The following is a 72,089-nucleotide window of genomic DNA, read 5'->3' as shown; positions in this document are numbered from 1 at the left end:
GCAAAAAGTTAAAACTTTTTTTTGCTTTGATTTATACCTAGACTTCATAGTAAGAATTCATTATATCACATCAGTTCACAACAACCATCTAATAATAAGATATTCAAATGAAATAACTACCTCATAACTTCATTAATATAAAGTTGCCAAAATTGCACCAATACAATGTCTGAAAATCAGTAAGAAAGAAGCACTAGTGGAACATCCTTCGCTAGCTCATGCCTACGTCTAAGATAGAATATAAGAGATAATCATCGTCGAAAGAATGAGGTCCTACAAAGTACGGATGAATGCTCCACGTCCGGGTAACTTCAACGTAGTCTCATAAGCTTTAGCGACCACTTGCACCTGCACCTATATGTAAAGGATTGTACGAAATTAGTACACACTTGTATTTAGTATGGGTGTATGAAAGTACACATCAAGGACATGCTTGATTAAGAAGATCTCTCTCCTAACAATATGAGTTATGGAAAGCCAACTCAGTTGGACTTTCCAAATTATATTAGGAAATTCATGATTGGAGAGTAACATGCATCATAATTCTTTTCATATTGCACACAGCACATAACACATTTCATTTAGTACATACATATATCATATATATTTCATTCATATGCCGTGAAACCTTGGAATCAGGGGCTTGGCAATAGGACTTCCCAAATGAGGGATAATCATATAGGACCTCAACTAAGGATCCTTCTTTAGCAAACACAGAGTTTGCTTCATTCATTCATACGTACATCATTTTAATCCATTCATATACGTATGATGTTGTTTAGGACTCTCATTGGTTTCACTATCCAATGACCAAGAACGACCTAGTGTCATTACTTGAGTCGAGTTTACCTCTTGATTATCCTATCCAAACACCTTTGGTATCATCCATTTCATTTTGTGCATAATATGAGGATGGCCCCATTCTTTCTTTGAGAACTTTTAACTTTAACCGAAATAGATCAGGTGAGTTCCATTAAATCCATTGTCAACCCCAGAACACAAAAAGTTGGAATCACTGGACAAATTTATACCAAAACATGCTAGCATATATAGGGAATTGAACCCTGTTAAAACTCTATGTTGGAAGCATAGTTTCAAAGACTAGGAGATATAAAGAGAACCCATACTCGCCTAAACGGATAGTATCATCTCACGATATTTACGTGAACCTCTGCCTTCCCAAAAGAAGGAATCGCGACTCATAGCTAGCCTATCGGTGCTAAGTATATAGTTCTATTACATTCATCTCATACATCATTGAAACTGGCTTGTAGCATGCGATTATCATTAAAAATTAGATGATTTCTCAATTCATCATTAGTATTAAGTGTACATTAATCTCAATACTTTCATTAGAGTGTTTCTTAGAGACTGGTCTCTTTAATAGTTTTGCACTCTCATAGGTGAGTACGGTTTTTGATAACACTTATTAGTCTCATTTGAGATTGGTCTCGTTTTTCATATTATCCTCTTATCATGTTGTAATCACATTTATTAACTTTAGCAAATTAGCTCTTCATAATTAATCATCCCATTACGTGAATGTTCTTTCGTCATATGCCAATGGATTTGGCCTGTTAGTATGTTTCACCTCTTACTTAACCCTCCTAGAGTCACATCATTTCAACATATACATCTAAGGTTCACTTACTTTTAAATGTGAGTTGGACTTATGAACCCATACATACAAGCCATGAGTCTTCGTTCATAATTTGTATATGTGTTTTATACTTACCCAAGATTATATGGTACAATACTTATGCATCTTGTAAATATGCCAAGGTCTCGAGTTCGATTCCTATAGGAAGCATTCATTAAATATTTGCTCACGTAAGAATTATGTATCAATACAGAATTGGGCAAGGTAACCTAATTTCGAACCTCTTGAGCAACATTTAGTCTTAATATTAAATTTTGATAAAATTTCATATTCTGTACCAGAGATCGAACCCCAACGCCTACATTTCTTTTCTTTCCTTTATCTCCTTGACATTTTTCTTTTTGACCGAGAGAATTTTTGATAAATCCCCCATAACCTCATTTTATTTTTCTTTAATTTGTTCTACTTGTTTCCTCACCTAACCGAGTGGTTGTGGGTTCGATTCCCACACACCCCATTATATTTATTTTTTTTCTCGCATGGACCGGTCATAATTTCTGCCAAGGACACACGAGTTTGAATCCCATGTACCTCATTTCTTTTTATTAATTTTTCTAGGTTCTCTTACTCGGCTAAGACCGGAGTTCGATTCCCCCTAACCTCAAATTTATTATTTAATTTTCAGTAGCTTGCATATGGTGAGGGCTCGGGTTCAAAACCTAATGACCTCACACATTTTTAAAAAAAATTGAAACCCAAAAACCTTTTAACTGCTTAGCCGAGACCAAATTTCCAGATATCTATAAATTTGGTCATATTTTCAGTCCATTTTTCTCAAACTTCGTACGTTAGATTTTTATGGCAATTCGTTGGACCTTTCGTACATTATTATATGCATTTCTCCAAGTTATTTATACAAAAACACAGGGATTTAACATGCCATTTTCATTCTCCAACCCGTTATGAAGAACCACGGCAACACACCTTTGTACACTCACTTAACACACACTTTTGGAGAAACATAATTAATAATCACATAAATCCAAGCGTACATACATGAACATAATCATCACGAAAAGACATTACATCCCTACTTTCTACCAGTAAATATAACCATCCTACAACAATCGATATGAGCTAGTGACAGGGACATGCAACGGGGAAGCATTCCTAGTTTTGATATTAGTGACTGAATCCTAGGGGTCTCTTGGGAAAGGGACTTAGAGGAAGAAACCCATACTTTTTCAGTCATTCAACATGAAATCAATGCCTAACCACCAAAATTTCAAGCAGTAGACGTAGAGAAATTTGCTTTTGCTTTTTGTGTTTAGACTAGTTTTTATTTTGATCTTTTGCGTTCATGTTCTTCAATAGTGATGAGCTATTATTATATGTTCTTTTAATGATAAATAATGTTACAATGAGAGTGGAGAGACATGAGAATAACTTTAGGAGTAGGATTTTTAGGTGAAGACTTAGTCAAATTAGGATTCCTTGTTATATAAATTAAAAATCTAATTTTCTATGGCTTAAGTGAGATGACTTACCTTCCCTTAATTTAACCAGATAATGAACTATCAATTAATTCGATTTAATATTGTATCAACCAAGGATCTGACTCGGGTGAAGCTCTTCTTGCGAACGGGTCAATCTTGGTCGACCCAACCCGCACCGTCCACTAAAATACATTAATAAATAAATAAATTAATTAATTAAATCCTAAGGGCAATGATGATACTACCCTTAGCCTAAAAAAGATCATTTTACCCCTAGACCCTCCAAACCTAAGATTACCCTTTTCAAGTCCGATTAAGACTCATCCGGGTGAATCTTAATATTCGGGTGCCCAACATGTCTGGACCCAACCTTGCCTAGCACAACGCACTCACCAAGTTTGCTGGATTGGAAGGTCCATAGCTTTTGAAGTCTTGCTCCACTCCGCATCAATCCGTGTGAACCCAGTTTAATCTAGGCATTCTAGGTACGTTTAGCCATTACTTCACATAGTCATTTTAGGGTTGTTACAACAACATCATCAATATAATTATTAAAGACTCATAATGAAGTAGGAACAATGATGCATCAACTCTAAGACTACACATATAAGCGCATAGTCATAGTTCAAGATGATCTCTTAATATACGTCAAACTTTCACATGACTAGCATATAGGTAGAATGATCATGCTTCATATAATAAACTACAAAAATAGTCACATTACTTCAAGTAGTTTGCCCACAAGGCCATGATCATCATAATACATAATGTAACGCCGACAAGGCCAGAACTATTGTAAGTAAAGCACTTAACACCTCCAATATAAATGGACCATACCAATCACAATATAATTGAAGTAAAATTAACATAAAAGTAAAGGAAATAGGTCATCTTACCACCACAACATCCTCAACACCTCAATTCGATGATAAATCATCCAATTCAATGCCATAAGGCCCTTATCAATGGCCATTAACAATAATCCAATGCAATTACTGTATTAACCAATGAAAAAGGAAAAATCACTACATTTCATCAATCTGATACAACCTAGATATCCATTGAACACAATTCTTACATCATTAGATAACCGATAGGAATCTACACTTCAGCTCATAAGCATTAAGTCAATATCAAGTAACCCTTAACATAGTCAGAATCTAGGGTTTATCCAATTCATGGGTTTATAGGTAATTTATGTTAAAATCATCACTACAATATCATGTAAATCATTATCCAATGTTTAGAAATCATTAATGCATGAACCCATGGTAGAATCATGAAATTTGGACAATTCAACTTGAAAACTTCTTGAGTGTTGGGCTCCTTGATAAAGAGAGTTTCAAGGATCAAAATACATACCTCAATGAATATAATTCATCAATTTTATGAAGAATCTCCACTCAATTTGTCACACCAAGATCTTCCTTGACTTTTGCCTTCAATGAAGTCTTAAGGAATTTCTAAGGGATTTGGGGGTTTTTATTTAGAAGAATGAAATATTCTAAGTGTTAAAGACATATACACACTTAAAATACCAAAAATACCCTTAAGGAAACTACAATACTCTTATTTTGAAGTGGGGTGAAATTACAAGTTCAACCCTCAAATTACAGTGAACTGCACGCAGGGATGCAGTCCCCCAACAGATGGTGACCAACGGACCGTTTGTCCACGAACAGACCGTCCTGTCCTTCCATCGGTTCGTTCAGAGACTCTAGATTGATATCCTACCTCGAAATACTAATTCCCAATCTATTATACCCTATCAACGAGGCGTCTATTGAACCACTGCGTGTCGAATGCCTCCGTGGTTTGGGCTGTCTTGGGCATTCTTGGCACCTATTTTGGATCCTTCGTCAAGGACACTTGGTTGGTTCTTCGGGATGTTTTCCTAGACTTTTCCAACCCAAACATGATCATATACAATCTTATCACCTCTCACATAAATTTTATCCTAAACAAACACGTAAAACTCAACGAAACATGCTTAGACACACAAGGCATTTCACGGCAAAGCATTCGAACGTCATGGACGTTTGACCTTCAAATTCCATGAAACTCGACACACTGAATATATATGATTTAATAACTCATTTAAAGACCTTAAAACATCGTGAATCACAAATAAGAACATAAAAACACATATGAGGCACATAGGTGACTTAGTCGTAGAACGTCTTAGTCGTCCCTTGACATTTGACTTCAAATGCACCTAAACTCCTAGACACTGACTCAATACCATATATTAGACCTATTTAGGACCTTACACCATAAATCTAAACATATATTTATCTAATAAGGTTTTACATTCTTTCCCACTTAGACAACATTCGTCCTCGAATGACACTTGCCACCCTCCGAACACTTCCAAGAATAGAAATTTAACTAGAAGCTAATAATTATATCATACAACACATAGTCAAGAAGAAAACATCAATTTCACATAGCCAAGTATACAACAAAAAATTAGAAGACAATTATATAACTCATCATGTTTGAAAACTCACATGCTTCATTCCAAATAACGAAAAATCATTTTATATTCAATATTATACTCATATATATATCAGTTCAAACAAAATGAGGAAAATTTATATCAAAGAATGAATTAGTAAAATTTCTAATATTTTCACAGTGAGTGGACAGTGCATTATAGTGATTTTAGCAAAATTTTAAAAAATGAAACTTTTAGGCAATTCATGATAGAAATATGCTAATATTCAAAGTAACATCATATAAACATATCTTAAAACATAATCATGGATTCATATAATACACAATGCAAGAAGTTAACGAAATTCAATTTCAAAAAAACTCCTAAACACCATGCACATACAACATGCTTCTATATCATTCTATCCCATCTTCTAACCATACTCCCCTCATAGAAGGAACTCCTATATCTAGAAAGTAAAGCAAGGAATAACCCTCGTCATGATCATCATTCTCATTCGCCTTTGATGCTCTTTCCAACAGTGATTAGAAATGAGCCTTTTCCTTTGGAACATCCTTCTTTGGAGCATTAGGAGCGAGTTGCTTACTCTCTCTTCCTCTAGCCGCAATGATAGGACAATCTCTCTCTTTATGATCATCCTTCCCAAAACCAAAACAACTACTAGTACCAGTTAGACACTTCCCATAGTGCCTCTTTACACAAGTGACACATGTAGGCTTTTCATTTTAAGAACCACCTCCTTTCTCAAATTTCACCTTAGCACTCCTAGGTTCTTTTTGAGTTTGAGTCCTCTTCTTAACCCTCATTTGATCATGGTCATTCAATCCAACCATTTTTAAGTTTCTAGACATCCTGTTAAGTTTAGACTCTTCAATTGATTGTGCATACACCATGAGTCGAGCTACAACTATATAATTATGTAACATCAGCGTAAGACATTCTTTCATTACTACGTCGGCGACCCTGATCACAAAGAGACTCATTTCAACCCTCGGATTTGACACAAGAGAGGGAGAATATTTGGACAACTTAGAGAAGTTCAAAGAGTATTCCTCAACACTCATCTTGCCTTTCTTGAGATTGATAAGCTACTCTACCTTAACTTCCCTCATCTCAGGGGGAAAGTACTTACCAAGGAAAAATTCCCTTTGCATTGTGTATATCACACTTGAGCAACATCTTTCAATTGATAAGAATCCAACTCTGCTTTCTCCCTAGAAGTAACTCCCATAGCATGCAATATCTTATACACCACATCAATAAACTCATAGGGATCCTCTCCCACCTTAAATTCAAGAAAGATAGAAGGATTCATCCTCACAAAACCCCTCAACCTCGAGGTCATAGTGCTCTCCACCACATTCTCCCTAGGCACCATACTCAAATTCACTTCAGTAGTCATAGCTTGGGCTAAAGCAAGCAAAGACTCTCTAATATCCCTATTACTAAACTCGGGGGATCATCACCTCCTCCCACAATAGGGACTTTATCACCTTGAGCACGTTTAGAAACTTTCTCAACTTCCAAATCTTGAGGAGGAACCTCCTCTTGCACCTCATTCTCGTAATCTCTCCTAGCCGTTGTCCTCCGCGTATTCATCTTCCTAGAAACACAAGGAAAACCATTAGAGAATATAACTCAAAACTTTTACTCTATGACATGACATAAGAGTAGAAAAGAAGGGAAACTCTATCATCCAATTGCCTCTCACCCATAGATGTGTCGCAACTCACACCGATGGTCAAGACTATACTAGATGTGACTTGATGAGACTTCTTGTTCTTAATACTACTTTCATAACCTATGCTCAGAAATAAAGTTTGTCACATTCCGAAACAACACCTTAGAAGATAGGGAAAATCTCGGATTGCAACCGGCGTAATTGACCTCTTTGAGTTCTTCTACGAGCCCGTACATATCATTCATTGCATATACATAATGAAAAGAAGTGTGGAATTAAAACTTTTGAGAAAACATATCATAGTCTTTAAAAATCTCTTACATATAAAGTCATAGAAAATACTAAGTCTCAATCTCATCAATACCTAAGACACGAGAATACTTTTGGGACACGGCCCATGTACAATACTTATATAGAAATACTTAGTCTATTACAATACTTCTAATAGAAAACATAAAATCCATATTTACCCTCGAGTCAAATGAGGACATACTTGGACTTCTCTTGAACGATGCTACGGTCCAAGTCTTCCTTCCCAAATGCTTCTCACTTACCAACAACTATGGAGATAGATAAAGACATGAAGTTAGTACAACCATGTGTAATTAGGATGAAATAATGCATAAAAACCATGGAAATGAAAATTTGTTAGAAATATGCATAACTGCATTTATAAATCATATTATAATCATATGAACAATATTTAACAAATTAGAAACAAATAATATAACATTTAGCCAATTATTCACATTTTTGAGCTCACTTTACAGTAAGATATATTCACTGTAACAGTGAAGTGAAGTGTTTCTCCTTCCTTCTTAACAGTTCTTAACGTGTAGTCTTCTCACTAAAAGCTATCCTAAGTTTTAGTTAAGAAACACAAAGAGATACCCCCCATACAACCTCCCTAAGCATACCTAAATGACCCTCAAGAACACTCATAATACGTGACAAACACATTTACAGGACATCAAAGTGTCAACACATAGATAATATGACATTTCCACAATAAGGGCTATCATAAGACTTACTTAATTAGATGAAGAAGATTACGTACATGATTGAAATATTCAAGACTACTTAAATAATCTTGAAGACTTCCTAAGTTTGGATCATGTCCACATAATCAAAATCTTCCCAAACTAGAGTCATTCTTAAGATTAATCTAGGTAAGATACAAAGTGACCATTCCTATGCCACCAACCTTAACTAGACAACCCTTATCTACTCTAGATAAGTACTTATTCCATTTACATATTTCATAACATAAGTCATAAGTTCATTACTTCATTGAGACTCATACATCACATAAAGGACATTCAAGTAGTGGTGATGGACAAGACCTAGGAACTCCCAATAACACCTCAAATCCTATTGTTCAATGTCTAGATAAGATCCCATACCACTACCTGAACTTCATTGAACTTCTTACATGATAATAGGTAATCCATATGATGAGAATAGACAATAACCGACATAGACCATGATAACTAGATATGGGATCCGGAGTTCTAACCTACACCGATGAGGTTGTTCTACTTGCAATGGGTAGAACTAGGACACATCTCATGTATCAACATGGTTATGGAATATGAAGGGCTTTTATGCAGTCTAGTCTCATTCTCAAGTAAAGGTACATTGTACTCTAGTCTCATTCTCCAGTAGAGCAACTTCACTTAACATAATCACTCAGTGCTAGCCTTAGTACTCATAGAATAACTACCATTAAAGGATCACATGAAGAGGTTCCTTATCTAGTTCATAACCCAATCACCTTCCCGCTACAAAAGAGTTCCACTAGGTCTACCTTTATATGGAGACTAAGATAGCTCATTATGAATTTCCTAAGGATTAATATCATGCTGTTATAGCCAATTAACCTTAAGTCCACCATTCTTTTACATGAAGAAAACCAATACGACTCTCGAATTCAACATTCATAACATAACATTTACCTCGTACACGACCTTCTTAACATCTACTAAGGTCTCACATAGCTTTCATTCATACATGACAAGGGTGCACTAAGACTACCTAGACAAGATATATCATGCTCCCAAAATATTCTTACATATATCAAGTAAGGGACACAAGTCTATAAAACAAGACACACTATTCTTTTACCTTATAACATATACCATATCATTCTTTAAAGCACTAAGGATTACCCCTATAATCTTTATTTCACCCTATACATTGCTACAACATCATGAATATAACCATTACAGACTCATATTGTCAAGTAGGAACAATCATACATCAACTCTAAGACTAGAAATATAAGAACATAGTCATAGTCTGACATGATTTCCTAATATACATCAAACTTTCACATTACTAGTATATAGGTAGATATGATCATGATTCACATAATCAACTACACAAATAGCCACATTACATGAAGTAGATCGCCGTCAAGGTCATGATCATCAGAATACGTAAAGTAATGCCGACAAGGACACATCAATTGCAAGTAAAGCACAGAACACCACCACCATAAGTGAACATACCAATCACAATATAATTGAGGTCTATTTAACATCCAAGTAAAGGAAATATGGAAACTTACCACCACAACATCCTCAACACCTCACTTCAATGCTAAATCATCCAATTCAATACCATAAGGCCCTGATCGAAGGCCATGAAAAGTAATCCAATGCAATTACAATAATAACCAAATGAAACTAGGTCAATTCAGTACATATTAATCAATCTAGTACAAACTTGACATCAAATGGAACACAATTCATACATCATTAGACAACTCATAGTAATCTACACTTAAATTCATAAACATTAAGTTTACATCATTAGATAACTCATAGGAATCTACACTTGAATTCATAAACATTAAGTCAATATCAAGTAACCATAACTTATTCAAAATCAATAGTTCATACAATAGATCGGTTCATACATAATTTAGGTTAAAATAATCAATATAATATCAATTAAATCATTATCCAAAGTTTAGAACTCATTATTGCAAGAACCCGTGGTAGAATTATGAAATTTAGATAATTCAACTTGAAAACATTAGAAAATTTCCTTTAGAATTGGGCTCCTTGATTAAAAGAGTTTCAACGATCAACATACATACCTCAATGAATATAATTATTCAATTTTATGAAGAATATCCACTCAGTTCGTCACACCAAGATCTTCCTTGACTTTGGATATCAATAGAGTCTTAAGGAGTTTCTAAGGGATTTTGGGGTTTTTATTTGGAATAATGAAATATTCTAAGTGTTAAAGACTTATATACACACATAAAATGACCAAAAGACCCTTAAGTAACATCCAATAATTTTATTTTGAAGTGGGGTAAAATTACATGCTCTCCCCTCAACTTACAATGAACTGCACGCATGGAGGCAGTCCACCAACGCTTGGCAATCAACGGACCGTTTGTCCACAAACGGGCAATCCTATCCTTAAGTTGGGTGGTTCAGAGACTCAACATTTGTCTTCATCGTCCCATGACTATTTCCCAAATGAAGAGACCCTACCAACGGGCGTCGATTGACCCATTGGTCGTCGACTCCCTCCGTGGTTTGGGTTGTCTTGGACAACCTTTGTACCTATCTTGGGTCCTTCCTCAAGGACCCTTGGTTGGTCCTTGGAGATGGTTTCCTGGACATTTACAACCCAAACATGATATTATACGAGTTTAGAACTTCTCAATTGCGTTTCATAAAAAATGAACACGTAAAAATCAACGAAACATGCTTAGACACACAAGGTCATTTCAAGGTAAACATTTCGAATGTCATGGATGTTCTTAGACGTTTGACCTCCAAACTCCACGAAACCAAGAAAACTGCCTATATATGATGTAATAACTCATTTAAAGACCTTAAAACCGCATGAATCACCCATAAACACATAAAACCACATATGAGGCACATAGATGACTTAGTCATCGAATATCTTAGTCGTCCCTTGATGTTTGACTTCCAATGGACCTAAACTAGTTGACACTGACTCAATACCATATATAAGACCTATTTAGGACCTTAGACCATCAATAATAACATTTTAGGATCTAGGTCACCTAAGTCATGATCGGGGTCTTACACGGTTAGCCCCTTTGGTAGTACCAAGAGTGGCTTCTCTAGGTTAAGAGTTATGTCTTGTGGAGCAACTGAATAAGATTGAGCCACGTTGCTTAGATTTCACTACCCTTCCTATTCTTCAGGCACTCCCTCATAAATTGAACCTCTTGATCACACTTGTAGCAACCGATTTGCCAACTCACGACATTAACGAATGTGGTTTTTACCACACTTAGCACATACAAGAAACCAATTACCTCCTTGTGCCACACTACCTTGAGATTGTGCTAGTCTAGTTGCGAAGTTCTGCGAGTTGTAGATATGATGCACTTTTTATTATGGGTGTAGCAACACGAGTATATGATGGTGCAAACCTCTTTTGCTTCTGATATTCTGGCATATTCGAACCACCCTTCTGCTGCCCAAACTCATTCCCAGTCTTTGCTCTCTTGTTCCTATACTCTTCCCTGTCTCTCAACTTCTCCTCTTCATTTTTATGCACATAGAACATCAACCTTTATATGTCCATATTGCCTATCAGCATTGCAGCTTTGCCTTCCTTGCTTGAAGCTCGACCTAGGCAAACGACAAAAAAGAAGTCATGTTTTAGTTGGGTGAAAATCAACCCATATTCATGAACACTCAAGAAGTCATGTTTTAGTGTAAGTAAATCCCGTACCTTAGCTTCTTACAATTCTCGGGGAAACAAATGCCCCAAAAAAGTATCTTCAAGGAAAGCCTAACTCGGATGTTATACATTTACAATTCTTCCCTCCTTCCACTGATTGACTATGTCCCATCCACATTCTTCAGTTTATATGATCAAGTAATTCATGTTTTTCAACATCAATGGCATACATCACATCAAAAAACTTCTTCAACTCTTCAACAATGTTTTCTGGATCTTCAATAAAGCTCGAACCGGTGAAACTTCGAGGATTCATTATTAGGAATTCACGAATCCTAGAGATGTCAGCCTCATCTTATTGATATCCTCTCTGATGCTCAAATATTTTAGTCATAACTCGAATTACATCTGGATATCCTCACGGAACTCAACGTTGGTGACTTCTTCCTCAGGTGGTACATTTGGTGCATTAGGTACCTTTCGTTCCTCAACATTCCTTCCGGATGGATGAACTCTTGTTGAACTTCGTGGAGGCATGATAATCTGAAACATGTTCAAGCACAAATTAAAGATAAAGTTTTTAAAGATAAACTGTATTAAAGAGAAAGGAATATAAAAGAACTAAGGAATTCATAAATGTCGTAGCCTCCTAATCATAGATGTCGCAGGCTTTACACCGATGACTACAAATCTACATAAACAGATTTATTGACTCCCTAGGACTCTTGAACTCTATGCTTTGATAACATGTTTGTCATGCCTCGAGCCTATACCCTGGACATGGCCGACACCCAATGACCATTGCTACTCTTCAACAAACCCTTGGCCTTGCTTACTTAACTCAGGAAGACTTAACCTAATCATAAGGCGAGTACCATTCTCATAATGTAACATAAATATATAACATGTCAAAAATGGCGATTACGGCTAAAAAATATAATATCTACAATGCAAAATAAGAGAGACTCAAATTGAACAATGTCAATAACTATATTTCTGTGAATTCTCAATAATAATAAGATGCAAATTGGGACAAACCCCACAACATTCTATAAACAAAAAAACTGAAAAGTAATAAAAGAATCCTATTGAATGAAAAAAGTCTCACCACCGACTTAGAGTGCTCAGACTAAATCAACGAGGCGCTAGATGTTGATACTGGTTACCTACGTCTGCATCATAAGACGATGCAGGCAAATAAACATCAATACATTGAATATACGAGTATGCTAGTTAGAATGCTAAACAACAACATAAGCTCGAAAAGCATAAGAAGAAACACATACCTTGGCTCAACTCAATTCATATCATACTGAACTTAATACAAAACAACAATGACACATGCAATATATATATATATATATATATATATGTATGTATATATATATATATATAAAGCTCGTAAAACAGTGAAAACAACTCAGTTAGTTAATGAAAATGCAATCACTACGCAACTTTACTTATATAAGAAAGTAATATAGTATTTTGGGAGATTTTCTAACCAAAAACCACCACTATGAGCCTAAGTGATGATATAGTGTATCGCCCACGCTTCTAGAACTAGCCTATACTTTGTTGTCACATAGAACTTCACAACTTAGTCAATCTAGTAGCTTAAATTACGTGATCATCTAAAAAGTATGACCCTTTAAAATCGATGATGGCTAAATTGTTTGCACGGAAACTCAATTTAATAAAAACTATTATCCCCACACTGGTGCTCAATAATACTCCCATAATAAACTTTATCTCATGCTTTAAAAATAACCTCTCTTTTCTTTGGGTTGAGATAATTTGCTCATTTATTTAGCTTTAAATTGCTCTCTTAGGATCATTGTCCCCACTTTAATTAACAAAGTTGTTTTGGAATCTTGGTTTGATTTTTAACTTAAATGTCAAAAAGTTTATAGACTTTTCGGGAGGACTTAGTCGCCTTATAACTTTTGAGGAACGAACTCTACTCTCTACTATTTCCTTACTTGAAAACATTAGTCATAATAAACTCATAGGGAATAATTAATTCCCTTATATTTCATTAAATAAAAGAATTCAACTTTTATTCTTCACTTAAACTTGAAACTGGATCCCTAAAACGAAGTTCAAACGTTTAATAAAGACTCTTGAAAATATTTAACAACATTGATTGACTTACTTTTTGTAAGATCCCGAAAATGACTTAGGTGAAATAGAGCCTTACATGTTTTTAATTATGGTATAATGTCATAAATTGGTCTATAACGTGGTATTGAGGAATTGTCTAAGAGTTTAGGTGCATTTGATTTCTAACGTCAAGGTACGACTAAGATGTTTCACGACTAAGTCACATGTGTTCCGCATATGTGGTTATACCTGTTTATATGTGTTTTATGATGTTAAACTTCATTATATGAGTTATTATTGTGTGTACATCTATGTGGCATGTTTCATGAAATTTGGAGTTCAGACGTCCTAGAACGTCAATGATGGTCAAAAGTTTTACCTTCAAACAACCTTGTGTGTCTAGGCATATTTCATAGAGTTTTACGTGTTTGTTTTCGGTGATTTTCGTGTAATAGGTCCTAAACTGGTATAAGATCATGTTTGGTTTGGAAACATCCGATAAAACATCTCCAAGAACCATCTAAGGGTCGTTGAGGAAGGACCATTAAAGAGTGCCCAAGATATTGTAAGAAAGCACAAACCACTAAGGCGATCGACGCCCCCTTGGTGGTTTCTAGTCAATTGAAACTTAGTATTTTCAGAGGAGTGACAAAAGACAATCCTCAGCCCCAGACCGCGGAAAAGTAGGATGGTCCGTTGGTCAAAGGACGGGCCGTCAATGGTCCTCCGTCGATTGGGTCTTTCTCTGCGCACCTCACTGTTAAATTCAACAGATGAATTGGTAAATTCAGCCCACTTCAAAATAAGGGAAAAAGGGCGGTTCCTTAAGTTTTTTTTGGGTATTTTAAATCTTTTTATAAGCCTAAAACACCTAGAAGGTTTCATTCTTCAAAATCAAAATCCAAATGCTTTTAGAAATTCTCTAGAACTCCATTAGAGCCAAAACTCAAGGAAGGGCTTGGATTGGAGAATTGAGTGGCGATTTTTCATCAAATTGAATAATTATTTTCATTAAGTTATTGCTTTTGATCCTTGAAACTCTATTCATCAAGGAGCAAGATATTCAAAGTTGTTTTCTAAGGTTTTCAAAGATGAATTTACCAACTCCATGATCTATTCTAGGGTTCTTGCATTATAGGTTTTTAAGCATTGAATAAGGATTGAATTGTTATTAATTTTATGATTTTAACTCAATTAATCTATGAAACTATGAAATTGATGAACCTTACTTGTTGATTAAGTTATGGATTATGCGATATTGATTTAATATTTATGAATTCTAATGTAGCTTTCGATGGGCTATTGAATGATGTGACTATTATATTTAATTGATATTTAGGTTGTATTATATTGATGCATATGTAGTGAATTGACCTAGTTTCATTGAGTATTGTTATAATTGCCATTTATTATTGGTTGTGGCCATGGGTAAGGGCCTTATGATATTGAATTGGATGATTTAGAATTAGATTGAAGTATTGAGGACGGAGTGGTGGTATGATGCCCTAATTCCTTTTATGTTATGTTAATTAGACTTCAATTAGGTTGTGAATGGTATCATCCACTTATGGTGTTGGTCTTATGTGCTTTATTTGCAGTTGATGTGGCCTTGTCGGTGTTAATTTAAGTATTATGATGATCATGGACTTCATAGAACCTACTTGAATTATTTAGATGGTTTATGTAGTTGATTATGTGACGTTGCATAATTTCTAGCTACGTGATAAACAATGTGAACGTATATGTGTTCTTCAATTGATGCTAAATAGATGATCATGTTAGACTATGACTATGGCTTTGTTTGTATTATCTTAGGGTTGATTATTGGTTATTCCTACTTTACTATATGAGTCTATGATAATAATATTTATGATGATATGATTGTATATAGGATAACTTAAATATGATAATGGCTATTTATATATTCTTCTAGAATGACATGTAATATGTGTTAAGGTGAAGTATGTTGTGTCTTGTCTTGGTTGACTTGTGTCCCTTACTTAATACATGTATGAATGTGAATATGAGATGTCTTGACTTAGGATGCTAAATCCTCTTAGTCTTGTATGTATGAATGACATGAGACCTTAAGCGAAGTTAAAAAGGTCTTTTATGTGAAACCTTGAACCTAGTGGTAAGGTTATGAATGTTGAAGTTTAAAGTCTTAATGGTATCCTTCAAGTAAAAGAATGATACAATTAAGGGTTATTGGCTGGAATGCCATCATATCAAACCTTAGAAAGTCATTATGAGCTTCTTGTCGCCATTGTAAGGTAGCCTCAGTGAACCATTCCTTGGTAGGGTAAATATGATTGGGTTATGAACTTTTATATGGAACCCCTTCATATGAACCTTAAGTGTAAATTACCCTATGAGAAAAAGGCTAGCACCAAGTGACTATGGTAAGGGAAGTAGTTCTAGTTAATGATTGAGACTAAATTACAAAAAATGCCCTTCATATTACTTAACTATATGCCTACATGGGATGTGTCTAAGTTTTACCATTGGCAAGTAGAACACCCTCATTGGAGTAGGATAGAACTCCGGATTCCATGTCTTGCTATAATGGTCTATGTCGGTTATTGCCTATTCTTATCATATGGGATACCTACTAGAATAAGAGAAGTTCTATGAAGTTAAGGTTGTTGTTTGAGACACTATTTATACATTGCACAATAGGATTTGAAGGTGTTAGTTGGAGTACGTAGGTTGTGTCCAAGACAATTACTTGAATGTCATTTATGTGTTGAATGAGTCTTAAATGAACTAGTGAATGCATTGACTTATGTTAATAAAGTATATAAGTGAATAAGTACTTATCTAGAGTAGTTAACGGTTGTCTAGTTAAGGTATGAAGGGGGCATAGGAATGATTAGTTCGTATCTTACCTGGATAAGTCTTAAGAATGACTATAGTTAGGAAATATGTTTATTATGTTGACATGATCTAGATCTTAAGTAGTCTTAAGGATTATTTAGGTAGTCTTGAAGAGGTGAATCATTCATATTATCTTCTTGATTTACCTAAGCATGTCTTTTGATAGTCTTTGGTAAGTGAATGTCATATTATCAATAGCTGTTATATAAAGTTAAAATTATTCTATCATAGGTAGTCCATAGGATCTCTTAAGTGTGTGTGTAAGGGATTGTATGGGTGGTTTCTTCACAACTCACTCAAGTGAGACTTAGAATCAACTTTGGTAGGGGAAATCTCATGTTCATATGTTTGGTGTCTTGTAAGTGTGTATGTGTCTCATTATAGGTGGTCTTTAGGATCATTTAGGCATGCTTAGAGAGATTGTATGGACAATCTATCTTTGTAGTTCTCAAGTGAGTCTTAGGATCGCTCTTAGTGGGGGAATTATATTATAAAAGATACTTTAAATGAAGTGAAGACGTTTCACTGTAACAGTGAATAACTTCATCGTACAGTGAATTAAGATCACTGTAAGGTTGCTCTTAAAAATGCTATAAATTGACTAAGTGATTTTTTACGTGTTTCTAAATTGTTAAATGTTGTTCTTATGATTATATTATGAGATTTAAATTAAAATCTGCATATTTCTAATAAATGTCCATTTACATTATTTTATGCATAATTTCGTACTTAGTACATATGGTTGTACTTATCCATGCTTTTATATATCTCTATAGTTGTTGGTGGGTGAGGAGTATTTCGAAAGCAAGACATGGATCGTAGCATCATACAAGTAAAGTTTATATATGTCATCATTTTACTCGAGGGCATAGATGTCTTTTATTTTCATAGTAATGTAATAGATTAGTATTTCTATATTTAGAAGTATAGTTCGTGTCCCAAAAGTATTCTTGTGTATTAAGTTGATGACATTGAGACTTAGAAGTTCCTATAATTTTTATTTAAACATGCTTGTAAAGATATTTCTAATGTTTTGTGAAAAGTTTTAAATGCGCACTACTTTTTTATGTATGCGATGAACGAATCGAAAAGGGCATGTACAGGAGCTCCGACAGGTGAAATACGTTAGTTGAAATACGAGATCGACCCAAACTCCTAGGATGTTGTTTCGAGATGTGACAAGATAGGTCTCAAAGCATTGGATATGAATGTAGTCTTGCAAATCGAAAGTATCATCAAGTCACATCTAGTAGAGTGGAGACCATTAGTGGGAGTCGCGACACATCTATGGCAAGAGTCTATAGGACGATAGATTTTCCCTTCTATTCTACTCTTATGTTGTGCCGTAAAGTAAATTTATGAGTACCCTTTTCTTATGGTTTTCCTTGTGTTTCTAGGAAGATGAATACGAGGAGGACACCGGCTAGGAGAGTTGAGGACAATGATATGCTTGGGGAGATTCCTCCTCAAGTTAAGCAAGTTCCTCAAGGTGCTTAAGGTTTTCAAGGTGATCAATTCCCTATTGTTGAAGGAGGAAATGATGTTCTGGTGGTTCCCTCGGAGTTGAGTAATGGTGACATTAGAGAGGCTTTGCTTTCCTTTGCTGGAGCCATGACTAGTCAAGTGAATTAGAGTATGGTTCCTAGGGTGAATGTTGTGGTTATCACTATGACGTCTAGGTTAAGAGACTTTATGAGGAATCTTCCTATCTTTCTTGGCTCTAAGGTGGGAGAGGATCCCCAAAAGTTCCTAGATGGAGTATAGAAGCAGTTGAGTGCTACGGGAGTTACTTTTAGGGAGAAAGCAGAGTTGTCTTCATACCAATTGAGGGATGTTTCTCAAATATGGAACACTCAATGGAAGGATAGATGGTACAGTTGGGGACTTTTAAGTGGTAAGAATTTAAGGAAGATTTTCTTTGGAAGTACTTTCCCCGTGAAAGGAGGGAAGTTAACGTAGAGGATTTTATCAATCTCAAGCAACGCAATATGAGTGTTTAGGAACACTCTTTGACGTTTTCTATGTTATCTAGATATGCCCCATCCCTTTTGTCTAATCAGAGGGATGAGATGAGTCATTTTGTGATGGTGTAGCCGATCTAGTAAGGGAGGAATGTCGTACGGCGATGCTATATGTCCCTAGCTAGACTCATGGTGTATTCCCAATCAATTGAACATTCTAAACTTGGAAGGAGTGCTAGGAACTTGAAAAGGAGTAATTCTAATGATCAAGGTCAACCTAGGTTTAAGAAGAAGGGGCGAACTCAAGATGAACCTAGGAGTGCTAAGGTAAAATTTGATAAAGGAGGTGGTTTTCAAAATTGCAAACCTATGTGTGTCACTTGTGGAAAGAGGCACTACGGGGAATGCCTAAAGGGTACTGAGAGTTGCTTTGGTTGTGGTAAAGAAGGACACGAGGTGAGAGATTTTCCTACCATTGCTTCCAAAGAAAGAGAGGGTAAGCAAGTTGCTCCTAATTTTCCAAAAGATGATGCTCCAAATAAGAGGTGTTTGTACTCCAGACTATAGGAGAGAAGCCAGATGGTGATAATGATTCAGGTAAGTCCGTGCATTTTATTGTGATACGAGTTCCTTCAATGTGCGGGAGTATAGTTAATAGATGCGATAGAAAGTTATAGAAGCATGTTGCATGTGCATGGTGTTCAGGAGTTTAGTTGAAATTTAATTTCATTAACTCCTTGCATTGTCTATTTTATGAAGCTCTGATCATGTTGAAACATGTGTTTATATGATGTTACCTTACATATTAGCATGTTCCTATCATAAATTGCTTAAAATATGAATTTTTAAAAAAATTGAAAATTTCTATGTTGCATTGCCTATACACATTGAATTTTTTTGAAAAATGACTAATTCATTATTTGGTCTAAAATTGTTGCAATGCGGTTAGAACTGATGTATATGAGTATAATATTGAATATAAAATGAGTTTTTGCTATTTGTAATGAAGCATGTAAGTTTTATAAGTGAATTATAGATTGTCTTGTAGTTTCTTGTTGTGTTGTGATTCTGTAGGTTATGTGAAATTGATGTTTGTATTGAATAAGATGTTTTACGATACGGTCATGTGTTTCTAATTGAATCTCTATTCTTGGGAGTGTTCGGAGAGTGGAAAGTGTCTTTCGAGAATGAAAGTTGTCCAAGTGGGAGAGAATGTAAGATCCCGAAAATGACCTAGGGGAAATAGAGCTTAACATGATTCTAATGATGATATAAGGTCCTAAATTGATCAATAAGCTTATATTAAGGCATTGTCTAAGAGTTTAGGCTCATTGGAAGTCAAACGTCAAGGGACGACTAAGACTTTCGATGACCAAGTCACCTATGTGCCTCATATCTAGTTCTATGTGTTTTTGTGTGGATCATGAGGTTATAAGGTCTCTATATGATTTATTATTGTGTATATATTCAGTGTGTCAAGTTTCCTGAATTTTGGAGGTCAAACGTCCATGACATTCGAATGTTTTGCCTTGAAACTACCTTGTGTCTCTAGGCATGTTTCATCGAGTTTTACGTATTCGTTTTGCATAAAATTCATGTCAGAGGTCCTAAACTCGTATACCATCATGTTTGGATTGGAAACGTCCGATAAAACATCCCCAATGACAATTCAAGGGTCCTTGAGGAAACACCCTTCAAGAGTGCCGACGACTCTCTAAGACAACCCAAAACACGAAGGCAATCAACGCCCCGTTGGTGTTGTCTCTTCTATTGACACTGTAAGACCCCGAAAATGAGATAAGGTTTATATAGACTAACATGTTTTTCGTAAAGTTCTAATTCCCTTAATATTCCTAAAATATAGTATATAGGTAGTAGCTAAAATATTAGAGGTATGGGAAGTCGAACGTTAAGCGACGACTAAGACGTTCAATGACTAAGTCACCAATATGCCTAATGTGTGTTACTATGTGTTTATGAGTTTTTCATGATGTTATATGTTCCTAATATGCCTTATTATATTGTTAAGAGGCACTGTACAAAGTTTGAAGTGATTTGGAAGTCGAACGTCAAAGGACGACCAAGACGTTCGACGACTAGTCGCTTATGTGCCCCATGTGTCTATGCATGCCTAAATCTGTATGAAATGAGTCTAATAAGTCTTAAAATGTTTTAAAATGATTTTTAATGTTTTTATTGGAATTTTCTTGACGTTTGGAGGTCAAACAGCCAAGCACGTCCAAGGGGTTCAAAAGATAGCCCCTAAGACGTTCATCATATGTCATGTTGGAGACAAAGCTGTTTGGATGTCTTATAGGCATTTTATTTTGGATGAAATTTATGTGGAAGGTCTATAACTTATTAAGTTTCATAATAATGTCGTAAACGTCCATGTATGACTTCTAAAGGACCCCACATGAGGCCCAAAACGAAGGACCCAAAGCTGGCTAAGACACTGCCTGGGAAGTGTCCTTTGACGCACACAACGATGGATCGTTGGTCCACCAACAGCCCGTCAAGAAGGTCTCCTCGATTTTTACTTGCCTTGGGAAGGTCTCAAGAAAATATTTGGCTAATTAACCAATAATGGAGGCCAGGCACGACCCGTCAAGGCATCGACACCCCGTCACTACATTCGTCGCAAGTGGCCTGCAACAGGCAGCCAGCGTTTGTTTCATTAAAGGGGTGAATAGGAAATTCACCCCACGTCCTAACCTGACTTTATTAGGTTTATTTAGCTATTTTTGGGTGTATATAAGTTATAAAAAACATTATCACACCATTCTAGAATCCTCTCATAGGATTGAAACCTTTCCCTCCAAAAATACTCTCTCTAGAAACAACCATTGTTGGTGAAGCTCAAGAAAGATTCAAGCTTGGTTCTCCATGGATGAATAATCATGTTTAAGATGTTTTCAAGTATACAAAGTTATGGTTATCTTCATCTCTAGTTATATTTTCATCTAGAGAGCTATTATAGAAGATTGCAAAAGAGAAAAATTTGATCAAACACTTTCTTCTTCAATCTTCCATGGGTTCTTTCCTAAACTAATTTAAAAGGCATAAGACAAATCTGTTGATGATTATCTACAGCTTTGGAAGTGGTTTTAAATCCAACTGCATTATGCACCCATGCTCTATCACCAAAACGATTTAGCCTTGCATGGGCCTTACGATCTTGATTTTATATCTATTGAATTATGATTATATTATGTTGAAATTATTTTATATGATTTTAATTACATAAAATTATGTTGAATTGATGATTATCAGTCCATTATAATAAATATATGAAGCTTTGAATATGAATATCCTATGTTTCTATGTGTTATCTTGAAGTCTATTGTGGAAAATTTTGAATATGTATGAACTGCTGTATATACAGTTTTAGGGTGATATAATCGATGAATTTTGTAGGTATAAATCCTTATAGAACAATCTATTAATGGTTTGCTTGAATTGATCTGGATTCGTTCAGGCTATGAAGTCATAAAGTTAAGTGTGTGATTGATCTCGAATTGTGATTAGATGATTTCTTCTTGATTATTATCTAGTTATCTACTACCTAATGAGTGTATTGTTTAATAAATATGACCGATGATAAAAGCCTTAGAGAGTTCATAGTATCGGTAAAGTCTTTTATACTCTACCGAATCGACAAGCCTAAATTCCTATGTTGTAACCTTAATCTTGAGGTCATGTAATCATGATTTTTATATGGTTAAATATAGGTTTATATGCTGACTTAGACTCACGATAAGTATGAAATTTGATCTAAATCAATGCAACGGAAATTAGCTAATGATCTATGTTATTCTACATTCCTTGTATGTAGATATGTTGTATTATGTTATACTATAATCTTTTAGCGACTTGTACATTGTTTATTATGTGTTTAAAGTACATTTATATATTGCCATATATGTGAATTATTTCTTAATAAGGAGTGTTGATCAATAATGATCAAATGGTGAGAAATTGGTATGAATGCTTATTCCATCTACTCTTCTACTTCTCTTTTTCTTTATAGTAATATTGATGAAGCCTTGTATGGCATTGTGTGGTATGGTCAACTTATGGTGTCGGTGTTTACTTTATTATAATTATATATGTGTTGACCATGGCCATGAAGAAAAATTGATGAATATATGATTTAGAGATTTATATGATCACCTTATGATGTAATTGTGCCATCTTCCTATCTAGTTGTTATCTAGGTTGTGTGGTTATTGTATGAGCATGCATATATTCATGTTAGGGTATTTTATAGGTGCTTCCATTGATTTGGTAAAATGGTTAATAGCCCCTACCCATGTACCCCTGATATGAAAGTGTAAATAGCTAAAGTTAGGAGCCTTGGTTATAATGTTTATATAGTCTTTCCTCTTATGCAGTTATGTGTTGTGTGGTATGTTGTTGAAAGTATAATGTGGTATAAGAGGGTGGATGCCTCAAGGATTAATTTATAGCCATTATGTGATCATGTTGACCAATGTACACACACTCTCACTTACATGCATGTTACAAGCAGTATAGGTCGTGGTGTCTAAATGAAAGGTTGTTCTCATATTCACTAATGTCTACTACTGTGCATGTAAAGTATATGTATGTGAAGTATGTTATGTATTCCTTTATAGGATAACTTTGTAGGTGTACTAGTATGGGCAAGGGTATGGGACCTTCTCTATACATTGCACATGTGTAAGTTGATAGAGTAGTTCCTATGTTTGGTTTCTATTTATATGCAAGATGACTTTAGGAATCTGTTATGAATATGACTTATATTCTATGATGTTAAGTATATTATATGATGAAGTATGAATATGCATGGTTTCTTGGAGTGTTGATATGAAAGGATTGCTCATATAGGTACTCATGTAGACTTATGCATTGATATATGAACATGTTTGACATTATGTGTTATGTGAAAGGTTTGGTCACATATATGTATACATACACACACATGTATGAAAATCTAGTCAAGAAAGGGTCCTTGAATGGTGTATTCATGTGTACCCTAAACTAGATGATGCTTTACATATGCTATGTTCATGTGAATTGATTCTTTACATGATTAATGTTGAAGAACTTACATCTATGACCTATGAGTTAAGAATAAGAGGGGATGTCTTCTCCTAAACCTATGATTTATAAAGTAAAAATATAATAAAGATTTTTAACAAATGGAATTTAGCTTAGCACCGAGTTAACTTGTATATGAGTGTGTGTCCTTTTCCAATGTGGAAAGGTAGGTCTACCATAAATCTCATGAGGTGGAAAGCCTCATCGACAAAGGTCATAGAGGGATGTTTCAAAGATATCCTCCATGTTCCATAACTATGTTGCCACCATAGGATACTAGCTAGTGGATTCCACTTAGAAAGCTATTTTACATTTGGTTCTACTTTTGCCGGTACACCACCCCTTATCGGTGTGGGGTTCTATGACACCAGATTCAATGTTTAGCATCACATGGTCTATGTCGGTTAAAGCTATAGTTTAGCTAAAGTAAAAATGGACAATAGAAGTTAAATAACTAGCATCCTAAATAGAATGACTTATGGGAGGTTACTTAGGATTGGTGGAAGTAATGAACCATCCAGACATTGCACAAGTACCTCCTTAGGAAGTTCTAGGAATGTTCTCTAATGCATGTCACTCTATATGTGTTCCTTATGCATGACATTGTACTATTTGTCTACTTGTTATGAATATGTGCATGATATGAGTCTTTATTCATGATGTTGACTATATGATGAAGGTCTTGACTTAACTATGTGTATGTGATATTATACTTCTATGATGGTATGTACTTTTCTATGATGCTTGTCCTTTGACTGTGTTTTTATGACGTTTGAAAATGATATATATTCTATTGATAAAGGTTTTATGATGATTTACTAAAAATGGCATGAAGTATGATTTCAATGAAAATGTCCTTTTTAAATGCATGCTTTTGAATGGTTGCCATACTTAGTACATTCTTGTGCTAATCCCATTCTTCTCTACTTTTTACACAAAGTGTAAGTAATTGAATGCTTAAAGGAGGTCTAGGATTGAGGAGCTTGATAGGTCATTTCCCAAGCTCAAGCAAAGGAATCCTTATGTCCAAGGATGTCCTCATGTGAACTTATTGTAAAGTCTAGTTAGTAATGTATTGTTTTGTATTATGTCATAAGGTCCTTATCTAAATTTACTCTAAAGTCATTGAGTCTAAGATGATAAAGAGACTTAGAATATATATATTTATTATGACTTATATTTTTTATGTATATGAAGTAAAGTTTCTAACATATGAGGTGCTTTGAAAAGTTTTAAATTTTCCACCAAATTTACTATGTCGATGCGATGAATAATAACTACGGGCTGTTATAAGACCTCCGAGAGGTCAAGTACGCCATGTTACTTCTAGGAGGTGCTCCCTTATCGTGAAAAAAATGGTATCAGAGCACGAGGCTTTTAAAAGTTGTTTAGGGTCGAAGAAGTCTCATATTGCGACATCTAGTAGAGTCTTGTATCATTGGTTGTGAGTCGCGACACACAAAATGGTACGAGAGGCTATAGGACGATAGAGTTTCTCTTCTTCATTATTCTCAAGTCGTGCCATAAAACTTAACTTTGTTAGATCTCTCTCTTATGTTTTCTTGTCCGGTGGTCTTTTAGATGTGATTACTTGGTTGAGATTTCTCTATGCTTGAGGGAGAAAAGGTGATCTTAAATGCTTATCTATGTTTTATGGTTTGAATGACTATGTGTGAAGGTCACACTTGTCCTCATTTGATGATGTATAAACTAACTAAGGCGACTTGAAGGATTTATTAGACTTAGGTAGGGGTATGGGACTCTAGCTATGTAATTGCACTAGTTTTGGTTGATGGAGAACTTAGGAGGTTAATATTATGTATGCGTATGATGATACATGTAAATGTCATTATGTAATTGTCTCTATGCTTATGAACATGTAAATGACTTAATGTGCTAACATTATGGATTTAGGCATGCATGAAGGTTATAGATGAGTGAAGTATGGTGCTAATTTTAGCTCCTCTTGGGTTAATTGATTTAATAGGGTTATGGGGCTTTACATGATCATTGCACATGTTAACTCTATAGGGTTTTATGATTGGTTACTTTACCTTACTATGTATGAAATATCTCTTATTTGATGATGTTATGCCAATAATGGAAATATATGAAATAACAAGTTATGTTGAATAATGTATGTCATGATATAGTTAAAGAATCCTAGAAGTTATGGTGGTTAAAGTGAATTCTCTTAGATTTTAGTATTCCTATATGGTTTTGTATGTTGGTAGCCAATTACTAGGATTTGAACTTGGAATGTTCAATAACTACCTATGGAAGCATGCTATCCTATGAATGTACGTTATTAAAAGTGTGCATTGTATCCTTTGATATATAAGAGATACTTGATGAGTTCCTAGTGTAAATTGGAGCCCCTTGTAGAGAATTGATCCTAGCTGTAAAGGTAGTATGAATTCTTATGAAGGATAAGTTGGTAAAGCTTTGTATCTTATATTTCCATGCTTGTCCCCTCAATTGTCTAAATGTTGCATTTTTTTATATTTAGAAGCATGCACACTATAAGGACTAGTCAACTTATTGTAACAATTCGGGAGAACAAACTAAATTGTCCTTCGATTGGATGTAGTTGAAATATGTGTAGAATTTATGTATATGAACATGATAATGAATGTGAAAAGGAGTTTTGCTATTTAGAAATAAAGAATGAAAGTCTTATGACATGAAGATTCGTAGAATTATTTCTAATCTTCTTATTGTGTTATGAACCTCCTTGTTGTTTTCCTCAAATGATGTATGACCTCAGTGTCTATTGCATTGTAGGAATACCTTATGTGAATTGAATAGTATGATTAAAATTGATGGTTGAGGATGATTTGCCTAATATAATAAGGTTTGGAATGCCTTAGTTTTGCTAAATTGAATTAATAAAAATTCCCTCAAAAGTAGTAATCACTTTAGGTGATGAAAATGATGATTGTGTAGTTAAGATCCTCTATAGGTTGGGTTAAGTTTCTGTTAATTGGGTTTAACCTCAGTGGGGGATGGTGTTTGAGTAGTGAGGTTGTATAAATTGTCTATATTGTCCTTCTATTCTTACTTGAATTGGAAAATAATGAATTCTTAGTAAGTTTATTCATGAATATAGTCTTGCATAAAGTGTGAATTGCATGACCTTTATATAATTAGTATGAATTGATTGAATTATCTTAAAGACATTGTGAATTTTCCGAAGAGCATGAAAGGAAATTTTTGATAAAGTTCATGTTTTCTCATGTTGACTTGCATTTTTAGATGCTAATTGTGAATTTGACTTTATGATATTAGATAAGAAGCATGGTAATAGTCACTTGTGAAGTAAAATGTTTAGCCTTAAAGTGAAAAGTTCAGTCTCTTTAAAATGAATTATGTTGAGTCTCTTGAAAACTATGTGACTTTTATGATTTGGAATGCATAATTGTAGGCTCATTCTTACAAAGAGAAAGCATGTTTATCTATGTGTCCATGTGTGTGCCTATTATTTGTTTTATTTTTCCAAAATGAGTCTTACTATAAGGGTTAGTATTATGGTAAGAAAAGAAATTTGTGAAATGGCTTCCTATTTTGTTGTGATGTACTTTGTGTGACTTGCCAATTAGACTTCACTAGGAAGTAACCATCAGCATGTCATGGTTAAAAATTTACAATTTCTCATTTTAAGAGGAAATTGACCTTGTACTTGCTAAGGTGAAACTCATGATATATGTAAGTGTGTTGAGGAGAAGGACATTCCTCCGTGGACACCACTAAGTAAGGTATGATTGAGTATGACCTTTATTGCACTAGGTATTACTAATGAAGATCTTTGTGATTTAACTAACTCAAGTTTATGTGCATTGAAGTATTAGTGCAGAAGTAACTTTTACTATGGTTTATGATCTGCCTATGAGTAGATTTTCGAGATTTTCTTGTAATGAATTAAGATGAAATGATCATGATATGATTAGGAGAAGGATGTTCTCTTATGAACATTAAAAGGACCAATGGTTTTTATTGATTGTGTGCATTGAGTACTAATATGATTTGATGATATTTTAAATATTATGAGCTGCTCTATGATGCATTGAAGTCCTTGTTGTGATAAAAGAGTTTATCCGAGGATGAATGTTCCCAAGTGGGGGATACTGTAAGACCCCAAAAATGTGATAAGCTTTCTAGAGACTAACATGTTTTTATCAAAGTTCTAATGTCCTAAATATGCTTACAATATAGTATACACGCAGTAGCGAAAATATTAGAGGCATGGAAAGTCGAACGTTAAGGGACGACTAAGTCAACTAGATGCCTAATATGTATTCCTATGTATTTATAGCTGTTTAATTATGTTATAAGGTCCAAAAAAGTCTGATTACATTGTTTAGAGGCAGTGTACAAAGTTTGAAGTGATTTGGAAGTCGAACGTCAAGGGACGACCAAGACGTTCGACGACTAGTCGCTTATGTGCCTTATGTAGCTATGCATGACTAAATCTGTATGAAATTATCTTATTAAGTCTTAAAATTATGTTTAATGTTGTTATATGAAGTTTCGTGAAGTTTGGAAGTCAAACGGACAAGAACGTCAAAGGTGTTTGAAAGATAGCCCCTAAGATGTTCATCGTATGTCATGTTGGGGCCAAGGCTATTTGGACGTCTAATAGGTTTTTGTTTTGGGTATAATTTATGTGAGAGGTATATACATCATTAAGGTTCATAATCACGTTGGAAACGTCAGGGTACGACTTCTAAAGGGCCCCACAAGAGGCCCCAAAAGAAGGACCCAAAGCTGCCTAAGACACTGCCTGGGCAGTGTCTATTGACGGACCTAATGACGGATCGTTGGTACACCAACGGACCGTCTAGCAGGTATATTCGATGGGGACTTTATTTGGGCAGGAATGAAGCCAATATTTCTCAAAGTACCCAATGACGGAGGCCAAGCACGGCCCGTCAAGACCTCGACGCCCCGTCACTGTCTTCGTTGCAAGTGGCATGCACCTGGCAGCCTGCGTCTGTTTCATTAAAGGGGTGAATGGGAAATTCACCCCCGTCCTAACCTGGCTATTATAGGTTTATTTAGCTATTTTTGGGTGCATATATGTCATCAAAAATGTGATCGCCCCATTCTAGAATCCTCTCACAAGATTGAAACCTTTCCCTCCATAAATACTCTCTCTAGAAACCACCATTGTTGTTGAAGCTCAAGAAAAAATAAAATATGGGTTTTACATGGATGAATCATAAAATTTAAGAGGTTTTGAACTAGAAAAAGGTATGGTGATCTTCTTCTCTAGTTATCTTTTCATTTACAGAGCCATTCTCAAAGATTTCGTAAGAGAAAAATATGATCAAACGCTTTCTTCGTCAATCATCCATGGGTTCTTTCCTAAACTTATTTAAAAGTGATAATATGAATGTATTGATGATTAGCTAATTATTTGGAAGTGGTTTTCAATCCAATTGCATGATCAACCCATGCTCTATTACTAAAATGATTTAGCCTTGCATGGGCCGTATGATCTTGATTGGTTATTGATTAATTATGATTCTATTACATTGGAGTAACTTTATATGATTTCAATTACATGTATTTATGTTGAATTGTTGATTATAATTCCACAATGATAAATTTATGAATATTTGAACATGAATAGCCTATGTTTCTATGTGTTATTTTGAAGTCGATTGTCGAATAGTTTGTGAAAGGTTGTGATAATGTTTGAACTGATATAACTACTATATTAGGGTGATATAATGGTTAATTTTGAGGATATAAATCTTTATTGAACAATCTATAAAAGGGTTGCCTTAATTGATCTAGATTTCTTTAGGCTATAAATTCAAAAATCTAACTGTGATAGATCTCGAATTGTGATTAGATGAAGCATGATTTAGTCTTGATTCTTATATTATTATATAATACCAAATGAGTGTATTGTTGATAAAATATTAATGATAATCAAAGCCTTAGAGAGTTTATAGTATTGGTAAAAAATTTTATACTCTAGCAAATCGACAAGCCTAAAGACCTATGTTGTAACCTTATCTTGAGGATATGTAATCATGATTTCTATATGATTAAATTTATGTTTATCTAATTCGTTTAACTCATAATATGTATGAAATATGATCTTAATCAATGCAAAGGAAATTAGCTAATGATCTATGTTATTCTACTTTCCTAGTATGTTGATGTGTTGTATTATATTATATTATAGTTTAATATTGTAGCGACTTGTACATGGTTTATTATGTGTTTAAAGTATATTTAGATACTTCTATATATGTGAATTATTGATTAATAAGTAGTGTTGATCAATGATGATCAAAGGGTGAGAAATTGGTAAGAGTGATTATTCCCTCTACTCTCCTACTTCTCTATTTCTTTATAAAAATGTTGATGAAGCCTTGTATGGCATTGTGTGGTATGGTCCACTTATGGTGGAAGTGTTTACTTTATCATTATATTTGTGTTGACCATGGCCTTGAAGGGAAATTAATGAATATATGATTTAGAGATTTAGTTGATCACCTTATGATGTAATTGTGCCTATCTTCCTATCTAGTTGTGATCTAGGTGTGGCTATTGTATGAGCATGCGTATATTAATGTTAGGGTATTGTATAGGTGCTTACATTGATGTGTTAAAATGATTAATATCCCCTACCCATGAACCCCTTATATGAAAGTCTAAATAGCTAAAACTAGGAGCCTTTGTTATAATGCTTATATTGTCTTACATCTTATGCTATTATGTGTTATGTGGTATGTTCTTGAAAGTATAATGTGGTCTAAGGGGGTGTCTGCCTCAAGGAGTAATTGATATCCATTATATGATCATGTTGACCAATTTACATACACTCTCACTTACATGCATGTTACAAGTAGTATAGTTTATGGTGTCTAAATGAAATGTTGCTATCATATTCACTGATGTCTACTACTATGCATGTAAAATATATGTATGTGAAGTATGTGATTTATTCCTTGCTAGGATTACTTGATAGGTGTACTAGTATGGGCAAGGGTATGGGACTTTGTCTATACGTTGCACATGTGTATCTTGATAGGATAGTTCCTATGTTTGGTTTCGATGTATATTAAAGATGACACAATGAATATGTTATGAATATGACTTATATGCTATGATGTTAAGTACATGATATGATGAAGTATGAATGTACATAGTGTCTTGGAGTGTTTATATGAAAGGATTGCTCAGATAGGTATACATATAGACGTATGCATTGATATATGAACATGTGTGACATTATGTGTTATGTGAAAGGTTTCCTAACATATATGTATACACACACACACATGTATGAAGATCTAGTAAAAAGAGGGGCCTTGAATGTTGTATTCATGTCTACCCTAAACTAGATGATGCTTTACATAAGCTATATTCATGTGAATGGATTCTTTACATGATGTAGGTTGATGAACTTCCATCTATGACCTATGAGTTAAGAATATGAGGGGATGTCTTCTCCTAAACCTATGATTTATAAAGTAAAATTATAATAATGGTTTTTAAGTAAGGGGACTTGGATTATCACCGAGTGAACTTGTACATGAGTGTGTGTCCCTTTCCAATGTGGAAAGGTAGGTCTACCATAAATCTCATGAGGTGGAAAGCCTCAAATCCCAAGGGCATAGAGGGATGTTTTCAAGATATCCTCCATGTTCCTTAACTATGTTGCCACCATAGGATACTAGCTAGTGGATTCCACTTAGAAAGATATGTCATATTTTGTTCTACTTTGGCTAGTAGACTATCATTTATCGGTGGGGTTTTTTTTGACACCGCATTCTATGTTTAGCATCACATGGTCTATGTCGGTTAAAGCTATATTTTGCCTAAAGCAGAAATTGAAAATGGAATTGAAACGAGTAGGACCCTAAATAGAATGACTTAAGGGAGGTTACTTATGATAGATTGAGGTAATGAACCCATCTAAACATTGCAAAAGTAGCTCCTTAGGGAGTTTTAGGAAGGTGTTATAATGGATGTCACTATGTATGTGTTCCTTATGCACGACATTGTAATATTTGTCTACTTGTTATGAAGATGTGCATGATATGAGTCTTTATGCATGATGTTGATCTTGTTGACTGTATGATGAATGTCTTGACTTAACTATGTCTATGTGATATTATACTTCTATGATAGTATGTGCTTTTCTATTATGTTTGGCCTTTTATTGAGTTTATATGAAGTATGAAAAATTATATATATGCTATTGATAAAGGTTTTATGATGACTTACTCAAAATGGCATGAAGTATGATATCAATGAAAATGTCCCTTTTAAATGCATGATTTTACATGGTTGCCATACTTAGTACATTCTTGTGATAATCCCATTCTTCCCTACTCTTTACACAAAGTGTAGGTAATGCATTGCTTAAAGGAGCTCTACGATTAAGGAGTTGTATAGGTGATTTCCCAACCTCAAGGAAAGGAATCCTTAAGACCAAGGATGTCCTCATGTGTAGTTATTGTAAAGTCTATTTAGTAATGAATAGTTTTGGATTATCTCATAAGAGCCTTGTCCTTAATGTACACTAAAGTCATTGAGTCTAACATAGAAAAGAGACTTAGAGTCAATATATGTATTATGGATTATATTTTATATGTGTATGAAGTAAAATTTCTAGCATATAAGGTACTATGAAACGTTTTAAATTTATAACCAAATTTATTATGTCGATGCGATGAATGATAATATGGGCTTGTATAAGACATCCGAGAGGTCAAGTACTCCATGTTACTTCTATGGGGTTCTCGCCGGTCGTGACATACACTTAGTCTTGGGAGAGGAGAGACCAAGTTGTCGATTAGGTCTGTCTGTGTGCAGGTCATTGTTAAGTTCAAAGGGTGAATCGGTACGTCCAAATAAGAGAAAGGGAGGTTCCTTAAGGATATTTTGGGTATTGAAAATATGTTTATAAGTCTAAAACACTAATAAGATATCATTCATCAAAAATCAAAATACAAATTCCCATAGAAATTCTCTAGACCCCCATTGGAGCCAAAACTCAAAGAATGGCTTCGAATGGAGAGTTGAGTAGAGAATCTTCATCAAATTCAAGAATTAGATTCATTGAGGTATGGTTTTTGATCCTTGAAACTCTATTCATCAAGGATCTCAACTTTCAAAGATGTTTTCTAAGGTTTTCAAAGATGAAATGTCCAATTTCATGATCTATTCATGGGTTCCGGCAATAAAGGTTTTAAAGCAATGAAAATGGATTGAATTGTTATTTATTTGATGATTTTTACTCAATTAACCTATGAACCAATGAAATTTATGAACCCTAGTTTTTTACTAAGTTATGGGTTAATTGATATTGATCTAGTGTTTATGAAATCTAGTGTAGTTTTCTATGGGATATTCAATGATGTGATAATTATATTGAATTGATATATAAGTTGTATTATGTTGATGAATATGTAGTTAATTGACCTAGTTTCATTGAGTGTTGTTACAATTGCACGAAATTACGTCTTATGGCCATTGGTAAGGGCCTTATGATATTGAATTGGATTATCTAGTATTAGATTGAAGTGTTGAGGATGGAGTGGTGGTACGCTACCCTAATTACCTTTATTTTATGTTCTAATTAGTATGGTCCACTTATGGTGGCGGTGTTATGTGTTTTATTTGCAATTTATGTGGCATTGTCGGCAACTACTTGAATTATTCTGATGATTTATATAGTTGATTATGTGAAATTGGATAATATCTATCTATATGATAAGTAATGTGAATTTATATGTGTTCTTCTATTGATGTTAAGTAGATGATCATGTTAGACTATGACTATGGCTCTGTGTGTATAGTCTTAGGGTTGATGCTTGATTATTCCTACTTGACTATATGATTCTATGATGATCATATTTATGATGATATGATAATGTATAACATTACTTAAGGTGAAGTATGTTGTTTCTTGTCTTGGTTGACTTGTGTCCCTTACTTGATGCATATATGAATGTGAATATGGGATGTGTTGACTTAGGATTCTAAAGTCTATTAGTATTTTATTTATGAATGACATGAGACCTTAAATGATGTTTCGATGGTACATTATGTAAACCTTTGAAACTAGTGGTAAGGTTATGAATGTTTAAGTAGAAAGCCTTAATGGTATCCTTCAAGTAATGTAATGATAGACTAAAGGTTGATTGGACGGAACGACATAATATCAAACCTTAGTAAAGTCATTATGAGCTTTTTGTCGCCATTGTATGGTAGCCCTAGTGGACCATTCCTTTGTAGGGTAAATGTGAATAGGTTATGAACTTGATTTGGAACCCCTTTATATGAATCTTAAGTGTAAATTACTCTATTATAACAAAGTCTAGCACTGAGTGAGTATGGTAAGGGAAGTAGTTCTAGTGAAAGAATGAGACTAGATTACAAAGCATTCCTTTTGTAACCATGTACCTATATAGGATGAGTCCAAGTTATACCATTAGCAAGGACATCCTCATCGGAGTAGAATAAAATTCTAGATTCCATATCTTTCTATAATGGTCAATGTCAATTTTTGTCTATGCTCATCATATGGTATACCTACTAGCATTAGAGAAGTTCTATGAAGTTTAGGTGGTGGTATGGGACACTATCTAGACATTGCACAATAGGATTTGAAGGTGTTAGATGGAGTTCCTAGGTCTTGTTCAAGATCATTATATCAATGTCCTTTATGTGATGAATGAGTCTTAAATGAAGTAATGAATGTAATGACTTAAGTTAAGCAAGTATATAAATGAATAAGTACTTATCTAGAGTAATTAAGGGTTTTCTAGTTAAGGTGTGAAGAGTGAATAGGAATAGTCACTTCGTACGTTACCTAGATATTTCTTAAGAATGACTTTAGTTAGGGAAGATGTTGATTATGTGGACATGATCTACGCCTTAGGTAGTCTTAAGGATTATTTAGGTAGTCTTGAAGAGGTCAATCATGGAAGTTATTATTTAGGTAGTCTTGAAGAGGTCAATCTTGGAAGTTATCTTCTTGATTTACATAAGCAAGTCTTTTGATAGCCTTTGGTAAGGAAATGTCATATTATCTCTATGTTGTTATGTCTAGTGAGAATGGTTATATCATAGGTACTCTATAGGATCTCTTAAGTGAGTGTATAAAGGAATGTATGGGCGGTCACGTCACAACTCACTCAAATGAGACTTAGACCCACCTTTGGTAGAGGAAATCTCATGTTAATATGTTTGGTGTCTTGTAAGTGTGTATGTGTCTCATTTTAGGTTATCTTGAGGATCATTTAGTCATGCTTAGAGAGGGTGTATGGGTGGTCACTCTTTGTGTTTATTAAGTTAGTCTTAGGATAGATTTTAGTGGGGGAATTATATTCTAATGCTTAAAAACATCAATGTGCAGTGAACTAAGCTCACTATAAGGTTGCTCTTAAAAATACTATAAATTGACTAATTGATTTCTTACGTGTTTCTAAGTTATTAAATGTTTTTCTTATGATTATATTATGATATTTTAATGAAAAGATTCATATTTCGAATAAATGTCCATTTTCATGATTTTATGAATAATGCTATACTTAGTAAATATGGTTGTACTAATTCATGCTTTTATCTATCTCTATAGTTGTTTATAGGTGAGGAGCATTTCGGAAGCAACACTTGGATCGTAGAATCATTCAAGTGAAGTTGAAGTGTGTCCTCTTTTGACTCGAGGGGATAGACATGTTTTTATTTTCATACTATTGTAATAGACTAGTATTTCTTTATTTTTTTAAGTATGGGTTGTGTCCCAAAAATATTTTCATGTCTTAAGTTTGATGAGATTGAGACTTAGTATTTCCTATGATTTCTAATGAAATATGTTATTAAAGATATTTCCAATATTTTATAAAATATTTTAATTTTGCACTACGTTTCATTATGTTTATACGATGAACAATATGGAAACGGCTTGTACAAGACCTCCGAGAGGCCAAGTACGCCGATTGTAATCAGAGATTGACCCTTACTTCTAGGGTGAGGATTCGGGATGTGACAAGGTTGGTGTTAGAGTGTAGGATATGAAAGTAGTCTTAGAAATTGAAAAGTCTCATCAAGTCACGTCTAGTAGAGTCTTGACAATCGGTGTGAGTCGCGACATATCTATGGGCGAGTAGCTATAGGACGATAGAGTTTCCCTTCTTTTCTAGTCCTATGTCGTGCCATATCGTAAAAGTTATGATTACTCTTTACTTATGGTATTCCTTGTGTTTCTAGGAAGATCAATACGAGAAGGACACGGGCTAAGAGATTTGAGGAGAATGATGTGCATAAGGAGATTCCTCCTCATGTTGAGCACGTTTAGCAAGTTCCTCAAGGTGCTAAAGTTCTAAAGGTGTTCAAGGTGATCGAGTACCTATTGTGGAAGGATTTAAGGATGTTCTGATTGTTTTCCCGGAGTTGAGTAATAGTGATTTTAGAGAGGCTTTGCTTGCTTTAGCCGGAGCCCTGACTACTCTAGTGAATTTGAGTATAGTGCCTAGGGTTAATTTTTTGGAGAGCATTATGACGTCTAGGTTAAGAGCCTCTGTTAGGATGAATCTTCCTATCTTTCGACGACTAAGTCAGTTATGTGCCTCTTGTATGGTTCTATGTGTTTATATTTGATTCATGAGGTTATGAGGCATTTATAAGAGTTATTATGGTGTATATTAAAAGTGTGCATGTTTCATGAAGTTAGAAGGTCAATCGTCCAAGAACGTTCATGACGTTTGAAAGTTTTACCTTGAAACGACCTTGTGTGTCAAAGAATATTTCGTCCAGTTTTACGTGTTCGTTTTGATTTAAATTCATGTGAGAGATCTAAACTCGTATAAGCTCATTTTTATCTTGGAAACATCCAGCAAAAAATGCCCGAGGACCATCCAAGTGTTCTTGAGGAAGGACCCTTCAAGAGTTCCCAAGATTGTATAAAATATCCCAAACAACGAAAGCAATCGACACCCCGTTGGTGAGGTCTCGTCAATTGACACTTAGAATTTGGATAGGAGAGTTCAAAGAAAAGCCTCAGTTCAAGACCATGGACAAGTAGGATGGTCCGTTGGTCAAACGGTGGGCCATCGATTGTCCTATAAAGTTCTAGGGGTGAACTGGTAAATTAACACCAAGTACAAATAAGGAAAATGGAGTTCCGTTAATGGTCTTTTGGGTATTTTAAATATGTTTACAAGCCTAAAACACTTAGAGGATTTCATTCTTCAAAATCAAAACCAAGTCCCTTAGAAATTGTCTAGAACTCTACAGGAGCGAAAACTCAAGGAAGGGCTTGGACTTGAGAATTGAATGGATATTCTTAATAAAATTATAGAATTAGATTCATTTAAGTATGATTTTTTATACTTTAAACTCTATTCATCAAGAAACCCAACTTTCAAAGATGTTTTCTAATGTTTTCAAAGATGAATTATCCAATTTCATGATCTATCCATGGATTTAATTGTTATTAATTTTATTATTTTAACTTAATTAACCTATGAACCAATGAAATTGATGAACCCTAGTTTTTGACAAAGTTATGGTTAAATGATATTGATCTAATGTTTATGAATTCTAGTGTAGTTTTCTACGGGCTATTGAATGATGTGATAATTATATTGAATTGATATATAGGTTGTAATAGGTTGATGAATATATAATGAATTGACATAGTTTCATTGAGTAATGTTATAATTGCATTGAATTATTGGTTATGGCCATGGGTATGGGTCTTAAGATATTTAGCAATACATTGAAGTGTTGAGGATGGAATGGTGGTACACTTCCCTAATTCCCTTTATTTTATGTTAATTATACTTCAATTATGTTGTGATTAGTATGGTCCACTGATGGTTGTGGTGTTACGTGATTTACATGCAATTGATGTGGCCTTGTTGGCATTATTTTAAATAATATGATTCTCATGGCCTTGTCGACAACTACTTGAAATATTAAGATGATTTATATAGTTGACTATGTTAAGGTTGATAATGTCTATATACATGATAAGTAATGTGAAAGTATATGTGTTCTTCTATTGATTTTATGTAGATGATCATGTTAAACTATGACTATGGCTTTGTGTATATTGTCTTAGGGTTGATGCTTGGTTATTTATACGTGACTATATAAGTCTATGATGGTCATATTTATGATGATATGATTGTGTATAGGATGACTTAAAGATGATAATGTCTATTTCTATGTGCTTTTACAATGACATGTAATATGTGTTAAGGTGAAGTATGTTGTCTCTTGTCTTGGTTTACTTATGTCCCTTATATTATTCATGTATAAATGTGAATATGAGATGTCTTGACTTAGGATGCTAAATCCTCTTGGTCTTTTATGTATGAATTACATGAGCCTTAAATAATGTTAAGAGGGTCCTTTATGTGAAACCTTGAACCTAGTGGTAAGGTTATGAATGTTGAGTCGAAAGACGTAATGGTATCCTTCAAGTAATGAAATGATAGATTTAAGGTTGATTGGCTAGAACGACATCTAATAAAACCTTAGGAATGTCATAGGAGTTTCTTATCGCAATGGTTAGGTAGCCCTAGTGGACCATTCCTTTGTAGGGTAAATGTGTTAGGATTATGAAGTTGATATGAAACCCCTTTATATGAACCTTAGGTGTAAACTACTCTATGATAACAAAGGCTAACACCAAGTGAGTTGGTAAGGGATGTATTTATAGTTAAAGAAAGAGACTATATGACCAAGCATGCCCTTCATATTCCTTACCATGTACCTACATGGGATGTGTCTTAAGTTCTACTATTGGCAAGTAGTCCACCATCATCATAGTAGGATAAAACTTTGGATCCCATGTCTTGAGATCATGGTCTGTGTTTGTTATTGCCTATTCTAATCATCTGGGATACATAGGAGCATTAGATATGTTCTATGAAGTTTAGGTGGTGGTATGGGACGCTATCTAGATATTGCGCAATAGGGTTTGAAGGCATTAGTTGGAGTTCATAGGTCTTGTCCAAGACCATTACTAATGTCCTTTATGTGATGAAGGAGTCTTAAATGAACTAATTAAGATAATGACTTAAGTTAAGAATGTAGGTAAATGAATAAGTACTTATCTAGATTAGTTAAGGGATGTCTTGTTAAGGTGTGAAGGGGGTATAACAATGGTCACTTCGTATCTTAGCTAGATAAGTCTTAAGAATAACTCGAGTTAGGAAAGATGTTGATTATTTGGATATGATCTAGGCCATAGGTAGTCTTAAGAATTATTTAGGTAGTCTTGAAGAGGTCAATCATGGACTTTATCTTCTCTATTTACTTAAATAAGTCTTTTGATAGCCTTTGGTAAGGGAATGCCATTTTATCTATATGTTGTTATGTCAAGTGAGAATGATTCTATCATAGGTAGTCTATAGGATATCTTAAGTGTGTGTATAAGGTATTGTATGGGCGGTTGCTTCACAACTCATTCAAGTGAGACATAGAATTACCTCTTGTAGAGGGAATCTCATGTTCATATGTTTGGTGAGTTATAAGTGTGTATTTATCTCATTATAGGTGGTCTTTAGGATCATTTAGGCATGCTTAGAAAGGGTGTATGTGTGGTCTCTCTTTGTGTTACTTAAGTGAATTTTACAATAGCTCTTTATGGGGGAATTATATGCTAAAAGGTGCTTAAGATGAAGTGAAGAGGCTTCAGTATAACAGTGAATAACATAATTGTACAGTGAATTAAGCTTAATGTGAGGTTGCTCTTAAAAATGCTACAAAGCGAGTAAGTGATTTCATATGTGCTTCTAAGTTCTTAAATGTTTTTCTTATGATTTTATTATGATACTTAAATGAAAATATGCATATTTCTAATAAATGTCCATTTGCATGACTTTATGCATAATCCTTACTTAGTACCTATGGTTTTACTAATCCATGCTTTTATCAATCTCTATAGTTGATGGCAGGTGAGGATCATTTGGGAATCAAGACCTAGATAGTAGCATCATTTAAGTGAAGTTGAAATATGTCCTCAATTGACTCGAGTGCATAGATGTCCTTTTTTTCCGTAGTATTGTAATATACTAGTATCTCTATATTTTTAAGTATGGTCATGTACCAAAAGTATACTCATGTCTTATGTTTGATTAGATTGAGACTTAGTATTTCCTATGATTTCTCATAACAGATTTTATTAAAGATATTTCTAATATATTGTGAGAAGTTTTAATTATGCACTACTTTTCGTTATGTATATGCGATGAACGATACGAAAAGGTCTTGTACAAGACCTCCGAGAGGTCAAGTATGCAGATTGCAATTCAAGATTGACCCTAACTTCTGGAGTGTGGTTTCAGGATGTGACACTTCTTAACCTTAGACATGACTTTTAACTCCTTAGTCTTTGATTAAACCTTCCTTGAATTTGGAATATCGATTCAAGGTTATGATTTAGGTTCATTGATGATTTTTAGGTGTTTTGAAATTATTTGAAGTGATTAGAATCATTGAAAGGTATAACTGTACCTTAGAAGGATATAAAAGGTCTAACCTACGAAAAAAGTGTAAAAAACGGCAATCCAAGCGCGTTTGTGTAGCTTCGTGCCAGCCTCAATTGACTGAGGACAAAATTTTTTACCTTGTGGATTGTCGCGCCAGGCCACAATTTCAGTGGTCAATTTTCGGTGCACTGTAGGCACCAAGCGCCTGTCCTACCCACGTGCGTCTTAGGTAGTTTCAACTCTTTTTATAATCTCAAAACCCCCCTAGATCTTTCATCAAACACTTGGGACTATTGGTACCCTCAATACCCACTTAGTTCAACTCATAAAATACCCGGAGAAACAAGAGAAAACAAACAATAGGCATCCAACAATTCAATCAACAAGAATTCGACACTTTCCTTCAAAAACTACACTCTTAACATGAAATCAACTCATAGATTTCCTTAAGTGAAACAAATTAGCGTATGGTGAACTAACCCAACAAAAAATTTCTTACATAGCTTAATAGGGATCACCCTGGCGAACTCCAGCTAGAAGTTATGGTCGTTTGAAAATGACTAAAACACAATTATGAACCATAGAAATTTTTTCAAAATTTTCCCCTTTCATTCAAAAAGTTATTAGTTTTTTTTCTTAGATTATTCTTAGTTATTTAGGGTTATGAGATGTTATTCAAGGGGACCCTTCACAGGACATGGTCTTGACGATGAACTATGGTGGCATCGGTAGGCTTGAAGACAATAGCCTCCCCTTGGGAAGTCCTTCGATCCCCACACACGCATGGGAAGACCACAAGGAACTTCTTGGTCCATGGTCCTTCACGCGGTCCATAACATGTTTTGTGAGTATGGACCCTCATACCACATGACCAAATGAAGACCACGGGGACCTTCACGACCTTTGGTCCTTGACACTATCCGTAGTAGGTCCCGTGAAATAGACCGCCCAAAATCGGTAGGCATAGGACAAAAGACCATGATCCACTTCAAGGTGTTTGGTCCCCTACACACTGTATGAATGTGGTTGTGGTCATCCCTATCAAGAGTTTATGTCTAGGTGTTTTGGTATGTTCCTATTTCATTGGATCCCTAACTATGTCATTATAACCCTAGTTACGTGGTTTTGTTATTTTAAGCCTGGAAATATAACTAACGTACCTATGTAAATTAATTCATCACAACATAGAAAATTTGAGCTTGAGAAGAAAAAAAGGTCAAAAACCCTTGCTCAAGAACGCCATAAGGTTCCATCAGTTCAAGCCCTAAAATCGAAAGATTTTTATGTGGAATTCGTCACGAGGCATGTGGGATTTCACTAGTTCATTTCTTTTGGCCATTATGTCCCTATAATTTAATAAATTCATGAGTAACTTATTATAACGAGACCTAGGATTTCTAGCACATTAGTAGAATATTATCAACTAACTATTTATATATTCATAAAAAGATTATCATATTATTACTTTATTTCATATATGAATTTCAGAACCTTAGGTATGTACTTCTTTGGATCTTGAATTACACATCCTAGGCTAGATATTTCAGTTATTCCGAATATACATGCCTCAGTTTTTTAATGTGTACTTATTAGTATATTAATGTAGGTTCTCAGTTTGCATATCATTTGTGAGCAAACGAATGTATTATAATTATTCAGTCATAGTGTCTTAATCACTTAATCTATTGGGAGTAGCATAATACCGAGTTGGACTAAGGTCAGTCACCTAAATTCTCCTTGAACTACGAGCCACATATGGTTGTAAGTCCCCTCAGTGGACTTCATTTAGTGATCACACCAGTCATGACTCTACACCTATGTAAGGGTTTATGAGGTTCTTTCGATAGGGCATATACGTTTGACTCCACATTTAGCTCATGTGGCTTAATGTCGGTTATTAGTAGCTTTCATAGTTAAGCTAAACATTATTTCATTGACCACATATTTACTACAGTCTTAGAATGTTATAAATTTTATCATTGCATCCAGTCAGCTTAACATTCAGTATATATATCGTATTAAAATTATGTCATTACTTTATTGCTTTATTCGGTTATGTTGTAAGTCAAGCTTATTCTTTCACGCATGCTATGTACCTTTCAAATAATGACGCTACATCTTCTTATTATGTAGGTTTAGGTTCACATCTTGTCAACCACGCATAGATCGGTTCCTGATCTCTAGCTTAGTCGCATTAGTGGTGAGTCCTCATTATCCGAGGACAATATTAATGTTATCTTTTTCAGTTTCTCAATCTTTTATTTTTTTGTTTTACTAAATTCATCTAGGTTTTCAAGTTTCATAACTCTTCTGTATTAAACTCTAAAGATTCATATATTCAGTTTCAGTGTATGGGTATTCCCCATACATTCACGTTTGCTTCATGATTAGCTTCCACATAAATTTATCATTCTTAGTATGCTTATTTTATGCCTTTAGAGTTAGCATAGGGGGTTGCTCGGGACATGACAAACTTTATATTAGAGTATTTGGTTCAAGAGTCTGAGGATATCTAAAAGGCCATAATAGGATGATTCCTTTTCATGTGTGTGAAAGTGCGGACCATATTTAATGATAGGTAGGTTACATAGTGTTTTAGGAAAAATCTTAAGTTTCTTGTTATTGTTATCATGCATAATGTATCACCTAGTTCAGTTCTAACTCGTCATTCTATGTTTCATATCATGCCTCTTTAACGCCATGAATGTCAACGCCAGGAATACAAATGCAGCTTCTACAGTCCCAAAGTAGGAAGTTTTGAATCTAGAGTTCAAAAATGTCATTAAAATGTCGGCTTAGAGTGTTGCGAACCAAAACAATCAGCGGGCTTTTATTCTAGCTAATGCAAATGGTGGGTCAGGGGCAACCTAGTTTTTGTATTTTTAAAGATGAATGTGTCTAAGTTGTTAGGATCCCATATTGGTGAGGAACCCCAAAACTTCTTTAATTATTTTATTGAAGTGATGCTGGTAAATAGAATAATCGATTGAGTTGGAATCTTACCGGATTAAGATGTTTCTCATATATAGTATACTTAGTCGAATGAGAACATGGGTACAGATGAGGCTCCTATAACTTAGGAATGCTTATATGAGACTTTTCTTGATAGGTTCTTCCAAGATAGTTTAGAGAGACAAAATATTTGGAATATATGAACTTAAGGAAAGGTAGAATGACATCAAAGATTATGTGGTCATGTTGAAACAAAGCACTCCAAGTATGCTTGTCACAATGTTGTTTACTCTGAGTCTCAAATGAATAATGTTTTATATGGACAGTCAGACTTGGTGAAAACAGAGTGTAGCAATAATAGGTTGTTGGAAAATATGAACATATCTAGGCACATGATTCATGCTTAACTGGATGTTGGAGATAATCTTAGGTAACAAGGTAAGGACAAAAATAATACAAGGATTGGGAAACATGAGTATTCTCAATAGAAATTGGGTTGTGTAAATTGCTTGGACGGTAAGTAGAAATATTCAGCCACAACCCCTTCATAACCCTTCATTAATTAGTGCTCCATCTTCATGGTTCTGATAAGAACCGAAAGGTAGGGAAAAAGGATCTAAGTCTTAGTGAAGTCTCTAAAGGTACTAGGACCCACTAAAAATTTCCCAAGTGTGGTATGAACCATCCGGACAAAGGTCTATCAAGAGAAGAAGATGATTTAGATATAGTATGTCTAGTAAGAGGTTGAGAATTTTCTTTATAAACTGTGTCAAGTAGGTAATAATGGTAGAACTCAGTCTACATCTTTATTAGAACAAGAAAGTCGCCCGACTCAACATGGTAACTCATCCGGTACATGTGGCGAGTAGCACAAAAATAGGGTGTATGCTTTTCAGGCTCGCTAGGATCATGAAAAATTTCTTGATGTAGTTGTTGGTACGTTACATTCTTTAATCTCGATGTTTTCGCTTTGTTAGATGTATATACTCTTTCTTTTGTAACTCCTATTATAGCAGTCAACTTTAATATTAGCCTAGGAATTTTCTCTTAACCCTTCTTAGTCTCTACTCCAGTCGGTCACCTAGTTATTGCCACACATGTATGCAAAAATTGCCCTATCATAGCCTCTTTGAAAGTTACCTCAACAGATCTTGTAGAGTTAGAAACAACATATTCTAGTCATGGATCGGTTACATTCTTATTATGCCTCAGTCGATTGTAGAATTAGAATTGTTCATATTAAGTTTCAAAACAAACCAACTCTTGAATGGAAGGGTAGTATCTTAGTGTCAAGGGTATAGTAATTATTTACCATAAGACCATAAAGGTTATTTCTCAGGGTTATATTTATCATCTAGTTTGGGTCAAGGATTCAAGCTCTAAACCCCAACTCTTGAGTCTGTTCGAGTAGACAGTGAATTTCTACAAGTTTTTCTACCAGATCTTCTCAAAATTCCTCAAAAAAGAGAAATCTACTTTGGAATTGATATCCTTTTAGATACCCAACCTATTTCTATTCCTCCTTAAAGAATGGCTTCAGGTCAGCTTAAAGAATTAAAGTGAAACTAAAAGACCTTCTATAAAAGGGCTTCATCAGACCTAGTATTTTGCCATTGGGTTCGCCAGTGATGTTTGTGAAGAAGAAAGACAGTTCAATCAGAATGTGCATTGACTATATGTAGTTCAAAAAGGTCACAATTAATAAAAAGTACGATATCTTCAAGATTGATAACTTGTTTGACCAAATTCAAGGTGCTAGTAATTTCTCAAATATAGACCTCATATTTGGTTATCATCAACTCAGAGTCTGAGATAGTGACATCCCAAAAATAACCTTCAGAACTCGATATGGTCATTATGTGATTTGGATTAACAAATTTTCCTACAAATTTCATATATTTTATAGATAAATTGTTAAAGAAATATTCATTGTCGTAATTATTAACCATATCCTTATTTACTGTAGGAATAAGTAAGAACATGTAAGTCAATTGAGGGTTGTTTTGCAATCTCTCAAGGATCACCAGTTATTAAATAATTTTAGCAAATATGAGTTTTGATGCAATATGTTGCTTTCCTTCGTCACACTATGTCTACCGAAGGGATCCAAGTGCATCAATATAGCATAGAAGTTGTGAAATAATGGCATAGACCTACCTCTCCTTTATATATTAGAAGTTTCCTAGGTCTAGAAGGTTATTTAAGAAGGTTTTTGGAATTATCTTCATCCATAGTCTCACAATTCACTAGGTTGTCTCAAAAAAAGGTCACATTAAAGTGGTTAGATGATTGTGAGAATAGCTTTGTAAAACTGAAAACAAAGTTAATTACACTTCCCATTTTGACTCTACCATGGGTTTCAAAGTGTTATGTTATATATTTTGATGCATCAAAAGTGAGACTAAGTTGTGTGTTGTTGAGAGATTAGGTTAAATCTTATGCTTCTACACAATTTTAGTTGCATGAGAAGAAGTATCCAACTCATGAGCTTGAGCTTCCAGCGTTGTGTTTGAAAATAAGATTGGAGACATTATTTGTATGGTTTTCACCTTGATGGGTGCAAATACCATTAGAAACTTAAATATGTGCTCACCCTGAAAGATTTGAATATTTTCTGGAGGAGAAGGATTGATTTCCTCAAAAAGTACGACGTGAGTGTGCAATACAACCTTTGTAGCGGCAATGTAGTAGGAAATGCTCTTATGAGACTATCAATGGATATTATAGCACTGTTAAGGAAGAGTGAAAAAGAGTTAGTGAAGGATGTTCGCAAGATTGCTTGCTTGGGAGATCTCCTTATGATCATTTAGATAATGGTGTAACATTTCACAATGGGTAAGAATATTTATTGGTAGCAGGGGTTAAGGAAAAGCAAGAAAGTGATCCAATATTTCTTCAACAAGAGGGTGGATTCAACCAATAGAATTTAAGTTTTTTTTTTCAAAGATAAAGATGGTGGACATTGCAATCATGGTCGATCATGCACTCCTTAAAGTGGGTGAATTAACAAAACATACACTTGCAGAAGCACATCACTTGAAATATTCTTATTCATCCATGTAACACAAAGATGTACATTGATCTACGGAAAGTCTTTTTCTTGAATGATTCGGAGAGGGATATAGAAGATTTTGTGGCTAAGTGCCCCAACTTTTAGTAAGTAAAGATAAAACATCATAAACTAGGAGGTATGACTCAAGAAATCGACAATCCTACTTGGAAGTGCAATATGATCAACACGGACTTCATTTTACGATTACCTTCTACTCTCAGACATCATAGCTCCATTTGGGTGATAGGTTACAAAGGTGCTAAGTCTTCTTGCTTATTGGGGTCGAGACTACAAATTTGGCGAAGGACTATGCCAAGCTTTACATTAATGGTATAATTAGGTTTCATGTGGTTCCTTTGTCTATCATTTCATATAGAGGTCCTTAGTTTACCTCTCATTTCTGGAAGTCATTTAAGAAATTACTTAAGTTCACCTTAGCACAACATTTCTTCCACGGATAGATTCTCAGGCATAGCGTATTATTCAGACCTTAAAGGACATGTTCAGAGCTTATGTGATCGACTTTAAGCGTTGTTGGGGTAATCAACTTATTCAATAGAGTTTGCCTACAATAACAACTATCATTCAACCATTCGGATGGCCCTATTTGAGGCATTGTATGGGCGTAGATGTAGATCTCCTGATGTTTAGTTTGAAGTAGGGGAAGAATCCTTGATATGGCATGATTCATTCCATGATATTATGGAGAAAGTGCAAGTCATTATAGATAGACTTAACACAACATAGAGTCTCCATAAGTCTTATGCATATGTAAGGAGAAGGGAACAAGAGATCCATGTTGATGAGTGGGTTTACTTTAAAATTTCACCTATGAAAGGGGTAATGAGAGTTAGCAAGAAAGGGAAGCTCACTCTTAGATATGTAGGTCATTACAAGATCATTATAATTATAGGTAAAGTATCTTTTGAATTACACTTCCCAGTAGAACTACAAGCAGTTCATACGGTTTTTACCATTTCACTATTTAAAAATGTGTGAATGATCCAGCATCCATAGTGCCTTTATGTGAAAGATATTTACTATTATAAGGATGAAACAATTGAGAATCTCTCTTGTAATCTTAGAAGTTTGAGAAACATAAAGTTTGCCTCAATCATCAACTAATAAGGTTGAGAAACATAAAATTCGCTTCAGTCAAAGTTTTGTAGAGGAGTTAGTCCATAGAGCGAGTTAATTGGAATGTACTAACAACAACAGAGTCCAAGTATCCTCACCTCTTTCCTTCCAATTCCACTCCAGCTTGAGGTAATAGTTCCTTTTCAGTTTCTTAGTCATTCATGCGCAAATTTAGTCTTAGAATCATGTTCCTTCATCTTGAATTTCTTTTTTCATCATATTACATAATCTAAGTTCGGTCAGAAATTTAGATTCTAGTTTTTGTGGTAGGGTTGCATCTTTCCCTCAATTTAGACGAGTTTAGTCTCCATTTAACGAAGAATGATCCCAATAAGAAGATAATGTAACACTTCAAAGCCAAAACCTTGAGGAAAATTACTGAAATCTACCTAAACAAGTGAATCATAGAAGGGTTCACCTACCGTAATAGGGACCATAGTCCTTAGACCTGCTGGTGGTGGGGAGTTTGACTTTGTAAAAATCCAAAAGTCAAAGACTTAATATAGAGCCTAATATGTTGAATAAAGACTTGGAACAATGTTTAACACCTAACATAATTTGTATAAATCATTTGGGAAATTTTAGATTTAAAATGTCAAGGAACGTCCATGACGCCGGTGAATTGTGAAAAAGAGGTTAGTGTGCCGTAACATATTTCATGGGGTTTTAAGGGTCGAAATTCAATGAAATTTCGTAGTAAGGTGTGAAACGTGTATTATAATATTTTTAGGGTCGAAACATCTGGGTACGACTCCCCAATGACCACACTAAGGGTCCTTGAGGAGGACCCTTTCAAAATGACCCAAAAAGATGTGTTTGGCAGTGGCTATCTACGAAGCCAATTGACGAGCCATGTCTGGTGGACGAGGCATCAATATCTCCGTCATCAAACACTTAGAAAAATCTCCAAATATTCATAAAAACCAAGTCTATGAACTTATCGACGGTTGTGCAACACGGGGCGTCGACTGACCTATGAATTGTAGGTCAGGGTCTCATAGGTATGGTTTGGTTTTCATTTTCCAATTTAAATGAGTCATTTAATTAAGTTAGTTGCTTATATTGTTAATTAAGGGTTATGTGGATTCTAATTAAGTTAATTTAGGGACTATATAAAGGCATAACCCTCATTAAACTAACCTAACTAACTTCAATTCCTAAATTCAAATCTCTCTTCCTTCTCTATACTTTCTCTCTCCCCAAAAAACACTCCATTGAAGAGCAAGGTCAAAGGTCGTAGGTCTACATGAAGTCTACTTTCTCTCCATAACTTTTCAAGGATTAACAAGGTATGGGAATTCCCTTCCCAAAGGGTTCTTTCAAATTTATTCCCAAAATTTGAGAAAAACATGGGTTTCATTCTTAATCCGAAATTGATGTTATAAATTGCCATGTTATTGATTTTATTTTTATTTTTATGAATGAATTATGATGGATTATTCATTAATTAGTGTTTTTCTTGATTTTAGACCTAGTTCTATGGAAGAGATCATTAATTTACACTATTCCCCTAATCCTAGGTTAAGAATTGATGTTTAATTGGATAGTGATAATGCAATTGACATAGTTCTTGTGTTAATTACTGTTAAATGTTTTTATTAAGACTATTAGTTTATTAATATGGTTGGTTAAAGGTAAGGCCATGGAAGAAGTCTTGTGAAGGTGAATTCGTAAGACCTATGATCTTGAATCCTTACTTCAATTGTGATGGTTTGTACTTGATGATGATGTTCCATTGATGTATTAATTGTGATTAGATTAGATCGGTGATTGAATGATGAATTAAATTTAAATGTCTTGATTATATGGATTGTGATATTATGATTAAGGTATAATCATATAAGGTTGATTATAGATCACTTACAGCCTTACTATGACATGATGATGATAAAGTTTTAATCCCACAAATGAGGATTGTTGTAAAAGGAAGTTCTCATACAATTCAAAATGAGCTAATGATTATGATATAGAAGGGTTAGTCCTATATGACCTATACTAAGCTATGATGATTAATAAAGGCTTAAAGACATTTCAAAAAGGGGTTTTAGCTTAGCTTTGAATGAACTAATTATTAGTGTGTCCCTTGCCAATGTAGGAAGGTAGGTTCACAATGGTTCTCATGAGATAGATATTATAATGAAATTGGGAATAAAAAGGGTCTCAAGTATGTCTTCTTTTTCTTGAACTATGTTTCCCCCATAGGAATACTAGCTAGTGGATCCACCTAGAATTCTATGTTCATGTTTTGGTACTACCTTGCCAAGTAGTCAACCTTCTTTCAGTGTAGGGTTTCATAAAACTGGATACCACATTTAGCTCATGTGGTCTATGTCAGTTAAGGCAATTGTTCCCTAAAGTAAAATGTACTAATAAAGTGAACTATAACTAGGATGACTTAAGGGGTTTGACTTAGTCTAGGTAGGGGTATGGGACTCAACCTATGAATTGCACTAGTTAGCCTTTATGGAAGTCCTAGGAAGTTGTTCTTATGTTCCTATAAATTAAATCATATGTACATGATTACTTTACATGTTGATGAACTTATATGATGTTAGTTTCACTTATGAAAATGTTATTGGTCTATATTGCTAAATTTGATGATGATTAGTGATGATGCTATGTTATATGAAGTTAGAAATTGCTTGATTGGTTTACTTGATTGTGTGGGGTTATGCACTATACAATTTTAGTCATACGGCCACGCTAGTAAAGTGTAGCCTAAATTAGAAAAAAGTATGACATTCCATAAAAGGCTACACTTTTGGACTTTAGCTAACATCTTTTAGGGGGTGGCCTAAAAAGTGTAACCTTTGACATTAGGCAACACCTTTTAAATGTTTCCATCATAGATACACTTTTAAAGCGTATAAGGGAACACATTGTAGTGATTCATTAGCAACACCTTTTTTTACTATACTAAACTTAAAACTGTTGCCTTTGCTTGATTATTGGTCACAGTGCTACCTTTTATATCTCATCTAGATCAACACTTATGAAGTGCAACTTTTATTGGAGGTCCTACAAAAACACTATTGATGTGTGGAAATGTTGTGTAGAATTTTGTAGAACAAATTTTTTATTTTTAAGGATAATAATTGTTATTTGCATATATTGAACATTCCCAGATTTAAATATATAATTGACAAAAAGCACAATATTAACTAATACTTAAATTGAAGCTATCTATTTCAAATAATCTTCGTGATACATGTCGTGTACAACAAATACTTAGAAAATGATTGGTTAAAGTTCTCTACTATCACAAAATTTCACAAAACAAAATGCATCAAAAGATATATGACAATAGTACAAAAACTATTCATCATTAACTACAGTAAGTGGAGTTTAATTCTGACCACAATTCAAATTTTTAATTACTATAATTTCCTGCACATTCAAAATAAAATTACAAGTTAGTGAAATAAATGTGGAAGTGCATAATTGGAGAGTATTCATTGTAAGCCAACCAATTCAGATAAAAAATTATAGGTGTGTGTGTGTGTGTGTGTGTGTGTGTGTGTGTGTATATATATATATATATATATATATATATATATGCAAATCATATAGAACATCTATCAGCAAACGAATTCTAAATTATCGCATGTATTGAAAACATAAGGGACACTTTTTACATATATGTACTATTAGATGAGGAATTTTAAAAAAATAAAAGAGGCTGATAGGAAAAACAAATAAAGGGAGGGACAAGGCAAACAAGCTTACATAAACGTGCATGTACAATACACAAATAGAGAGGATGTGAACACCAGTTCACAATACCAACAGAACCAAAAACAAGGAAATAACAAAGCATGGAATACCAAAAACAAGGAAACACCAAGCCACCTGATGAAGAATGGCAGACTGAGAAGAGGAAAGCTTACTGGACAGTTTAACATAGCATTGACATACCAAAATCTACTAAGGAAACATTGCAGCAGTAGCAGACTCAACACATAGACATACAATATATGGATCTACATACATGACAGTAAATTTTTAATCCTGTTAATATGTCCCCAATGACTGAACCATATATCTGCCCTATCTGCATTTTCAAAGTAGTTAGATGGAACAATCACTACATTTTTAACACGATTTGAAAGCGAGGAATTTTAAGAGATGGATCAGAATTAGTACCTCCTTTCACCATTCTATTTCATCTTTATAGCAAAAAATTATTATAAAAATTTACTACTTTTAGTAGAGAAGTTGTACTAGCAATTTTAAGAGTCCCGCCATTTTCTAGGAGTGTTGATACAATAAAAACACCATATTGTCCGAATTTAACTTCTTACTTTTGCTTAGAAATAAGATCTCGATTTAAACCTGCTACAACCATATTGATATAAAACAATTGAACAGGCTAGTGAGGAAATTAAATAAACTGGTACTAGCAAAATATGTAGAAGGATGTCTGAATTAGTTTACCTTTTGTGACGTCTTGAGAGACCGTTAATGCAAGGAAGTATTCGTCATTAGTCTTGACCTCAGATTTAGGATCTTATTTTTCTTTCTTTTCGGAGCACCAACTTTGATAGCAGCACCACATTAACTAGTAATTGCATATCCTATATGGAGCATTCTTCTTGTTGGATTCATCGAGTCTATACAGTGCCTAGCGTCTGAACACACATCTTGTTCCAATGTATATAGGTCCTTGAATAGCATCCAATCCATTCATAAAATCTGATTCATGTAAATGCAATTATACTCTTCACTCGAGTGCATAGAAATTTTTAGTAGATATGTAGTCATTCAATGTACAAGTTTGCACTTACATCAAAGAACACATTATTCCTATTAGCATACCGATCATTCCTATCAATGCCATCAAATCTCTAAGGGAACGGATGATAAAAAACTGTCTTCCGAAGCGTTCGATCCATCATGAAACACATAGCTTCCCTAATGGAGTTTGTAAAGAGCCAAAAAATTGTTTTTAAATAAATAAGAATAAATAGGTATTTAAGGGCATAATGGTCCTTTCACGTATTAATTAAAATAAACCAGCTTTGTATTAATTTATTTTAAATTCTATTTGACTAATTCTTGATTAGTCTCCTAATCCTAATAGTTCTCTCTCTCTCACGTTCTCCATGTTTCTCACGTTAATCTACCAAATATCATTAGTTCTTCAAGCATGAAATTTTATGAAAAACAAAGCAACAAAACAAATTAAGGCGAAGAGAAGTTGTTCGTTGAGTGGTGGACGTTGAGGTAACTTTGACTAATTTTTGGAGAGAGTTTTTGGTAGAAAATTCTTCGTTTGAACATCAATAAAGGCATGGGTTTCTCTCATGGAATTCTTCCTCCAAGAGTACTTTCCTTCGAACATTTCTTAAACTCTTGAAACTAAGGTTGTTCCCCCTTCGTATGTCCTTGTCCTTAGCTCCCTAACGAATTTGTAGGATGGGTATGTTGTGCTGCTAGATTTTTGCATGAATTATGTGTTTAAATTATATATGAATGTATTTATGTGTGGAAAATCACGATAATCATCATCAAAATATGACCGGAAAAGTTAATGTATATGCATGTATAGGGCAGTGTTTTAGTCACTGTTTTGGGGGTGTATAAGTTGTGTATTTATTGTGTATTTTTTGTGTGTATTGGGTGTACAATGTGATGTTCATTATTATGAAGGATAGTGAATTGAATAACCACCTTTTAGCAAATTAAACTTATGAACAATGTGCCTAAAAATGAGTTGAATAATGACAAGAAATTTCCAGATTTGAGTACTCTATGAAAATGTTAAAATCTGTGTTTTTAAAAAGAATATTAAATAAGTGAGGTCAATGGGAATTGAACCGAAGACCTCACAGGTTAAAATGGCTGGAAAAAAAATGCGTTAAGGGGGGATTCGAACTGGGGCTGGGACCAGCAAACTTCGCTAAAAAGAAAAAAAATGGGGCTAGGGGGAATTGAACCCTCGACCCTGTCTTGTGCGAGGAAAAGGAAAAGAAAAGGGGGCTGGGGGGGATCGAACTCGCGAGCCCCAGCTACGCGCGAAAAAAAAACCGCAAGGCGTGGGAATCGATACCACGACCTCAGTAGGCGAAATTTTTTTAAAAAATTAGGTTGTGGGGATTCGATCCCACAACCTCACTGCATATTAATTCATGTAAATATTGAGATTTAAATTTGAAGTTGAAAATTAATTCTTTCATGTAAATATTGAGATTTAAATTAGAATTCTAATTAAAATAGAAAATTATTCTTTCATGTAAATGATTGAAATTTAATTTAGAATTCTAATTAAAATAGAAAATTTATTATGTCATGAAAATGTTGAGATTTAATTTAGCGTTCTAAAGTTATGAATATTAGAAATAAAATCAATGAAAAATATTAATAATATCCAAATAATTTAAGATTTGGGTTCCCGTGCCCAAACCTCCGTATTGAAACATAGTCATACGTGAGTAAAATATTCAAGATTAATGCCATCTACTTAGATCAAAAATCAAGATCTTGGCATATATACAAGATACATAAGTCTTGTAATACATAATCATAGGAAAATAAAAATCACTTAACGAACTATAAATGAAGTCCCATGGCTTGTGTGTATAGACACATAAGTTTAATATACGTTCAAAAATAAGTGAACCTAAGATATACGTAATTCAATGAAGTAATGAACATTCACATAATAAGAGGTGAGTAACTATGAAAAATAAAGGTGCTAATAATGAAGAATGTGGTGACAATCATGATGTGAGGCTACTGTATATGATGAGAGAAATCTCAAATGAGCCTAAGTAAATGTTACCAATACTTATTCACCAATGAGAGTGTAAGATAATGAAGAGACCACTCTCTATGAACACTCTAACGAAAATATTGAGTTTAAAATACTTAATACTAATGATGAGATGAGAAATCATCTATTGAGCTATGATGTCCTCATATTAGAAGCCAACTCCCATGATTTATGAGTTGAATGTAATGGAACTATATACCGAGCACCGATAGGCTAGCTATGAGCGGTGATGCCTTCTTTCGGGAAGGGCGGAGGTTCATGTAACTATCATGAGATTAGACTGTCCGGCTTGCCGGGTATGGGTCTCCATATATCTCCTAGTCTTTGAACCTATATTTTCCATTATAGGGATCTGGCGGGGTTAAATTCCCATATACGCTAGCATGTTATTGAATCGCATTGGCCGGTAGGTTGAATGTTATTGAATCACTTTGGCCGATCATTCAACCTCTTTTCGGTGTGGGGGAGACACTGGATTTCATGATGCTCACATGAACTATGTCGGTTAAAGTTAAAGTTCCCAATGAATGAATGAGGCCAACCTCAAATGAATCATATAAAGAAATGAATGATACTGAAGGTGTTAGGATAGGATAATCAAGAAGTGAGCTAGATTCAGGTAATGACATTAGGTTATTCCTTATCATTGCTCAGCAAACCCGATGAATGTCTTAAACTACATCCTAGGTATAGCTGGTGTTCGCACTGGACTATGAATGAATTGAAATGAAATACGTATGAAGGAATGAAGCAGACTCCGTATTTGCTAAAGAAAGCTCCCTAGTTGTGGTCTTATATGTTGAGCCCTCATTTTGGGAAGTCTTAAAGTTAAGTCTATGAGACAAAGGTCTCATGATATATGAATGAATAATATGAAAGAAACTATGTGTTATATGTTATGTGCTATATGAAGATGTTATGTGTTGTGTGCCATACGATAATTATAATGATGCATGTCACTCTCATGGCATAACTTTCCCAATCTCAATTTAGCAAGTCCACTGACTTGACTTCCAAATATCATGTTGTTAGGAAAGAGCTATTCTTCCTCATGCATGTCCCTGGTGTGTGCTTGCATATACCCATACTTAGTACAAGTGTGTACTAATCCAATACAAACATCTACTTCTACGTGCAGGCACAGGTGGAAGGTAGAGATACAGGTTCGTTGTTGCAGCTATCCGGACGTCAGCATTCATCCGGAGTTTGGTAGGTCCTCATTCTTTCGAGGATGCAACTGTTATACATTCTAACGTAGTTTAGAGTTGAGCTAGTCGAGCATGTTCCACTAGCGTTTCTTTCCTGTTTTGATTCAGACTTTGTATTGGGGTTATTTTGACAGATATACAAATAATACTTAATGAATTATTTCTTTCAGTTGCTTATCTCTTAATTGTTAGATGGTTGATCATGAACGATGACGAAATATAAAGAATGTTTAACAAGTATGATTAAAGAATCAAAAATTGCAAATTTTCCGCTAAAATTAACCTATGTAAAGTAAGAATGACGTAAGTTGTCTTGTTTGCGACCTCTGAGAGGTCAACGACGCCGGTCTCGTCTGGGGTCTAGATTCCAGTCGTGACAAAGTTTGTATCAGAGCGCTATGTCCAATTCCTAGAATATTGAGTTCACATCAACCACATTGAGTAGTTTCTAAGTCATGGTAGTGAAGTGCACCACTATCCTGGATTAGAGACTGCATGATGCATAGGAAAAAAATCCCTTCTTCTAATCTTATCGTGCTTTTCCTGATGTCTGAATTCTTGGGGTTATGAACGTGTCTGACATTAATCCTTGTTGTTTTAAGAGAATGAACAGTTGGAGAACTAAGGGTCTGAGGACGGGAGCAGCAACAATTAGGGGTAATCAAAATCCACACCGGGCTCTAGCTAAAGGAGTGGCCATGCCAGTTAACCCAGCTGGGTTGACTAATGTTGAGGTGAGGGCATCTCTAGCCCAGATGGAACAGGATATCACAATGCAGGCCTAGGCTATGACTGCCCAAGTCAACCGGCAGGATGTTCAGAGGGAAAACCTACCGGTTCGCAACATGGCTGACAGACTGCGAGATTTCACGTGGAAGAATCCTCTAATTTTCACAGGGGCTAAGACATCAGAAGATCCTCAGGAATTTATAGACGAGTTGCATAAGATCATGGTGGCCTTAGGGACCACTGATATTGAGAAGGCTGAGCTGGCTTCCTACCAGCTCAAGGATGTTGCACAAACTTGGTGCAAAATTTGGCAAGATAGTCGTGTCCTAGGTGGAGTGCCAGTCACATGGGAGCTGTTCAAGACAACATTTCTGGAAAAAGGTTCTTCCCTAGAGAGATGAAGGAGGCCAAGGTTGAGGAGTTCATCAACCTTAAACAAGGATCTATGACGGTCAGGGAGTATTCCCTGAAGTTTGTGAAGCTATCAAGGTATGTTACTTCCCTTAGTATTTAATAACAAAAATGAGGAGAGTACTTAGATTTGTCGAAATTATCCAGGTTTGCTACTTCCTTGGTTTCGAACAGAAGGGATGAGATGAGCAGGTTCCTCACAGGAATCAACGGAGACCTAGAGAAGGAGTGTCGGTTTGCGATGCTCCATGATAATATGGACCTTTCTAGGTTAATGGTGCATGTCCAGCAGGTAGAGGACAGCCGAAAGAGGAGAGGTGTACGTGATATTAGGAGGCCTAGGCCTCAAGATCAGGCAGGTCCCAGCCATGGAGGCCATAGAAATAATTTTGGCATCTATGAGCAGCCCAAATTCAAGAATGGGCAACAGAGTTCTGGGAATTCTAACCCACAAAGAAATACAACACCTAGAGGAGGCAGACCCGAACCCAAGGGGGGCAATGGAGGATAGATGCAGCGTCCAAAGAAGACTTGTGCTAAGTGTGGTCGAGCTCACAGTGAATAATACAGACAGGGCACTAATGCCTGCTTCGGTTGTGGTAAGAGTGGACACATTGTCAGAGACTGTCCCCAGAACAGAGGTCCGGCTGGAGGTAATGCTCAACCTAGGCCTACCCCACAGAGTGCAGCAGCAGCCGAGCCTCCCAAGAGGAATAGATTGTATGCCCTGAAAGGCAGCGAGGAGCAGGAGAAGTCCGTTGATGTGGTCACATGTATGATGCAAGTATTCTCAACTTCTGTTTATGCTTTACTTGATCCAGGGTCTACGCTTTCCTTTGTGACTCCTCTGCTTGCCCTTACTTTTGAAATACTACCTGAAAAAATGCATGATCCTATAGTTTTTAGTACGCCTTTAGGAGAAAATGTGAGAACTGATAGGGTATACAAGAATTGCCCAATAGTTGTGAGTGGCAAGGCTATGTGTGCAAGCTTGATAGAGTTACCCATGCATGATTTTGATATTATTCTCTGCATGGACTGGCTTCATAGCTATTCTGCTTGCTTGGACTGTCGTAGTAGAGTGGTGAGGTTTCGCTTCCCTAATGAAGAAGAGTTAGTCTGGGAGGGGTACAATCTGAATCGTCCTAACCCCTTGATTTCAAATCTTAAGGCCAATAAAATGATGGCCAAAGGGTTACTATTTCATCTAGTAAGTGTTAATGATTTAGATCATGACGTTCCTTTCATAGACTCGGTGCCTGTAGTAAATGAATTCCTAGATGTGTTTCCTGAAGATTTGCCTGGAGTCCCTCCCCTTCGAGAGATTGACTTTGGTATCGACTTTGAACCCGATACTAAACCAATCTCAATTCCTCCTTATAGAATGGCTCTAGCAAAACTCAAAGAGTTGAAGCTGCAGTTAAAAGATCTCACTGATAAGGGTTTCATTCAGCCGAGCATATCCCTTTGCGGCGCTCCAGTGTTGTTTGTAAAAAAGAAAGATGGGACCCTTAGAATGTGTATTGATTATCGGAAGCTAAAAAAAGTCACTATAAAGAATAAGTATCCACTTTCCAAAATTGATGATTTGTTCGATCAGCTACAAGGTTCTAGTTTCTTCTCTAAGATTGATCTTCGTTCAGGGTATCATATGCTTAGGGTTAGGGATGGGTATATCCCAAAAACAGCTTTTCGTACCCGTTATGGTCATTATGAGTTCTTTGTTATGTCATTCACTCTCACGAATGCCCTTGCTGCATTTATGGATCTCATGAACAGAGTCTTCCGTGAATACCTCGACTATTTTGTCAATGTATTTACTGATGACATTCTCATCTACTCTAAGACCAAGGAAGAGCATGAACAATATTTGAGACTAACCTTGCAGGCACTTAGACAGCATCAGTTGTATGCCAAATTTAGCAAATGTGAATTCTGGCGGAGATCAGTGACCTTCCTGGGCCATGTTGTGTCCGATCAAGGTGTAGAAGTAGACCCCAAAAAGACTTAAGCGGTTAAGAACTGGACAAAGCCTCTTACTTCATCGGATAACCGTAGCTTTCTAGGATTGGCTGGTTACTACCGCAGGTTTGTCGAGGGCTTTTGTTCCATTTCTGCCCCACTTACAGCCTTTACAATAAAGAAATCCAAGTTTGAATGGACGAAGACTTGTGAGAAGAGTTTCCAGGAGCTCAAGGACAGACTCACTTCAGCCCCGGTGCCTACTCTGCCTAAGAGTGGAGAGAATTACACTGTCTATTGTGATGCATCTTGGGTTGGTTTGGGATGTGTTCTTATGCAGACTGGTAAGGTGATAGCCTATGCTTCAAGAAAGCTCATGGTTCATGAAAAGAATGATCCCACTCATGACTTGGAGTTGGCAGCTGTGGTGTTTGCATTAAAGCTGTCGAGGCATTATCTGTATGGAGTACATGTGGATGTGTTCACGGATCATAAGAGTCTCCAGTACATGGACATGCAGAGGGAGTTCAATTTACGGCAACGCAGATGGTTTGAGCTGTTGAAGGATTATGACATGAATGTGCACTACCATCCAGGTAAGGCTAATTTTGTGGCTGATGCTTTGAGCAGGATGATCATGGGGAGTACAACCCACGTTGAGGATGAGAAGAAGGAGCTAGTGAAAGAGGTACACAGACTAGCTAGACTGGATATGCGGTTGGTTGACTCATCTAGTGGAGGTGTTTCAGTTCACCCTAGTTCTGAATCATCCCTGATAGTTGAAGTCAAAAAGGGTCAGCATCTTGATCCTGTGTTGATGGAGATGAAGGACTTAGTGTTGTTAAAAATGAATGAGTCTTTTGCTTTGGGAGATGATGGCATACTTAGAAACCAGAACCGGTTTTGCGTACCAGATGTAGATGATTTACGGACCAGGATTGTTGCAGAGGCCCATGGTTCCAGATATTCCAAACATCCAGGTTCCACCAAAATGTATAATGATCTTAAGAAGATTTATTGGTGGGATGGCATGAAGAAGGATATTGCAGACTATGTGACTAAGTGTCCTCATTGTCAGCAGGTTAAGGCAGAGCATCTTAAGCCTGGTGGTCTGACTCAGATTATTAAGGTTCCGACTTGCAAATGGGAGGCCATTAATATGGACTTCATAGTTGGTCTTCCGAGGACTAGGAGGCAGCATGACTCCATATGGGTTATTGTTGACAGATTGACTAAGTCTGCCCACTTTATCCCTTTGAAGTCTACTTACAGGGCGGAGGATTACGCGAGACTCTACATTGATGAGATTGTGAGATGGAATGGGATTCCTTTGTCTATCATTTCAGATAGAGAAGCTCAGTTTACGTCGCAGTTTTGGAGCTCTTTCCAGAAAAGCTTCCGCACGCAGGTGAAACTTAGCAACGCCTTTCAACCTCTGACAGATGGGAAGGCAGAGCGCACTATTCAGACATTGGAGGACATGTTGAGAGCGTGTGTGATTGACTTTAGGGGTAACTGGGATGACCATCTACCTTTGATAGAGTTCTCGTATCAGAATAGCTATCACTCCAGCATTGGGATGGCACCATTTGAGGCATTGTATGGTAGGAGGTGTAGATCTCCAGTTGGGTGGTTCGAGGTTGGAGATTCATCTATTTTGGGTCCAGAGATCATTCATGAGACCTTGGAGAAAGTTAGAATGATTAGGGATAGGTTGGCTACTGCTTACAGCCGACATAAATCATATGCACACAACAGAAAGCGACCCTTAGAATTTAACGTTGGTGACCAGGTTTACTTTAAGATATCGCCTATGAAAGGGGTGATGAGATTTGGTAGAAAAGGGAAGCTGAGTCCGAGGTTTGTAGGACCATATGAGATCCTACAGCGTGTGGGTGATGTGGCCTATGAGTTAGCATTGCCGGCGGAGTTACCTTCTGTTCATCCAGTCTTTCATGTCTCTATGTTGAAGAAGTGCCTAGGTGATCCAGCATCAATCCTACCTGTAGAAGGTTTGGGGGTTGGTGAAGACTTGTCCTATGAGGAGGTACCTGTTGAGATCTTAGACAGACAGGTCAAGCGGCTGAGGAACATGGAGATTGCCACAGTGAAGGTTATGTGGAGAAATCATCTTGTGGAGGGTGCTACGTGAGAGGCTGAGTCCGACATGAGATCCCGATATACCCGTCTTTTCAACTCTTGAGGCTAGGATTCCTACTCGTAAGACTATAGTTCTTATCTCTTCGTATTTTGTTGTTATTGGCTGATTGTACATAGCAAATAAGTTATGATCTGATTGGCATTATGATGTGTAATGGTAGTGTCATTCGGGGACGAATGTTCCTAAGGGGGGGATAATGTAACGATCTAAAAAAATATTTAAATAAATAAGAATAAATAGGTATTTAAGGGCATAATGGTCCTTTCGCGTATTAATTAAAATAAAGCATATTTGTATTAATTTATTTTAAATTCTATTTGACTAATTCTGGAATTAGTCTCCTAATCCTAATAGTTCTCTCTCCCTCATGCTTCTTAACTCTCTCTCTCACGTTCTCCATCTTTCTCACGTTATTCTTCCAAATATCATAAGTTCTTCACGCTTGAAGAACTCACATGAAATTTTAAGAAAAACAAAGCAACCAAAAACATTAAGGCGAAGAGAAGTTGTTCGTTGAATGGAGTGGACGTTGAGGTAACTTGGACTTATTTTTGGAGAGAGTTTTGGCTAGCGAATTCTTCGTTTGAACATCAATAAAGGTATGGGTTTCTCTCATTGAATTCTTCCTCCAAGAGTAATTTCCTTCGAACGTTTCTTAAACTCTTGAAACTAAGGTCGTTCCCCCTTCATATATCCTTGTCCTTTGCTCCGTAACGAATTTGTAGGATGGGTATTTTGGGCTGCTAGATTTTTGCATGAATGATGTGTTTAAATTAAATATGAATGTATTTATGTGTGGAAAATCACGATAATGATCATCAAAATATGACCGGAAAAGTAAATGTATATGCATGTATAGGGCAGTGTTTTAGTCACTGTTTTGGGGGTGTATAAGTTGTGTATTTATTGTGTATTTTTTGTGTGTATTGGGTGTACAATGTGATGTTCATTATTATGAAGGATAGTGAATTGAATAACCACCTTTTAGCCAATTAAACTTATGAACAATGTGCCTAAAAATGAGTTGAATAATGACAAGAAATTTCCAGATTTGAGTACTCTATGAAAAGGTTAAAATCTGTGTTTAAAAGGAATATTAAATAAGTGAGGTCAATGGGAATTGAACCCAAGACCTCACAGGTTAAAATGGCTAGAAAAAAAATGCGTTAAAGGGGGATTCGAACTGGGGCTGGGACCAGCGAATTTCGCTAAAAAGAAAAAAAATGGGGCTGGGGGGAATCGAACCCTCGCCCCTGTCTTGTGCGAGGAAAAGGAAACGAAAAGAGGGCTGGGGGGATCGAACTCGCGACCCCCAGCTACGCGCAAAAAAAAAGAGAAACACGAGGCGTGGGAATCGATCCCACGACCTCAGTACGCGAAATTTAAAAAAAAATGAGGCAGTGGGGATTCGATTCCACAACCTCACCGCAGATGCCCATTTAAATAAATTAAAGAAGGAGGGGTTGTGGGGGTTCGAACCCACCCCCTTACAGCCTCCTTCTCAGCGAAATTAAATGAAAAATAAGGGGGGCTGTGGGGGTTCGAACCCACAACCTCCCCACTCAAGCGAATTTAATTCAAAAAAAAAGATTTAAATTAAAATTCTAATTAAAGTGGAAAATTAATTCTTTCTTGTAAATATTGAGATTTAAATTAGAAGTGGAAAATTAATTCTTTCATTTAAGTGTTGAGATTTAAATTAGAATTCTAATTAAAATAGAAAATTATTCTTTCATGTAAACAATTGAAATCTAATTTAGAATTCTTATTAAAATAGAAAATTTATTATGTCATGAAAATGTTGAGATTAATTTAGAGTTCTAAAGTTATGAATATGAGAAATAAAATCAATGAAAAATATAAATAAAATCCAAATAATTCAAGATTTGGGTTCCCGTGGCCAAACCTCCGTATTGATACATAAGTCATACGTGAGTAAAATATTCAAGAATAATGCCATCTACTTAGATCAAAAATCAAGATCTTGGTATATATACAAGATACATAAGTCTTGTAATACACAATCTTAGGAAAATAAGAATCACTTAACGAACTATAGATGAAGCTCCATGGCCTGTATGTATAGACACATAAGTTTAACATACGTTCAAAAATAAGTGAATCTAAGATATACGTAATAAATGAAGAAATGAACATTCACATAATAAGAGATGAGTAACTATGAAAAATAAAGGTGCTAATAATGAAGAATGTGGTGACAATCATGATGTGAGGCTACTGTATATGATGAGAGCAATCTCAAATGAGCCTAAGTAAATGTTACCAATACGTACTCACCAATGAGAGTGTAAGATAATGAAGAGACCAGTCTATATGAACACTATAATGAAAATATTTAGTTTAAAACACTTAATACTAATGATGAGATGAGAAATCATCTATTGTGCTATGATGTCCTCATACTAGAAGCCAACTTCCATGATGTATGAGTTGAATGTAATGGAACTTTATACCGAGCATCGATAGGCTAGCTATGAGCAGTGATGCCTTCTTTCGGGAAGGGCGGATGTTCACGTAACTCTCATGAGATAAGACTGTCCGGCTTGCCGGGTATGGGTCTCCATACATCTCCTAGTCTTTGAAACTATATTGCCACTATAGGGATCTGGCGTGGTTAAATTCCCATATACGCTAGCATGTTATTGAATCTCTTTGGCCAGTGATTCCACCCTTTTTTTCGGTGTGGGGGAGACACTGGATTTCATGATGCTCATATGATCTATGTCGGTTAAAGTTAAAGTTCCCAATGAATGAATAAGGCCAGCCTCAAATGAATCATATAAAGAAATGAATGATACCAAAGGTGTTAGGATAGGATAATCAAGAGGTGAGCTAGATTCAGGTAATGACATTAGGTTATTCCTGATCATTGCACAACAAACCCGATGAAAGTCTTAAACTACATCCTAGGTATAGCTGGTGTTCGCACTTGCCGATGAATGAATTGAAATGAAATACTTATGAAGGAATGAAGCAGAGTCTGTGTTTGCTAAAGAAGGCTCTCTAGTTGAGGTCCCATATGTTGAGCCCTCATTTTGGAAAGTCTTAAGGTTAAGTCTATGATACTAAGGTCTCATGGTAAATGAATGAATAATATGAAAGAAACTATGTGTTATATGTTATGTGATATATGAAGATGTTATGTGTTGTGTGTCATACGATAATTATAATGATGCATGTCACTCTCATGGCATAACTTTCCCAATCTCAATTTAGCAAGTCCACTGACTTGACTTCCAAGCATCATGTTGTTAGAAAAGAGCTATTCTTCCTCATGCATGTCCTTGGTGTGTGCTTGCATATACCCATACTTAGTACAAGTGTGTACTAATCCAATACAAACATCTACTTTTAGGTGCAGGCACGGGTGGACGGTAGAGCTACAGGTTTGTTGTTGCAGCTATCCGGACGTCATCATTCATCTGGAGTTTGGTAGGTCCTCGTGCTTTTGAGGATGCTACTTTTTTACATTCTAGCGTAGTTTAGAGTTGAGCTAGTGGAGCATGTTCCACTAGCGTTTCTTTCCTGTTTTGGTTAAGACTTTGTATTGGGGTTATTTTAACCGATATACAATTAATACTTAATGAATTGTTTCTTTCAGTTTCTTATCTCTTAATTGTTAGATGGTTGATGATGAACGATTACGAAATATAAAGAATGTTTAACAAGTATGATTAAAGAATAAAAAATTTCAAAGTTTCCGCTAAAATTAACCTATGTAAAGTAAGAATAACGTAAGTAGGCTTGTTTGCGACCTCTGAGAGGTCAACGACGTCGATCTCGTCTGGGGTCTGGATTCCAGTCGTGACAGATTTGTTTTGTTAATATAGTGATCATAGTCGATATTTAACGTATAAGGAGCATTAGTGAGAACAACAAACACCCTCACCTGTCAATTAGATTTTAAGCTCATGAGCAAAAATATCGCGTATCAATACAGCAAAAGTAACAACTTTATGCATGACCAAAACAGTGCATTCATTGCACCAGCTTTCTTGTGATGGTTGAATTCATGACTTTTTCCTCTAGGTACGTGTACTAGTCGGGGTAATTCTTTACCATCAGTATCTAAACCTCCATTTTGACCTAGGAAGACCTGGAAATGATAACAAGATACAAAAACATAATGCTAAAACTTGCAACACACGACAAAATTCTATGTTTAACAAGAAATTCTATTCTACCTTCCCTATTCATTCACTTTATTGCTGCTTTGTAAAGTTTTAAATGTAAAATTAGCAGGGACATATATACCCTTAATAACGTTGTTTTAACATATTTTTCAGGTAGTTTAGTTGAGACTACTCTGAAATCTAACATAATCAATGGTCATGAATGATCGAATTTTGTTCTCATTACTTATTTTTCATATATATTTCCAACAATGCCTAAACAAAACTTTGCATCACAGGGAAACAAAAACATGAACTGCAGACCTTGTCTCTCATCTTTCAATAATAAACGGCTCCAAAGCCACCTTTTCAAATCTTATTGAAAATGCTAAAGTTATCAGTCAACTTATAAAGTTCTTCATATGAAAACTCTACTTATTTGTCCATATGTATGTTTGAAAGACATTATGAAGAATCATCAACAAGGTCAATGCCATAGGCCATATGTATTAGAATATGTTACGAGTAATAAACTAAGGAAGTTCTGGTGGTTCTTCACATGGTTCAAACATATTGTAATCACATTGGGAGTAATAAATCTAGCAATAAATACATCCCTGAAGTTGAAATTTTATAATGAAGTAGAATATTGGCTATCTTAAAGTGCAGGGTTGAAATTATTTTTTTAGGTAATCACGAAAAGGCTTAATTTACAACCATGATAGACATTTTCATTTAGAGGCTTCATTCAGAAGGAGTTTTGAACTAGAAATTTGGGAAGAGCAAATAAGTAGAAAAAGAAGAGGAAGATTTACAGTTATCAGGAGTAGGTGGATGGGATTGACCAGAAGCTGGATATTTGCTGCAATAGAACGAGTTTTCCATAGCCATACAAGGAAAATGGTAATCAAATAATGCAAGGCATGACTGTGTATTAGAAAATAGAGATCCTCGTTCTTTTTGAGTGATGTAATATGCATACCAATATTATTCTCTTTATCTAATATACAAGGAAATTAAGTTGTCTGAAGAAATATAAGTGAAGAAACCACATTGGACGGCTTCCATAAGAACCTCAATCAAGTCAACAATAAGAGTAGATACGCAACAGAGAATACTATATTCCCTTGTTCCATTTGTTGTTTTTAGTAAAGGACTACGACTCCAAATTTTCTAAACAAAAAAGAAGAAGCCAACAGAGAATACTAACTTCAAAAGTAATTATGTTGTATAATTGAAAACGAGTAATGGACTAAAGATTAGCTTGTAGAAAGTATAGTGAGTACTACCGAAAAGATGACTAACCTCACAAAGAGTACCAGTAATGATGCAGATTCACTATACTGCCTCCAATGTCCACTACCTCATAATAGGAAAAAATAAATATTTACATAACAATCAGGATTCATATATACAGATTAGAAATCAGTTTCATAATTTTACGAGGAATACATCAGAGATTGATCTCTTGTAGCTAATATGTTTTTAATAACACGGAATGAGAGTGCATAACACAAAAGACACTGCATAATGATTTTCCCGAGAAAGTAATGTTTTTCACACCAAGACGGCACAAAATTTATAAGACTTACATCAGGATAAACTTCACTGTTTGAAAACATCGCAGCTGCTTCATTTGCATTAAGTCGTAGTAAACAATTACTAATCTTTTCATGAATGGTCAACATCTCTTCTTCATTATTAGGGATATCAACAACCTTAATTTATGTAGTTGTGGTCTTAGTTTTCCCTTTACAGTATGAAATTAGTGATAGTAAGTAGGGGTGTGCATCGGTCGGTTCGGTTCAGTTTTACATATAATTGGTTCGGTTTATCGGTTTTCGGTTTTAAAATATGCTAACCCAATAATAAACCAATAAGAAATTTTTATCGGTTTATCGGTTTTTGATGTTATCAGTTCGGTTTCGATTAACCCAATAAGAAAATGTCGATCAAATAATATATAATAGTACGTGTGTTATAATTAATGTTACCAACTTACCGCCAAAACATAATAGAAAACTTTGAATGTTGATCAAATTACTAACATTCACAAACATGCAAAAGCTATCGCCTACAATTACGAACTAGAATTAACACTAAAATAAAATATTTCAATGAGACAATCTTGAACAGTTGCTTGATCCACGAGATAATCAACAAAGTTCTCACCAATTTCTTAACCAAAAAATCACATAGCCTGAGAAGTTAATATTGAATCTATTTATGTATTAAATTATGTATATTTAATATTGAGAAAGGGTAAAGTATTAAATAACTATAGTCTTATTGGGTTATCGGTTTACCCAATAACCCAATAGGAAAGATCGAAACCAACCCAATAACCCAATAATTATTTTTTCTTAACCCATTAAAAATCCAATAACCCAATAACATTTTATCGGTTCGGTTTATTGGTCGGTTCGGTTTTTGCACACCCCTAACAGTAAGAAGAAGGATGCAAAAAACTTGCTAATTACCAGGTGACCTAAGCATATTCTGACAGTCATGTGAAGGCATTAATCCACATAGTTGTCCCCTCATAAAGACTCGGGATAAATGTTAGTTTTGGATAAACAAAAAATGGTCAATGGCCTCCACGATAATCTTTAATAATCATGTGGCAGCATAATATACTCACAAAGTATGGTCAGAAGAACTGAATGTCATGTTGAGGCCAATGATAGCTTGGACAGTCTAAATCACATTCTGCTTCATCAAAGAAGAAGCAAACTTACAAGGCTATATATCCCAAAGAGGCCGGCATAAATCTGAAATTTCAATGTTGCTAGAGATCAAATAATCCGAAAAAGAGAATTATATTACAGAAATAAAAAAACCGATATCATTTAATGGTCTATCAAAGACATCTTTTTAGTTCCAACAATACTCCTTTTGATAAAAGAATAGACAATTTATTTCCATTAATGCGGAGATTCAACATGATATACAATATTAAAAGGAACTAAATCAGACACTATGCATTATTAATGATTGAAAAACATCTATATAGGTAATTAACATGTGCCAAACAGTGAAGATTTTTTTTCATATAACTTTTGCTGTAAATTTTTAATTACTTCAGCCATCACAAGGAAAAAAATATATATTCTAAAATTATCAAAGTCATGATCCATATTTAACTTTTAAATGATGATTTTCCATGAAACGTCATGAAAAAAAAAGGATTTTGTCCACAAAATTAAAATCTCACCTACGAAGAACATTTAGACAGCAATAGATTTTGATCCAAAAGTTATTTTAACCTTAAGTTCCTTCATAATATTGCTTGAAGGGGTGATTATACAGAAAAATTTAACTCATGTTCGTAACGTTTTTAGTGGTAGAAACAAAATATCGTGCTTTCAGCAAACAATAATATAGTAAGTATGCACTTAAAAAAGCATGATTTTGTGAAATAATACACCAAAGATATAAGTGTCATCTTCTAATTTCTCTTAGGGATTATAAAGTAAATCTCGCAACAGTGTTCACTAAGAGACTCGTGATAAGATCAATTTCCTCTTTCTTTATACTTTAACCAGGAATTCTATCATAAAATCTTCATGTCGCCTCTTAAAAAGACATTGATAAACTTAAAACAAACTTCATATTTATATTACAATATGATAACTACTATAATCAACTCAATTTAATCTCTAAAGATAATTAATATATATTTTGAGTTTTGAGAAGTGAATGAATGGAACAGTATTGAGTAACATAATAATTTGTCAAACCTAAAGTAGCACGCAAAGACTATAGATCTGGAATAGTAACTGCTAAAGACTAAATCGAATATGTAATAGAATTACAAGTAAATATTATATTTACAAATGTCATGCCCTGAGCTACCCCCGAGAAGCGGACACGGAACCTAGGACTACAAGTGATCCCAATCTAACCCTGCTGGCATGATCATGAGCATACTAAAGATAATAAAATGTTGCGGAAGCTATATCATACCTAAAATGAAAAAGATGGGGAATAACTATATTCTATAACTGAGATATTTGAAAACAATGAGTTTAATACAAAAGAAATATTAACTCAATACTAAGCTGAATCTAACTATGGTGTGAAATAAGCCTCTAAACTGGACTAGAAATACTGGTACAAGCCCCATCTAAATCTAGCAAAAACTGAAACTAAATGACTAAAGACTGAAATGAAACTCATGACTGTTTTCCTCATAGAATGACGACTCACCACTGAATCTGCTAAACTGGAGATTGGGAAATCGATCTATGCGTGATCTGGATGCTGAGAACCTGAACCTACATCACGAGAAGAGGTAGCGCACGTATGCGTCAGTACTTGAAATGTACTGAGCATGTAGGATAGAGTACAGTTTAAATAAAACATAACTGAACAAGCACAAAAATATGTATAATAATTTGAACGTGAAGTGCTGATTTATGAGCTAACTGGATGCAATGACCAATTTATAACATGCTGAAACTGAATACAGAATATACTGATAAATGGTCAATGCAGAGAGTCTGACTGAACTGTGGGAGCTACTAATAATCGATAATAAACCCACATGAGCTAAATGTGGAGTCCGATGTATACGGCCCATCGAGAGGACCCAATCTACCCTGCCAAAGGTATAAAGGCATGCTGGAGTGATCACTAAACTGATTGCCCACAGAGGGGACTTACAACCTACTCGGATAATAGTTCTGGACTATTGGGTACGCTAAACCCTAGTCCAACTCGGTATTATGCTACTCCTAATGAATTCTGTAAATTAACTGATTATATCTGAATTTCTGTAAATACTGGATAGCTCGAAACTCAACATGCAAAATGAGAAGGCAAAAATTAATCTGGTAATTATACATTTATAATTGAGGCATGTATATCTGATGTGCTTGAAATATATGACCTAGCATGTGTAATTCAAGAACTAAAGAAATACAAAGCTAGGGTTCTGAAATTCATGTGATAATCTGAGTAATAATATTATAATCGGATTTTGAAAATATATTTAATAAATTCATGAAGTTATATCAGAATTCTCGAAATCCTACGTTTAATCTTGATAACAGAATCAAGAACTGACTGAAACTAAGGACCCTATAGGTGAAAGGAACTCACTAGTGAAATCCCACATATCTGGTGATGAAATCCACAGCAAAATACTTAAGTTTCGGGGCTGGAGCTGCTGGAGCTTGTGGAGTTCTTGAACTAGGGTTCTTGAGCTTTCTTCTCCTCTCTTGCTTCTAATTTTATAAGTTTTGATTTAATGATTTGACTTGGATATGTCTTAATAATGTTTCTAGGCTTAAACTAACTAAAATCTGATAGTTTAGGGTCAAAACGACGTAACTTAGGGTCTAACCGGAGTGGAAAACGTCAAAAAGACCCCTGGGAAGGTTGCTCTCAGGCCTCACGACGGCCAGGACTCACGGTCAGCGTGCGCCCGACGCCCCGTCGTTGGGTTCGTAGTGAGGGCTTGTTCGACAGGCCTTTACTACAATGGGTATAACTTTTTACTCAAATGTCTGATTTTACCAAGGTCGGTGGCTATGGAAATATAATTTAATTTTCTATCTGTGGGTAGGTCATGGGAGACCTAATTCATTTTGTACTAAGGGTAGTGATCATTTTATGTTGACCCAATTGTATTTCCCCTTGACTGGCTGCAAATTTTCCACCTACGGACCGTAGGTCCACCTACGAACCGTAAGTCCGTCCGTCGTCCAAGACTTAACCAATTTTTCTAGGCTGAAATTTTTGGGAGTTTCTTATCCCATCGACGATTGTGCAGGATGGACCGTGGTTCAGGCTATGGTCCGTCGATGCCACCGTTGGTAGCACCTGCAGATTTTTCTGAAAAACAAATTTTTGGTCTGTTTTTTCGACGGTGTGTTACATTATCTCCCCCTTGGGAACATTCGTCCTCGAATGAAGACTAAACTAGCTTAAATAGAGGAATAAAGATGCAAACCCCACTACTAAACACTGAGATCTGAGTTCTGACTAAATTGAGTTCTAAGTACATGCAATTACGCTAAAATGAAAGTACAAACTGAGGGAACGTGATTATCCTACTGCTTTTATGCGTGAATGCCTGTAAAGCTGAAGAGGAACTATTACCTAAAGCTGGAGTGAATCTGAAGGAAAAAGGTAAGGACACTTGGATTTCATGGCTGCTTCTGCTTCCTAAGTAGCTCCCTCTACGGACTGACTCCTCCACAAAACCTTGACTGAAGCGACTTCTTTATTTCTCAACCTTCTAACTTGACAGTCAAGAATCTCAACTGGTGCATCCTCATAAGAAAGACTATATTTCACCGTCACATTCTCTAATGGAACTATATAGGTTGGGTCACCCATGCACTTCTTCAAGAGTGATATGTGGAAGACCAGATGCACTGCTACTAATTTTGCGTGCAACTCTAACTCATATGCCACCTTGAAAATCCTGTTCAAGATCTTGTAAGGGCATACATATCTAGGACTGAGCTTCAAAACATACATAATGATGAACATATTAAAGATAATAAACTGATGTGGAATCTAAACAATAATTAAATCTGAAAAGATATGGAATACCCATACTCTATAACTGAGATATTTGAAAATAATGAGTTTAATACAAAGGAAATATTAACTCAATACTATGCTGAATCTTACTATGTCAAAAAATAGACTCTAAACTTGACTAGACATACTGGGTCAAGCCCCAGCTAAATCTAGCAAAAAGTGAAACTAAATGACTAAAGACTTAATTGACAATCATGACTGTTGTCCTCGGAGAATGAGGAGTTACCACTGAATCTTTTGAACTGGAGATCAGAAATTGATCTATGTGTGATCTAGATGCTGAGAACCTTAACCTACATCACGTGAAGATGTAGCGCATGATTGCGTGAGTACTTGAAAGGTACTGAACATGTATAATAGAGTAAACCTGAAATAACACATAATTGATCAAGAATAATAGAAAGTATAATAATCTGGCATGATAAACTGAATTCTGAATTAACTTGATGCAATGACCAATTTATAACATGAAGAAACTGAATATACTTATAAATGGTCAATGAAGAGAGTCCGACTTATGTTTCGGAGCTTCTAATCACCGATAATAAAATCACATGAGCTAAATGTGGAGTCCGATGTATACGCCCCATCCAGAGGACCCAAT

The 72,089-nt window shown here is 35.2% G+C and overlaps 1 protein-coding gene across 1 annotated transcript; it reads left to right on the top strand.

The window, feature by feature from the left end:
* The first annotated feature begins 56,322 nt into the window (after positions 1-56,322).
* LOC107027509 lies at positions 56,323-60,048 on the top strand. Its single transcript, XM_027919265.1, has 5 exons — positions 56,323-56,522; positions 56,849-57,029; positions 57,249-57,447; positions 59,617-59,765; positions 59,983-60,048. The coding sequence occupies exons 1-5, from the start codon at positions 56,323-56,325 to the stop codon at positions 60,046-60,048; spliced, it is 795 nt and encodes a 264-aa protein (XP_027775066.1).
* The last annotated feature ends 12,041 nt before the right edge of the window (positions 60,049-72,089 follow it).

The sequence above is a fragment of the Solanum pennellii genome, chromosome 8 (assembly GCF_001406875.1).
Source record: "Solanum pennellii chromosome 8, SPENNV200".
Taxonomy (NCBI): domain Eukaryota; kingdom Viridiplantae; phylum Streptophyta; class Magnoliopsida; order Solanales; family Solanaceae; genus Solanum; species Solanum pennellii.
Note: the sequence above shows the minus strand (reverse complement) of the source record. Positions and strands in the feature narration are given on the sequence as shown.

Bases quoted from the DNA above. Each gene is read 5' to 3' on its own strand.
- LOC107027509 (XM_027919265.1), top strand. From the start codon at position 56,323: ATGACTGCCCAAGTCAACCGGCAGGATGTTCAGAGGGAAAACCTACCG. The intron at 57,030-57,248 runs GCAGGTCCCAGC...TAATACAGACAG, and splicing joins GGCCTAGGCCTCAAGATCAG to GGCACTAATGCCTGCTTCGG. The intron at 59,766-59,982 runs GTTCCGACTTGC...CTATCATTTCAG, and splicing joins GTCTGACTCAGATTATTAAG to ATAGAGAAGCTCAGTTTACG.